General features: G+C 37.3%; 1 protein-coding gene and 1 long non-coding RNA gene across 7 annotated transcripts; one reads left to right on the top strand and one right to left on the bottom strand.

Moving 5' to 3' along the window:
- Positions 1–3,081: 3,081 nt before the first annotated feature.
- Positions 3,082–58,737, top strand: LOC131695749 (uncharacterized). Of its 6 annotated transcripts, none has more exons than XM_058984268.1 (2): positions 3,082–3,673; positions 58,607–58,737. In XM_058984268.1, exons 1-2 carry the CDS (start codon positions 3,432–3,434, stop codon positions 58,647–58,649), a joined length of 285 nt encoding a protein of 94 aa, XP_058840251.1. In that variant the 5' UTR covers positions 3,082–3,431; the 3' UTR covers positions 58,650–58,737. The 6 variants fall into 6 exon arrangements, with proteins under 6 accessions (XP_058840251.1, XP_058840249.1, XP_058840248.1 ...); XM_058984266.1 differs by lacking the exon at positions 58,607–58,737 and adding an exon at positions 50,804–51,185; XM_058984265.1 differs by lacking the exon at positions 58,607–58,737 and adding an exon at positions 49,279–50,797.
- On the bottom strand, positions 4,751–5,602 carry LOC131695750 (uncharacterized). The gene is made up of 4 exons (XR_009306710.1): positions 5,464–5,602; positions 5,257–5,386; positions 5,094–5,196; positions 4,751–4,945 (listed from the first exon to the last, which is right to left on the bottom strand). It is a non-coding gene; the product is annotated as an uncharacterized LOC131695750 (long non-coding RNA).
- Positions 58,738–62,872: the final 4,135 nt, after the last annotated feature.

Raw genomic sequence — 62,872 nt, 5'->3', positions numbered from 1 at the left:
TGAATCCAGCAGGATTGGACTTGCCATCAACGTTTCGAAGACAAAATACATGAGAGGAAGAGGTTCTAGAGACGACAATGTGAACATTCCACCCAAGTTCGGATTGACGGTGACGAAATCGAGATAGTCGACGAATTCATGTATTTGGGCTCACTAGTAACCGACGACAATGATAACAGCAGAGAAATTCAGAGACGGATCTTGGCGGGAAATCGTGCCTACTTTGGACTCCGGAGGACGCTCCGGTCGAACAAAATTCGCCGCCGCACGAAGTTGATTATCTTCAAGACGCTGATTAGATCGATGGTCCTCTACGGCCACGAGACCTGGACTATGCTCGTGGAGGACCAACGCGCCCTTGGAGTTTTCGAACGAAAGGTGTTGCGTACCATCTATGGTGGCGTGCAGATGGAAGACGGAACGTTGCGCAAGGCGAATGAACCATGAGTTGTATCAGCTGCACATTCGTTGTATTAGTACGAACTTTCATGAAAAATAACGGATCAAAGACCAAAAATATCCACTAATTAGATCCAGGGAAAGAAATCTCCCAAAGTACCCACTCTCGATGGGGGATGCAACTACAATGTGTCTTCTAACTTATCGTCGTCCATATCTGGATATACTGAGTAGTTTGAACCATTTCTTTTTCACAGTATTGGTCTGTATAGGACTTATTTAACCATATTTCCTTTCCTACACGAGAATTCCGAACGAAACAATATGAAAGCTATTAGGATGAATGGAAAGAGACTGCATTGCAATCCACTGAATGCACGGCTTTTATGCTATCGACATAGCCTAGACATTTCACACTATTTACTTCAATGCAAATAAAAACTTTGAAATATCTACCTGTCTCATTCACGAATCGCATTCTCCCTGTCATGTGACCTTGTCTCACTTTACTATATTCAATTGCGCGTTAAAATACTGGACCAGTAAATTCTATTCTGTACATAAATCTGTTTTTTGGGAATATGTGATCAAAAAGTAAACTTCGAATTCCAAAGCAAATTGAACGTTCCAGGTTCCTGATAACTAATTAAGGTCCAACAATAAAGTAGAAATTTTAAAACGACGCCGTCAAGTAAAGAAGCATGAAAACAAAAAGAATAAAACCAAAAAAGATGGAAGCCCTAGAAAGTCTATTGCATATTTATTAGCCTTTTCTCGGAAGATGGGATTTTCAAAAACATTTCAAAACTTTCTGATGCAATGGTTCTCAAATTCGTACAATCCGGTTTATTCATTTTCTTTATTTAAAAATGTTTTAGCTTCAAATATATGACCATTTCGTTTTAATTAATTATTTCATTCCGCACCTTTTTATTCGTTTTGTTCATCTGCGTTCATTTTACTTATTTTATTCGTTCCGTCTTTGGATTCACTCTGATCAGTTTATTCTGTTTGTGCATTTTACTCATATCATTCATTTAACTTATTTTATTCATTGTTTTCATTGTATGCATTTTATTCATTTTTTCCAGTTTATTCATTTTGTTCAGTTTTCTTCATTTATTAAAATCTGACTACTTTTCCAGTTTTAATCATTTCATCCAAATAATTTATTTGATTCAATTTATTTCTTTATATTACTTTATAACCTTTTACCATTGTTCAATTTTTCATTTTAATCAATGCATTTAATTCTGCTCATTTTTCTTCTTTTTATTCATTTTATCACTTCAGCTCATTTTGTCTATTTGATTCGTCTTGTTTTATTTATGCATTTCATTTATTTTTTACTTTATTTATTTTGTTCATCCATTCTTTTTATTCATTTGATCCATTTCATTAATTTGATTCATTGTATTTACTGGATGAATTAAATCAATTTGATTCATTAATTCGATTGATTAATTTGATTCATTGGATCATGTGATTCATTTGGTTTATATGATTCATTTGATTCATTTGATTCATTTGATTCATTGGATTCATTGGATTCATTGGATTCATTGGATTCATTGGATTCATTGGATTCATTGGATTCATTGGATTCATTGGATTCATTGGATTCATTGGATTCATTGGATTCATTGGATTCATTGGATTCATTGGATTCATTGGATTCATTGGATTCATTGGATTCATTGGATTCATTGGATTCATTGGATTCATTGGATTCATTGGATTCATTGGATTCATTGGATTCATTGGATTCATTGGATTCATTGGATTCATTGGATTCATTGGATTCATTGGATTCATTGGATTCATTGGATTCATTGGATTCATTGGATTCATTGGATTCATTGGATTCATTGGATTCATTGGATTCATTGGATTCATTGGATTCATTGGATTCATTGGATTCATTGGATTCATTGGATTCATTGGATTCATTGGATTCATTGGATTCATTGGATTCATTGGATTCATTGGATTCATTGGATTCATTGGATTCATTGGATTCATTGGATTCATTGGATTCATTGGATTCATTGGATTCATTGGATTCATTGGATTCATTGGATTCATTGGATTCATTTGATTCATTTGATTCATTTGATTCATTTGCCTTCGTTTGATTCATTTGATTCATTTGATTCATTTGATTCATTCGATTCATTTTATTCATATCTTTAATTTTATGCCATTCATGTTCAGTCATTCGTTTTATTTCATTCAATTTGTTAGTATGAGTCAATTTATTCTATTAATCTTATAACTATTTCTAAATATAATCTTAATTTTTATGTAATAACCTAATCTAATTTGATTCGCGTATATTATAATTTTGATTTACATTAATTTTTCTACTCATTTTATGAATTTAAAAACCTATTGTTTCATTTTTGCTTTACTTTTTTATTTCGGTCGTTTTGTTGATTTCTATAATTTATTCAGTTTATTCGAGATTTAATTCGTGCAAGACTAGAAACTGTTTATCCCACCTCTAGTTGGGTGCCTATTTCTCGTGAGTTCTGCAAACTAATCCAATAGTGAAATGTGTAAGAAATGTCTCATCTCACTGCTAGGTGATTAAATCGGTTTTTTGTACTAAATACACAACAACAGTAAGCAGGGTAGCGAAAGGGTGCGTACCGCTGTAAGCTGTCAGTCTGTCTCAGTGTGTGGGTGAACCACCCCGTTTCAAAATGGTTTTTCAGCAAAATTGGAGAGAAATGCATCTCAAAATTATTATAAAAGGGCCAGCAGTTTCAAGCTCTGGTATCTTTCAATATCAGGCGTCGTGTGCTGAACTGTATTTTACTGTTGAAGTCTAGCTCCCCCCCCCTCCTCGGGGCGGGAATTGTGTCATAACGTTCACGACTGGTCCAGACTACTTAGCGCATCTTAGCATTATACACCAGCACACAGTTTGGCACGCGAATACGGGAGGATTCCGCGCCTAATCGTAAAGGACCGTCATCCGGCGCTGCGCGCCATCGTTTCACACCCTCGGGCAAAGTCCCTAATTGCAAATGAGGGTCCCCTCTCGGTGTTGGCCATTGCGGCTAGCCGCGGTCACGCCGATGCTCGCCAAGGAGGGAAGACGCCTGCCTGTATCCAAGCCAGCAACGCCCGCTGGTCCGTCCAACTGCCATCTGGATCACCATCATACCGGAGCCTTCATCGGGCCAGTTTCGCCGACGTCCGCGAGGGGATCTCGCCCGTCGGCATCGTTAGCGTCGCGACGCCCACCAACCGAAGCAGCAACAGTACGGTACGTTTAATGAAAATAGTAGAATTGTATATATCACCCCACACCCACACGTCACAATTACACATTAATAAAAAAAAGTGCAAGAAAAGTGAATGTTCTTAGATCTTTGTTCTTTGTTCTTTGTCCGCGTAGTCCTTGATTACCCGGTAGCTAGCCGACCCTGCGATACCAGCAATAGAGTCGCTTCTACCGTAAGAGCCTTGTTCAACGTTCAGCTACAGTTGGCGCTCAACTAAAAATCCGCGAAAGGTAATCAAGTGTACGGTAGAGTTCAATAATCTAAGGATTTTTCTGACGGGAGGTGGCAGGGATTCGTGCAAAATATGAATGTTTGTGCCCTTTCACTGTCCCACTGCTCCACAAAAAAGAATGTGAACGTGATGATAAATCGTTTTAAGAGGTCCTGAACGCAAAAGAGGACATTATGTGCTTTCCAAAATCGTTTTCTGCGTGAAGAAATTTGTGAATCTTGGTTTGAGTTCAGTGTCGTGATTCGTTAGTTTTTGTTCATTACCATAAATCATAACTTTGCTTTTCCAACATTAGTTCACATTGGCTACAATAATATACAAACGATAAACCTTGCATCCCTACTTGCAATAATTGAATCATTCATCATTTTACCATCTACGCTTTGCTCCATTTCACATGTAATCCGTACACAATAGAGCACACGGCTGAAAAAAATGAGCCCATAAAACAGCAAACAGCACAGAATACGCAGATCGGTTGGACGAGAATGTATAATATAATATAGAAGAATGCAATACTTTGTACGATGTCCTACGTCTGGACAGATTCCCGTGGGGGACTGATAGCAGGCCCAACATGCGCAATACGATCAACTCCCATAGCTTGGACAAAACCAGTGTGGAATTAAACATGAATCGTTCAAGATCGAACCAGGGGACAACAAATATAAAAGGAAAATTTGAGTCCCCATGGAACTGAGAGTAGAATTGCCAGTGGAAAAAAATAACCACAAATTTAAATTAACGGAGAATAGAAACAAATAGCAATTTCTCTGTAATGATAAGGCGGAGAATGAAGTTCGGACCAGAAAAAAATAGGCTAGGATAGTTTAAAAAGTTTATTTCAATCATTTGCAGGTGCTTTGATGGCTGATCAGGCCAGACCGGAAGAATTGAAGGACAGGATCGGATGTCGGCTGAGCCTAGAGGTTACGAATACTTCCGACTTTTTTCTCTGGGGTCGACATATCTGGTCCTGTGATCCGTTTGCTTACTGGTTGGTCCGATGTCATCATAAGGACTGTAAAGGAAAGAAAGTAAACAATTAGCTTGGAGAAGGAACATAAATTAAAAACGGAAGGAATAATAGTTTTGTCAGTCCGTGTTGCTTGATTGTACTTACGTTTCCCATTCCATTATGGGAAACGTAAGTACAATGGCGTGCTGACCGATCCGGGGGACGATGAAGGGATTAATAGTTTTGCCCTTTATCTGAGCGCCGACGGTAGAGATGCGATGAGGGGATGGCCCACTTGATGAAATTGGCCATATCTGTAATAGAAAAAATGGCTCAATTATAACATTCAATTATTTTAATTTGTGCACTTTTACTTATCTGTAGTGCATCTTGCAGGTCAAGATGGCTTCATGGTTGATCCCGGGAAGATTTTGTGGTTACTGCAGGTCAATCTTTCACAGAAAGATTGCATCCTGGTAGCAAAATACCACCACTGTTTATGTCCTAAAAGAGACAACTTTTAACAATGAACCGCTATCGAAGCTAGGTTTCGCTATGTTCATTGATAATTTTTCACTTACCTCGATTTTCGGTGAATATTAGGCCGATATTCACGATTCTTCCACTGATATTGGTAATAATTGTACACTTTTAGCACTGATCGAAGTGCTAAAAGTGTACAATTATTACAAGAGTGCTCTAGCTTCCATGGCATTTGTGTGACGTTTTGTAACTGACGTGGCAAACGTCAGATTGCCCGCCGGTAGACTTGCCCGCCGTGGGGTGTCTTGTTTGATTCGAAAGTGATTTAAATGTGATGGACATACATGTGAATATAGTTGTATACTATTTTGTTGCTAACTTTTGTAAATAGTTCGTCCAATTATTTAAAATGTAGTATTTTGTTTGTTTAGTTGTTTTTTATATAAAAATTTGATTTGTGCGTATTATGTTTGAATTTTTAAATTGTATATTTATTATTTTAATATGTTTGTAAAGTATAATTATGGTTTCGCGCGCTGTAAATATGTTGTAAATATTGCTAGTAGAATTGTGTGTTGCCTATTCACGAATTACTTTGAGCCTAAGATGATTTTAAGGAAGCATAGAAAATGTTGGCAAAATTTTCCTTCGGGTTACCAGTATCTGGAAACTTTTAAATGTACCGTGAACGGCGGGCGGCATTAGAATTCGGATAAAGTGGCAGATTGTTCCGTCGCTATTAGTTTCCGCAATTTTTTATGTACGTATTAAAGGCGCTTGGAGTGAAGTTTTATGGAGCAAAGTGATACAGGGGTGATATTCTTGTCAACGCACAACTAGCCACATAGTTCCGATGAAAAATGGATGCTCATTTTGATACCCGCTACTAAGTATTTCGATCGATTGGGAGTCAATTGCTGGAAAATAGGAAGGTTGAAATTTTAAAACGATTCCCAGGACGCGTTCTTCTGTGAAGCAGGATGGCTGTTTGGATTGGATCATGGGAGCACAAAAGAATTGGATATCCTGATACCAGGATCAAGAAGATCAATAGTTTTCCTACAGGATCTAGTAGAATAGCATAGAGGTATGGTTCGTATTGGTTTTCGGTGTCTAGAGGTTGGTTAGCAATTGAGGACAAAAGATAAGTATTGTTACCCTAATTTTAAAATATAACTACCAGTATCCGGTACACTTCGCCACACTCATCGGCACAAAGTAGACTGTAATATGTGGTAAAGACTGTAATATGTGGTCCTGGTCGCATTGGCGACTTTAGCTGGTTTAATTTAATTTTCCATATTGAACGATCGTAAATTTTCTACCAGTACGGAAAAGAATCGTTATACTTACCGAACAAATAACAACTCTGCACAGTAGTTATTTGTTCGGTAACAAAACATTCAAAACAATGAGAGTGAGTAAAGGCGCTTTAACCTGGGCTTATTAGCCAGGGCAAGGTGTAAATACCTCTGTCCTATCACAAAGGACCAAAGGAGTGACATTAACCTTCTTAGCCAAGTCACTCCCAACGATTTATTATATCCCCTTCAAACTGAAACGGTCGGTACGGTTGTCCTCGTTTCTTCCTCTTTTAAGATTCAAAACAATTCGTTAATTGAATTATTCATTAAATGAATAATTTAATTGCCGTCTAATTTTGAAACATCTTCAAACCCAACTCTGCCCAGTAGGCCTGGCCGTTTTAATATTTGCGACATATGAAAATATGCTTCAAATATTAATATTGACAAGAAAAACACTACAGAATACCGGCAGTGTTTTCCAGGATGCTTTTCAATACTGGCTGTGTAAGGGTTAGAATAGAATAGAATAGAATTGAAGATGATTTTAAGGAAGCATATGATAAAAAAAATGTTAAATCACTTCGTGCTTTCACCTTTTTTTCACCGGAGTAGTGGATAGTGTAACCGTTGGTTCCATCGTTTAGATTTTTGTTGTAAATAATATTTGTTGTTTGTAGAACCTTCACGTTTTTTGTACTAAATACACAACAACAGTAAGCAGGGTAGCAAAAGGGTGCGTACCGCTGTAGGCTGTCAGTCTGTCTCAGCGGGTAGGTGAACCACCCCGTATGGAGACGCGCTATATTGAAGTTTAAAAATGGTTTTCAGAAAAAATTGGAGCGAAATGCATCTCAAAATAATTATAAAAGGGCCAGCAGTTTCAAGCTCTGGTCTCTTTCAATATCAGGCGTCCGTGTGCTGAAGTGTATTTTACTGGTGAAGTCTAGTTCCCCCCCCCCTCTTCGGGGCGGGAATTGTGTCATAATGTTCACGACTGGTCCAGGACTTCTTAGCTACGAGAGAAACTAAAAACCGAATAAACACATTAATCAAGTACATCACATTCTTATTACATATCCAAATAATACCAAACCTTACTTACCTACCGCAACAGGGCTATGACCATATCAGCATGCAGTAAATAAGTCATCGCAAACCCATACTCGATGCAATTAGTTTACATACGCTTTACTGCCTCCAGGCGCTTGGCTCGCTTCCCGACCAAACGCAATAAATAAGACAGTGCGCATGTAATCTCAGGTTACATGCGCCCACCTTGGCTAAAGAGTCCGCCTTCTCATTGCCCGCAATAGAACAATGTGACGGGAGCCAAACCAAGGTAATCTGGTAAGATTTTTCATATAGAGCACTCAGATATTCCCGTATTTCCCCAGGAAATACGGTGAGTGCTTTCCAGGCTTCGCCGCACGGATGGCCTCAATGGAACTGAGACTATCCGAAACGATGAAGTAATGGTCTGAGGGCAGGGTGTCAATGATCCCGAGAGTATACTGAATGGCAGCTAATTCTGCGACGTAAATTGAAGCAGGATCATTGAGTTTGAATGAGGCAGCAAGATTTTCGTTGAGGATACCGAAGCCTGTGGACCCGTCGAGAATTGATCCGTCAGTGTAGAACATTTTGGCACAGTCGACTTGATTGTATTTGTTATAGAAAATATTTGGGACCACTTGTGGGCGAATATGATCCGGAATTCCACAAATCTCTTCCTTCATTTTTTTCATCATCGAAAAATACAGTTGGATCAGAAGTATCTAAGAGATGAGCACGGTTGACGTTATACGTAGATGAACTGATGTTCTGTGCCATGTAATCGAGGTACAAGGACATGAATCGGGTCTGAGAATTAAGCTCGATAAGCCTTTAGTAATTTGCAATCACCAATGGGTTCAGAATATCGCATCGAATGAGCAATCGATATAAGAGGTCCCAGAATCGATTTTTCAGCGGAAGAACGCCCGCCAGCACTTCGAGACTCATCGTATGGGTCGAGTGCATGCAACCCAAGGCAATACGCAAGCAACGATACTGGATTCGCTCCAGTTTGATGAAGTGTATGTTCACAGCGGAGCGAAAGCAGAAACATCCGTACTCCAACACTGATAATATCGTTGTGTGGTACAGCCTGATTAGGTCTCCTGGATGGGCACCCCCTTATGTTCCAGTTATTGTACGGAAAAAGTTGATCCTTTGTTGGCACTTCTGTTTCAGATACCTAATGTGACATCCCCAGGTACCTTTAGAGTCGAACCATACCCCGAGATATTTGAATGTTGAAGCCTGAGCAATAGTTTGATCCATTAATTGAAGCTGTAGTTGCGCTGGTTCACGCTTTCTAGAAAATACTACTAGCTCAGTTTTCTCCGTGGAGAACTCGATACCCAGCTGGAGAGCCCAAGTAGACAAATTGTCCAAGGTATCTTGCAGTGGTCCTTGCGAGTCGACGGCTTTAGGACCTGTAATAGAGACCACACCGTCATCTGCAAGCTGCCTTAGCGTGCAGGAATTGACAAGACATTCGTCAATGTCATTCACGTAAAAATTGTAGAGGAGAGGGCTTAGACATGAGCCCTGGGGAAGACCCATGTAGCTAAATAGTGATGTTGATAAATCACCATGCGAGAAATGCATTTGTTTTTCAGACAAGAGGTTTAGCAAAAAGTTATTTAAAATTGGTGAAAGACCATGCTGTTGCAACTTCTCATAAATAATGTTGATAGAAACTGAATCGAAAGCCCCCTTAATATCCAAGAATACTGATGCCATCTGCTCTTTGTTAGCATATGCCATTTGAATTTCTGTTGAGAGCAATGCAAGGCAATCGTTCGTCCCTTTGCCTTTGCGGAAGCCAAATGGTGTATCTGACAGTAAGCCATTTGTTTCGACCCAATTATCGAGGCGAAACAAGATCATTTTTTCGAATAACTTCCGGATACAGGACAGCATTGCAATCGGACGATACGAGTTGTGGTCGGAGGCTGGTTTTCCTGGTTTTTGTATGGCGATGACCCTCACCTGTCTCCAGTCATGTGGGACAATGTTACCCTCGAGAAACCTATTAAATAAATTCAACAAGAAGAGAACTCCACCATCGTAAACGGTGTTTCGTTCGCGGTATTGTAAGGCGACGCGGCACGGTAGATTTTCTGTGCCGGGGCGGAATCCAGACAAACCTTCTTGGCGAAATCGAATATCCAACGGTTTGAATATTCCACGCTCTCGTTATTACTGTTTCGGTTTCGCATGCGTCGGGCCGTGCCCCAAAGAGAGCTCATCGATGTTTCTCTTGTTAACCCGTCGACAAACCGGCGCCAGTAACTGCGTTTCTTAGCTTTCATTAAATTTTTCATTCGCTTTTCTAATATCGCGTACACTCGATAACTAGCAACTAACCCGTCGTTCCGGAAGGTTTTATACGCGGCAGCTTTCTCCCCGTACACGTCTGAGCACTCTTTGTCCCACCACGGGTTGGGAGAACGTTTTTGGGTGTTCACGTCGGGTACTCGTTTCGTCTGAGTTTGAATCGCGGTATGAGAATCGAGTTGGACAAAAACTTATATTCTTCCTCCGGGGGAAGTACCTGTGTCGAGTCGATAGTTTTAGATATCGCAGCAGCGTAGCTCTTCCAATCAATAATTCGTATGAGGTCATAGGGAACATTGATTGGTTCCGATGGTCTTGAACGAGTGGTGATTGCAATTACAATTGGCAGGTGGTCACTACCGTGTAGGGTGACCATATCAGACGAGTAAAAAACCAGGACAGTCGAAAGAGTACTGCTTCCCCCCGCTACCTCTCGATCGACATTGCCTTTTAAGCGTGTTTTCGGCAGTTAAAAAGTTCTGAGGTTTGGCAGGCAGAGCTTCGACAGTAAAAAAGTTCTGGTAGTCTGGGAGGATGAGCTTTTTCGCATATACACAAAGGCAGTTCTTGCTACACCACCATCATCAAACGTTTCATGCTGAGATGATCGGTGCAGGACCCGCGAGGAGTTTTCAGTACTAAAAACACGCCATTGACGTAAATCAGAAACATCAGCGATCCCAAGTAGCTTCCCTGCGCTATGCCTGGCAATCTCCAATGACAACTATTATCTCTCGATTTGAGAGCTACAAAAGCATCCGTTGTTCCCAAAAAATTCTCCGTTTAATCGATTGTTATATGAAAACTGGCGGATAGCTTGGTGTAAATAATATCAGTTTGAGCCAGAAAAAAATGACATCTCTGCGTGAACGTCAAAGAAAACAAAATTCAATTCATGCCTGTCGCGATGAATGAAATGTTTGGTTCGTTTCCATCGTCATTTGTTCTCCCACACTCTTACACAGCGTATTTAGGTTCGGACATGTTCGGTTTCAGAAGCAATCTGAATTTTGTTTCTGTTCTACCTATGAGAGGGATTATTGAGCAAAAGTGCACAAGATATAGATTATGCAGTTCATTTATGCTCGAAAATGTATAAGATGCCAGTTTTTGCCTTCAAACTGTCCACATAAAAACAAATAAATGGTTTGGTTGGTAAAGGAATTTATATTTTCTCTGCACTCAATTCCAATCTGTATGAAGTTTCAGTCAGTTGGAAAGTTAATGAATAAGGGAGGCGGTGAATCTGAATTCTGGTTTCGGTTGATACAAGCAGAAATAAGTTACTGATTTTGAAATTTCGCAGCACTGGTTTGAGCGCGACATTCCATACTCCCTGTTATGTAGGATGCTATACTCGGCGGTTAGTCGCTGTTCAGCGTCCAGGCGTGAAGGCATGTTAATCGTCTATTAGCTATTTCATTTATTTGACACGCCTCAATGCATTACCTGAGCCGTGGATCTTTTAATATTATCAATGTGTAAATAAAAATAAATAAATCGAATTGGGGGTAGGCGTAGCGTAGTTGGTAAATCGATTGCCTTGTACGCAGCGCGCCTGGATTCGAGCCCCGACCCCGCACATTTTTTTAACCCCAAAAACCTCTATAATCGAAATTAAAAAACTGTTTTAATCCATCTAGTGGTGCAATTGGCCAGTAAAATGGTGGAAATGTATATTACATATTCAGTACGATTTGCACATAGTACATACAATGGATCGACTGCCACGATTTTGAGATACTATGTGTCGACACTGAAACATCGCTTGAAACCAACGGCGGATCAAGGAGGAAGATCCGTTAAGAAATTTAAACTAGTTATAATTTTAAAGTAGCAACTCCTTACTGCATACTCCTATCTAAGCCAATACAAGCCAAAAAAAATTTATTAGGATTAGGATTAGGTTGACGACTTTTAGAGCGATTGCATAACCTTTCTATATGAGAAAGGCAAAAATGTGCCAAAGTAAAAAAAGTCAATTTTCGTAAAAAAAAATTTCGAGATTGCATTAAATCTCAACGTTTCATGCATTTTAAAATCATTAGGCATCCAAAATACAAATTCGATTTTCAAATTTTCCCTTACTCCCCCTTTTGGAAATTTTTCATTTCAGTTTATATTGGAATTTGCTGTGTGGTCGCACTCATCAACCCGTAATTCCGGAACCAGAAGTTCAATCAACAAAAAAATCAATAGCAGCTGATGGGAAGGTTGTACCTTTCATTTGAGACTAAGTTTGTGCAAATCGGTCCAGCCATCTCTGAGAATCAGAGGTGACATTTCCACATACACACATACATACACACAGGCATTTTCCGATCTCGACGAACTGAGTCGAATGGCATATGACATTCGGCCCTCCGGGTCGGGATTAGGTTGGCGATTTTTAGAGCGATTGCATAACCTTTCTATATGAGAAAGGCAAAAATCGAATTTTTTATATATCCATCGGATCTTGTATACGCGCTTTGTTACTTTGCGTAAAGATCTTATTTCTTATTGAAGATCGATTTACTTCATTGCCTCTTGTTGCTTGTGGATCACTTAGTCCGCTTTCTCTCAGTTTATCGTTTTCGTTCATGCTATTCATGTTGTATGGGCTTTCAAGATTACCTGGTTTGAGTTGTTTGTGGGGCCTACGGGTCACGATCGCGTATCCGTGTTCTTTGTTATTTACTTTATTATCGGTGGTGCTAGCAGTTGATTGGGAAGTAGTAGACGCATCTTAATGATCGGACACGCTGTGCGTAGGTTCTGTTGTTCCAGTATTCGTTGGTGCCTGAGCTGCAACTCCAGCGTTTTGTGATTTAGTTGATGTTTGATGAAGGGCTGTGTGATGGGTGTGCTTGCTGTTGATATCGCTTCGTTAGAGGTTTGTGTACATGGTTTCTCGTAGTGTGTCTTCTAGTGTAACAACGCAGGGCACGCAGGGGTCTGTCCTTCATACGTGCACAGCGTGATTTGAGATTTGGTCACGCGTTTTGCTATGAATCGAAAGTTCAGATATGACGGAATAGGTTCCGTCACTCGCATTTCCATGAAACAAACACCGTTGGAAATATCTAGAAAAATTTTCTGCTGGTTTCAAACTTAAAGGATTCCATCTTACGTATTCCGACATGATGGTTGTAATAAATTTATTAATAGTGCTCAGGTGTAGATCGTGCAGACGCATATCAATCTTATCATCGTCAATATAAATGGGTATCCTGGTCCTAACATTATCATACTCAACGACGTATTGCATGTTGTCTTCCATAGCGTAGCTTTCCATTATGGCCAAAGTTTTAATCGTTATCAGTAACGAGTGTGGTGGGCTTGTATAACGACGACTTCCGTTAGTCTGAACTGCATTTGCAAATTTGCTGTTGAATTTTGCTGTTGAGTTTCAAACATCTTGAAATGAATGATCGATATCGCACCGATGAAAGTAACGGTGCTTTATTGTTCACACTGGCTTGGGACGAATTTTATTATTCGATTGCTTTGCTTGTTTATAATACTGGCACGGTACATATAAACAGCAGACTTTAGGTAGAAACGTTCGTTTGATTCACTGCACTGTTATCAAGCAGAGCGACTGATTAGGTATTGGTATTGACCCTGTAGTAATTCCATGGTCCCCAGCTCGAGAGAGAAAGAAATTTTTCCACGATAGTTGATATTTTTCTTTTTATGGAATGGATTTCCAGTAAGACTAAAAAAAGCCACTAGCCAGAGAACTCAAGTAGAAGCAAAAGCACCAAAACGCCGATGTGTCTTTTTAGAGGTACCAAAGATAATTCTTCGGGTCCCGGATTGAAAGGCGATTTAAGCCGAGAAGAAGCGCTGGTATCCATTGTTTCATCGATATTGACAAGGCACACTTGAGAGATTAAAAAAACCATCGGAAGGTACAATTGGGAAATTCGACTGTATTAAGGTTTGTTTGTCGCATTCCGATGTAGGATGAGTATACGTTGCAGTTATGGTTGCGTTCGGTCGTAGCTGCGATCTGGAGCATAGTGAAAAGCGAAGACTGAATAAATAGAAATATATTAGGCTTACAGGAGAAAACCAGGACAAATCAAGCAGTTTCCTCGACTTCCCAGGACACCAGGACAGTCAATGCAAAACCAGGACATGTCCTGGGAAACTAGGACGTATGGTCACCCTACTACCGTGGGATAAAATATTACCTTCCACTTGCAATCTAACCGTAGTGATGTCGAGCATAAAGATATGTCCAGTGCACTTGCTTGCGCAGGTGGTCAAGGAATCCGTGTCATTTCCCCTGTGTTCAGAATTGTCATATTGAAGTTGTCACAAAGGTCTTGAATTGTCGAAGATCGATTATCGTCGTACAGACAGCCCCACCCCGGACCGTGAGAGTTAAAGTCTCCAAGAAGCAGGCGGGGCGAGAGAAGGTGTTCAATCACGTTGTAGAATCTTCGATATCCCATCATGGCCCTAGGAGGAATGTAAATAGAAGCAATGCAAAGATCTTTGCCTTTGATTGTTGTTTGACAAGCGACAACTTCAATGCCTGGCGTCGAAGGGAGGTTGGTTCGATTGAAGGAGTAGCACTTTTTGATCCCTAAAAGTACCCCTCCATATGAGTCTTCTTGATCCAAGCGGATAATGTTAAAATCGTGGAAGTTGAGGTTTATATTAGAAGTTAGCCATGTTCCACATAGGGAAAATGCATCACAATGATTGTAATTTAGCAAGTGTTTAATGAATCAATTTTGGAGATAATACTTCTGCAGTTCCACTGTAAAACAGTGATCAGATCCGTGATTCCGTCTAATAAGTTAGCCATCGAAGGATACGATCGCTGCAAGGAGGGGCCATTGTTCAGTCAACTGTTTTAAAAATGTTCTTACTGTTGGTAGAATAGCAACCAGCAAGCTTTTCAGAGGATCGGTAATGTTGAAAGCTGTGAATATCCAGTCCACAATGTCAGAAAATTTAAGGAATCCCGTTTTAGGTTGAGTTTCTGACTGTAAAATTGGAGCACTTGGGATTTTTGGTGCCCCGGGGAGTGCTGGGAACTCCTGGTTGTATCTCGATTTCCCAAAACCAGGAGGTATTATCTTCGGATTTGTACCAGCACTTCCAGTTGATGAATTATTTTTAGTTTGTACCTTTGTTTGGGACAACCTAGGACCCTTACGAGGAAGTTCAGGTGAGTTTTGATTAGGTCTTTTCTTAGAGTTTCCAAGCAGAGCCAAAGAATGCCCCTCGCAAGGGTTGTTAGAGGCGTTATCGTCAGTTGGCAAGAGAGCGAATAGGTTTTCGGAGATAAGTGGAACAGTTCTTTTAAGCATTTCTGCGTAAGATCGTCTGAAGCGATCTTTGGCGGATCGCTTCAGTTTATCCGCGCGAAGTTTGTACGTTGAGCATGTCAAAAGTTCATGCGGATTCTCCCCACAGTAAACACACTTCTCAGCGGGCCTACTGCAAGTATCATCCGCATGGCGTTCCCCACATTTACCACAGCGTTGCTTGTTGCTACAGTAGGTGGCCGTATGACCTAGCTGCTTGCAATTGGAACAATTCATGACCCGCGGTACAAACAGGCGTACAGGTAGACGAGCTCCTCCCACTTCAACGTAGCTCGGAAGTGCAGATCCGGCGAAGGTTACACGAAACGAGTCTGATGGATAGTAATTCCCATCTTCGATGGACTTTGAGTGCAATTGCTTGCACTCCAAAATCTTAACTGATTGAAGGTTAGGGTCCTTAAAGCGGCCAGCCCCATCATTCATCAGATCATCGACAGTTAGACCCGCATCACTCACCACACCGTCGATCTCCACATCACGAGAAGGGATGTAGACGCGATACTCCAGCGTACAGAGGCTATTGCTAACGATATCATTGGCCTGTTTCAAGTCAGTAACGACTACGCGGAGTTTATCTTACTGAACCTTTTTAATCTCGGTTACGGCCGAGTAACGTTTTGTCAGCTCCCGTGCAACAGTTATGCTGTTCAACGGTTTATTTTTGGGCCGAAAGTATACCACCCAAGGACCAGCGGATCCATCTGGGTAAACCTTGACTCGGGGGGCTGTGAGCACTTGTTTCTCGATACAACGTTCGGTTACGAATGAACTTACAGTTTTGTTAAATAGTACATACAGAAGATAATAAAAAGCAGGAAAAACGATCTTCAACATGCTAAAAGAAAGTTTGTTCGTTCTAGCATACCTGGTACAACGTCGATACACCGTGATTTTTGCGTACGTTTGTGTTATCGATGAAGACTACCACGCGAACCATTATACAGATGCCGCTAGTGCAACAATATATTTTAATTTAAACAATTAGGGCAATATCTGACGCTTTTATGTTCCATGTGGCACGTCGGTTCGTCGGTGATTGCACAATTTCTGTAATACCAATATACTTATCGAGAAGGCTGCCCAGATTCAAACATGGCGGAGCGATCTGTCGTAGTTTGACAGTAGTGATCGCTTCATTTCAAAACAATCGTTATTTTGTATAGGACACTTTTCGAATGCCTCTGTCATGTCGGTTCGTCGGTGTTATAACTTCATTGAGCCTGAAATTATTGTTATCAGAAGTCTGACAGAGTCCCTCAAATATTATGAAACAAGCCCTAGAAAAAATTGGAATCGAGACGGTTCTGTAAGTTGATCCAGAGAAACACAAAAATAACCATTTTACAAAAAATTGAACTTTCAGCAATTTTCATCCGATTCAAACTAACAAGCACTTATTTTCAATGGTTATTAGCAGGCTTTTAGTTTCCATAAAATATATTTTTTAGGATTGCTTTATCTAGCCGAAAATCTTGACCAAATGCTCATTTTGCATTAAAAAATAAGGAAAAATTAAGAAAAAGTTCAATAAATTCGTCAATAACGTCAGAACCAGTAGTCGCACTAAAACAAAATGTTTTAACGACCGAACGTACAATCTATTACTTTTAATTCAACAACGAAGGTACAGTGACACAATCTCATTTTCGTACACCGCTATGCGGAATGCTTATATGCATTTTACAAGTAAAAATAAAGTTTACGAGACATTTTATATATGTAGAAATAGTTTACTAGACAGCATAGGGAAGATACAATAATTATCTTTGTACTACAAATGCTCATTTGTTCAAAAATAATCATAATTCTAAAGATAGTCAAATATACACGCAATCTCATATTCGTACAGTACACATATTTTTTCAAAAATCAATTGAAATTTCTATAATAAATATTCAATGTGCTAGCTTTTGTTTGTAATTACAGTTTTCAATCGTATTGAAATGCTAACCACTAGTTTTTGTGTGCATTTAACTTAAATTTTTCCCATTCTTCTAAATAGTAGTTTCTAAGATCATTCTCATTATAATCCGGATAGTTTCGCACTTTTTATCCAAATACTCCCATTTATTTTTCTAATCAGTTGATAAACGGGGTCCGCAGTGAAGAATCCATAACATTCAAACAATTATAAATTTACTCTAAACGTTTTTTGCACGCCTTATACTTTAGGTTCTTCTCCTGATCGAATTTCCAATATCCACCATTTCTTAGTAAAAGTACCATTTTATGGAAGATTTGCTTTAAAATTTATTTTAAGATATTCATATTAAAATACACACCAAAAAATATGAATTTTATCACTGACGTAATTGCAAACATGACACAATTTAATAACCCGTAATTCACGAAATGACGAAACATTACCATGTTCCGTTTAATTTTACATGAAACAAATACTTTACATGCGCAATGACATAAAATTACACTTACTGCCATTCAAAACAAACACCATAGGTGGAGTAAAATTACATGATTTACGAAAATCAACGTCATGTAAAATTAAAATCTAACGTAAAACTAAATCATTTTTGATGCTCGTATATGTTAGGGTCAGGAGACGTAAATTTACACGATTTTTTCTAGGTGTGTACACATTCTGATCCATCATTCCATCAATGAAGACAATGAGGACATATAATACCCCATACAAAAAGTCCACTGTCTCTGCGCTTGGCTGCTGTTATAAGGCTTTTACGTCCAGGTCTGAGTTCGATTTTCTCCACTCGAAACAACAGCCATTTGAGTCAAAGATGTTGAATTTGGACTCGTAGACAAAGTTTACAATCTTTCCAATATTCCGATAAAATATTTCAATGTTGTTTAGTAAATAAAATTCTATTCTTTGTTCTTCTCATTGATGAACAGCTTCTCCATACATTGCGAGCCGTACCAAAGCAGACATATACTTAAATGCTATGATTCAATTTATTTATCATGTATATAACATTAATTACTCGATTTTCCCAATTTTTACATTTCTTACAAAAGAAATGTATAGGATTCGCTCAAACTTTGAAAACTTTTTCCGAGGCCCGGAGGGCCGAGTCTCATATACCAATCGACTCAGCTCGACAAATCGAGACAATGTCTGTATGTGTGTGTGTATGTGTGTATATATGTATGTACAAAATGTCATGTAATTATCTCAGCAATGGCTGAACCGATCTTAAAGAAATTAGTTTCAAATGAAAGGCCCAACGTTGCCATTTGACACTATTATTTTTGATTTTCGATATGTTGTTTACTTTCTAAGATATGGGCGATTTTGTCAAAATACAGCAGGTTTTTTGCAAATAACTTTCAAACAATACAATATTGTACCATAAACTGCACATAAATAGATGTAAAATACCTTTCTAACAAGCTATAGATTGTCAAAATCCGTGCACGAGCGGAGGAGATATCAAACATTTTGTATTTTTATTCCTCGCTTTCCAATTTCTACTAGGTAATTAAAAATGAGATTGTTTCATACAGAGTATTGCTTTACTGGTGTTTTACGGGCAAAACTAAACCGATTTTGAATATCGGGGTATGAAAACACATCTACGTGATTCAAGGAATTCGATGTTGAGAACATTTTGTGAATTACCTTTATAATAAATTAACTATTTCTCAAAAATCAATATATAAGTTCACTTCAAAGACAAAATAATGTGTTGATAAAGAAACAGTGAGTTCTAGTATTTATCCATTGGATTAGGCATTGCGTTCAATCATGAGGTAAATGTTGGATGGTATATCAATACACAGATCAACAAGTAATTCACCTAGTAGTGAGATAAAAGATTTCTAATATAATTATACTTGCGGCGTCACCGAAAGCAACTGTACGTTTGAAGCCCAAAAATCTAGCAAAAATTTGGCTCTTTTGCAAGATTTAGGTTGTACTGGTTATGGCGCAAAAATTACTGCTTACATTATTTATGAAAAGAATGTAAGAATCAATATATCATAATAATATACCTATAAAAATAATGTAACTGCATTAACCATCATTTGCCATTCCTCACACGCCCCCCCCCCCCCCTCATCTCTCTCTCTATCTCTCTCTCTCTCTCTCTCTCTCTCTCTCTCTCTCTCTCTCTCTCTCTCTCTCTCTCTCTCTCTCTCTCTCTCTCTCGCTCTCTCTCTCTCTATCTCTATCTCTATCTCTCTCTCTATCTCTCTCTCTCTCTTTCTCTCTTTGTCTCTCTTCTATCGCATCTATTTAGCTATTTCTGTATCCATTTCTAAGTTGTGTGATAAGATCTTCTGCCAATCTGAAATATTTATTAATTGTAATTGCGAAGGTTTGAGAAAACAAAACTATTTTTTGTCTGCTGCTACATCAACTCAACTTTATTTCAATTGTATTCAAAGCCTGTATCTACACTATAATTAAGGAAATTCATGGCTATATCAGAAAAATATTTGGCTTAACTGGGTAATATGAAAGTTTGACGATGAAAATTTCCAAAAGAGACATTCCACGTGCGATATTTAAACTATTCGTATCTCTATTGAATTTTGAATGAAATATATGCTCAAAGACTGAAAGCTGAATCCAGCAGGATTGGACTTGCCATCAACGTTTCGAAGACAAAATACATGAGAGGAAGAGGTTCTAGAGACGACAATGTGAACATTCCACCCAAGTTCGGATTGACGGTGACGAAATCGAGATAGTCGACGAATTCATGTATTTGGGCTCACTAGTAACCGACGACAATGATAACAGCAGAGAAATTCAGAGACGGATCTTGGCGGGAAATCGTGCCTACTTTGGACTCCGGAGGACGCTCCGGTCGAACAAAATTCGCCACCGCACGAAGTTGATTATCTTCAAGACGCTGATTAGATCGGTGGTCCTCTACGGCCACGAGACCTGGACTATGCTCGTGGAGGACCAACGCGCCCTTGGAGTTTTCGAACGAAAGGTGTTGCGTACCATCTATGGTGGCGTGCAGATGGAAGACGGAACGTTGCGCAGGCGAATGAACCATGAGTTGTATCAGCTGCACATTCGTTGTATTGGTACGAACTTTCATGAAAAATAACGGATCAAAGACCAAAAATATCCACTAATTAGATCCAGGGAAAGAAATCTCCCAAAGTACCCACTCTCGATGGGGGATGCAACTACAATGTGTCTTCTAACTTATCGTCGTCCATATCTGGATATACTGAGTAGTTTGAACCATTTCTTTTTCACAGTATTGGTCTGTATAGGACTTATTTAACCATATTTCCTTTCCTACACGAGAATTCCGAACGAAACAATATGAAAGCTATTAGGATGAATGGAAAGAGACTGCATTGCAATCCACTGAATGCACGGCTTTTATGCTATCGACATAGCCTAGACATTTCACACTATTTACTTCAATGCAAATAAAAACTTTGAAATATCTACCTGTCTCATTCACGAATCGCATTCTCCCTGTCATGTGACCTTGTCTCACTTTACTATATTCAATTGCGCGTTAAAATACTGGACCAGTAAATTCTATTCTGTACATAAATCTGTTTTTTGGGAATATGTGATCAAAAAGTAAACTTCGAATTCCAAAGCAAATTGAACGTTCCAGGTTCCTGATAACTAATTAAGGTCCAACAATAAAGTAGAAATTTTAAAACGACGCCGTCAAGTAAAGAAGCATGAAAACAAAAAGAATAAAACCAAAAAAGATGGAAGCCCTAGAAAGTCTATTGCATATTTATTAGCCTTTTCTCGGAAGATGGGATTATCAAAAACATTTCAAAACTTTCTGATGCAATGGTTCTCAAATTCGTACAATCCGGTCTATTCATTTTCTTCATTCAAAAATGTTTTAGCTTCAAATATATGACCATTTCGTTTTAATTAATTATTTCATTCCGCACCTTTTTATTCGTTTTGTTCATCTGCGTTCATTTTACTTATTTTATTCGTTCCGTCTTTGGATTCACTCTGATCAGTTTATTCTGTTTGTGCATTTTACTCATATCATTCATTTAACTTATTTTATTCATTGTTTTCATTGTATGCATTTTATTCATTTTGTTCAGTTTCTTCATTTATTAAAATCTGACTACTTTTTCAGTTTTAATCATTTCATCCAAATAATTTATTTGATTCAATTTATTTCTTTATATTACTTTATAACCTTTTACCATTGTTCAATTTTTCATTTTAATCAATGCATTTAATTCTGCTCATTTTCTTCTTTTTATTCATTTTATCACTTCAGCTCATTTTGTTTATTTGATTCGTTTGTTTTATTTATGCATTTCATTTATTTTTTACTTTATTTATTTTGTTCATCCATTCTTTTTATTCATTTGATCCATTTCATTAATTTGATTCATTGTATTTACTGGATGAATTAAATCAATTTGATTCATTTAATTCGATTGATTAATTTGATTCATGCGATTCATGTGATTCATTTGGTTTATATGATTCATTTGATTCATTTGATTCATTTGATTCATTGGATTCTTTTGATTCATTTGATTCATTGGATTCATTGGATTCATTGGATTCATTGGATTCATTGGATTCATTGGATTCATTGGATTCATTGGATTCATTGGATTCATTGGATTCATTGGATTCATTGGATTCATTGGATTCATTGGATTCATTGGATTCATTGGATTCATTGGATTCATTGGATTCATTGGATTCATTGGATTCATTGGATTCATTGGATTCATTGGATTCATTGGATTCATTGGATTCATTGGATTCATTGGATTCATTGGATTCATTGGATTCATTGGATTCATTGGATTCATTGGATTCATTGGATTCATTGGATTCATTGGATTCATTGGATTCATTGGATTCATTGGATTCATTGGATTCATTGGATTCATTGGATTCATTGGATTCATTGGATTCATTGGATTCATTGGATTCATTGGATTCATTGGATTCATTGGATTCATTGGATTCATTGGATTCATTGGATTCATTGGATTCATTGGATTCATTGGATTCATTGGATTCATTGGATTCATTGGATTCATTGGATTCATTGGATTCATTGGATTCATTGGATTCATTGGATTCATTGGATTCATTGGATTCATTGGATTCATTGGATTCATTGGATTCATTGGATTCATTGGATTCATTGGATTCATTGGATTCATTGGATTCATTGGATTCATTGGATTCATTGGATTCATTGGATTCATTGGATTCATTGGATTCATTGGATTCATTGGATTCATTGGATTCATTGGATTCATTGGATTCATTGGATTCATTGGATTCATTGCACAGTGGTCCAGATCGCTAATTTAGGAGGAATTTTTACTTTCTGACAAACCTGTATAATTTAGCCGTATCATGTCTTAGGATGAATTTGTGTACTTTAGAAGATGCTTCTTTTTATTGGAATAGTTATTAGGGTGGTTCTAATTTATCTAAAATACGATAATAAACTTTTTACTGATGAAAGATAGAGCTCCACAGTCTTCCACAAAGTTGTAAAGTAACTTATTTTGAATAAATTTGTTGAATATATTAAAGCTCTATCTCTTTTAGTTTTTGTTACACAAGAAATTAAAAAAAAAAAAGATTAGGGTGTTCCTGAAAAAACGTTTTTTTAGTATAACTTTCGTATCTTTTACTTTTTGTTAACACAACCTTTGAACAGCTTATTGAAAACTTCAAGCCGAGTATTTTTCTCCAAGACACCGAAGGTCTAACTTTTTTCTTTAAAAAGTTATGGACACTTTTCGTTAAAAAAAATAGCCTATTTCAAGGCTCAATATCGCTGATGCGGGCACCTAAAATTGAATTCTGTTTCCACCACATGAAAGACCATACTTATTAGTATATTTGAGCAAAAATTGGCGAATACGATATTTTTTTAAAATTTGCAATTTAGATTTAAAGTTTGTAGTTTTGCAGGTTCAACGCATTAAAGCATTTACACACATATCGTTGTATTATGAAAAAAGCCACTTTCAAATATCATTCTCTCATCGCAGCAAGCTTTGCATAAGTGAAACGACTGTCAAAAAAGGTTTCTGATTTTATTCGTTTTAAATAAAACTAGTAAATATGGATATTAGTCGAAGAGAGTTGGCGAATTTGCTTATTGCTGGTAATCCAAATGTAAAATTGAGACTTGTTAGTGCTCGGAAGAAAATAAAAATCTTCATGTTGGAATTTAGAAGGTTGTGGATTCGGAGTAAGCGCACGCAAATTCGGTTTGAGCTGGAAAATTTTGTGTGGCTTGAAGGAAAGCTAAGATTCGAAGTCGAAGGTAAAGGTAAAGGCCGAAAGAGGAAACCATTTTCCGAAATATGTCGCAGAGCCAAAATAAAAAGATTAGGAAAGTTGCGCGATAAGTATTCCACGGAAGAACTTGGTTTAGCGTCAGCCGTCAACGCTAATTCTACTGGTTTCCGTTTAGTTGGCAGACAAATCGAACGATTGTCGAACAGTCCCGTCAGATCTACCGTAGAGAATTTAGGATCTATGGCTGTCCCGATTGCAGAAGCGTTTACTGCGGAGGAGGCACTTAGATTTATTTGTGAAAATGATTTTTCTAAGGCGCAGTACCAAAACATACGCAGCTCAGTTATGCAGAAGGGTTTGGACATTTATCCCGCGTATAATAAAATAGTAGAAGAAAAGAAACTATGCTATCCGATCGGTATGTACTATTCTCAAAGATTCGTCCCTGAATCAACAATTTTTTTCAGGAATTTCTGTTCAGCCTTCTTGTGCGTATGTTCCCCTTCAAGCTCTTGTTAACCATACCGTGGAACGACTCATCTCGTTTCTGAATATTGGAGTTCTACCACTGCATCCTGAGGATAATACGTTTGTTATCTTTAAGTGGGGCTGCGATGGGAGCAGCAACCATTCCCGGTAGGCAACATTATTTTTCTTCTAAACTTTGACTGACAGTCTCTTTTCCACTTGAACATAGATACAAGCAAATGTGCGTTGACGAAGATGAAACTATTCGAGTATAACGATTCGCATATATTTGCTCTATCTATAGTACCTTTACGTGTAGTTAGTCGCCGGAAAGATGAGTCAAGAGATTGCATTCTTTGGAATAATGATTTTCCATCTTCAGTATCCCTGTGCCGACCAGTAAAATTAATTTTCAAGAAGGAAAATCCTGAACTAACAAAGGATGAAGTTGCCGCGATGAAAAGCAAATCGATGAATTAGTCCCGACTATAGTAAATGTTAATATGCGCAAGATTCCGATTAGTTCAAGCTTCATATTTTCCATGGTTGATACGAAGGTAGTGAATGACGTAACAGGCACACCGTCTCAAGCGTGTTATATATGCAAACGCTCCGGAAAGCGATTGAATGATCCTTTACTGGAAGCCAGCGATCCACCGGATAGTTTATATGTTTTTTCGCCTTTACATGCATTAATACGAGCAATGGAGTTACTATTGAATATTGCTTACCGTTTAGCTCTAGCAAAACCGCGTTGGCGCGTAGGCAAAAATACCAGCGAGCTTAAGGAACGACAAATAAAAATTCGACAAGCGTTACGTGACCGTTTAGGTCTTCGTATTAGCGAACCTTTGCCAGGTGGCGGAAATTCTAACGATGGTAACACAGCTCGAAAATTTTTCAGAAACCGAGATGTCGTTGCAGAAGAAACCGGGTTGGACGAAATGTTGCTAGAACGTATGTATGTGCTATTAACAATCATCAACAGCAAATTGGGAATTAACGCGGATGCTTACCGGAGTTACGCCGAAGATACACGATTGCTTTATGTACGCCTGTATGGTTGGTACGCTCTCTCACCAACCGTGCATAAACTCCTGGTCCATGGAGGAAGCATTATTCAACATAACATGCTGCCAGTAGGTATGTGCAGTGAAGAAGTTCAGGAAACCAGGAATAAAAGTATTCGCAGATTCCGAGAATTCCACGCACGCAAATTCGATCGACTCGTCAATCTTGATGACGTTTTCAAGAGACTTCTTGTTTCATCAGATCCTATAATTTCTCTTAAATGTAAACGTCGAATTCAACGAGCACCGCTGGATATACCTGAAAATGCAATGCATCTACTTTTGAATTAATTGGCATTGAATAAATTCTCCTTATATAAATCATAAATTGTTGTCATAGCCAAATTATTTTTAATGAACACATTCTGTATTGTTGATATGTAAGCAAAACAGAAAAGGAAATACAAAGGCTTTATGCAATTTCTTTTATGTCGCTATGCGATAAAATTTAAAACTTTGGTTAGTAAATTTAAAATTACATGCTTAAAAAAAATAATATTTTCCAATTTTTGCCCAAATATACTTAAAAGTATGCTCTTTTCTATGGTTCAATCCGAACTTACTTTTATTTGCCCCAATCAGAGATAATGACATTTGAAAAAGGGCTATTTATGAGCGAAAAGTTTCCATAACTTTTGAAAGTATAAAGTTAGACTTTCAGAGTTATGAAAAAACGTGGATTGAAGTTTTCTAAAAGCTGTTCAAAGGTTGTTTTAACAAAATATAAAATTTCTTTCGAACATTAACAAGTCTCAATTTTACATTTGGATTACTACTTGTAATGAACTTAAGCAGTTCATCTGTCTTTTTACCAGCAATAAGCAAATTCGCCAACTCTCTTCGACTAATATCCATATTTACTAGTTTTATTTAAAACGAATAAAATCAGAAACCTTTTTTGACAGTCGTTTCACTTATGCAAAGCTTGCTGCGATGAGAGAATGATATTTGAAAGTGGCTTTTTTCATAATACAACGATATGTGTGTAAATGCTTTAATGCGTTGAACCTGCAAAACTACAAACTTTAAATCTAAATTGCAAATTTTAAAAAAATATCGTATTCGCCAATTTTTGCTCAAATATACTAATAAGTATGGTCTTTCATGTGGTGGAAACAGAATTCAATTTTAGGTGCCCGCATCAGCGATATTGAGCCTTGAAATAGGCTATTTTTTTAACGAAAAGTGTCCATAACTTTTTAAAGAAAAATGTTAGACCTTCGGTGTCTTGGAGAAAAATACTCGGCTTGAAGTTTTCAATAAGCTGTTCAAAGGTTGTGTTAACAAAAAGTAAAAGATACGAAAGTTATACTAAAAAAACGTTTTTTTCAGGAACACCCTAATCTTTTTTTTTAAATTTCTTGTATAACAAAAACTAAAAGAGATAGAGCTTTAATATGTTCAACAAATTTATTCAAAATTAGTTACTTTACAACTTTGTGGAAGACTGTGGAGCTCTATCTTTCATCAGTAAAAAGTTTATTTTCGTATTTTAGATAAATTAGAACCACCCTAATAACTATTCCAATAAAAAGAAGCATCTTCTAAAGTACACAAATTCATCCTAAGACATGATACGGCTAAATTATACAGGTTTGTCAGAAAGTAAAAATTCCTCCTAAATTAGCGATCTGGACCACTGTGCATTGGAATCATTGGATTCATTGGATTCATTGGATTCATTGGATTCATTGGATTCATTGGATTCATTGGATTCATTGGATTCATTGGATTCATTGGATTCATTGGATTCATTGGATTCATTGGATTCATTGGATTCATTGGATTCATTGGATTCATTGGATTCATTGGATTCATTGGATTCATTGGATTCATTGGATTCATTGGATTCATTGGATTCATTGGATTCATTGGATTCATTGGATTCATTGGATTCATTGGATTCATTGGATTCATTGGATTCATTGGATTCATTGGATTCATTGGATTCATTGGATTCATTGGATTCATTGGATTCATTGGATTCATTGGATTCATTGGATTCATTGGATTCATTGGATTCATTGGATTCATTGGATTCATTGGATTCATTGGATTCATTGGATTCATTGGATTCATTGGATTCATTGGATTCATTGGATTCATTGGATTCATTGGATTCATTGGATTCATTGGATTCATTTGATTCATTTGATTCATTTGCTTCGTTTGATTCATTTGATTCATTTGATTCGTTTGATTCATTTGATTCATTTGATTCATTTGATTCATTCGATTCATTTTATTCATATCTTTAATTTTATGCATTTCATGTTCAGTCATTCGTTTTATTTCATTCAATTTGTTAGTATGAGTCAATTTATTCTATTAATCTTATAACTATTTCTAAATATAATCTTAATTTTTATGTAATAACCTAATCTAATTTGATTCGCGTATATTATAATTTTGATTTACATTAATTTTTCTACTCATTTTTTGAATTTAAAAACCTATTGTTTCATTTTTTGCTTTACTTTTTTATTTCGGTCGTTTTGTTGATTTCTATAATTTATTCAGTTTATTCGAGATTTTATTCGTGCAAGACTAGAAACTGTTTTCATCCCACCTCTAGTTGGGTGCCTATTTCTCGTGAGTTCTGCAAACTAATCCAATAGTGAAATGTGTAAGAAATGTCTCACCTCACTGCTAGGTGGATTAAATCGGTTTTTCTAATTAAAAATCATTTATCCCTCATCGTAAATTGTTTACAGTTCAAGTTTTTCGCAATATTTGCTCTACGTTTCGTCACATCAAAGCTTTTAATGACATTTTAAATAGTTGGACGCAACCTTTGAACAATTTCAAAGATTTCATGAAGTGATTTACCTTCATTTTAGTGAGTAATAATTAGTTTTCGTCCCATAATGGCAGCTAGTTTATTTTTTTAACCATTATGTTAATTTGAGGGAATTGCTTAAACTAGTGTAGAAGAAACTGTACCAATGAACACTTTTGTGTAGCCATAAAATCTATTTTTTAAGTAAAACAAAAAATAAAGAAATAACAGGTTTTAAAATTGACTTTTCAAAAGTGTACGAATATGAAATTGTGCCATTTTCACACCAAGTAATAATTTTTTATGTGTAGTGTACGGAAACTTGCACACTTTAGATTACAAATGATAAGAAAATGATAGATGATGATTCTACTACCACCTTTTCAAAACAATACCTATATTAAATAGCGCAAACATTTATGAAACAATATCAAACATACACACTAAAGGTGTACGAATGACATAGTGTCACTGTAGTTGGATTTTACTAAACGCACTTTTTATTTTAAAGCTAAAATTCCTTTTTTTACTGTAACTTGAAAACTATTCTACTGTAAATTGTTTGGACCTCATTTTGGGATGCATTTTACATCAGAAATGGTGTTCGAATATTAAAGTTCAGATTTTTATTTTTTATTTTAAAGCTTTTCTCTCCCAAATTGTACAGCATATTCCACACTGGCACTGGTGTAGTGTAAATCATCTGACTGTTTTTGTCCCAATTTTTGTTTTTTTTATGCAAACCGCCTGATCCAAAGAAATAAAAATTTGATGATAAACCTCTGGGACGGGACCTGCGGAAAGAAGAAAAACGCGTGTCAAATTTAGGGTTCGTCGCGGTTGCGGTAATTACCGCAACCGCGCGGTATTTACCGCACCCGCACCGCAAAATCTGCGGTGCGGTAAGACACTTTTTCCCGCAGATGCGGTGTGGGAAAGAGCTTTTACCGCGCGGTTTTACCGCAACCGCACCGCAAAAAAAAATTATAAAGTGATAATTTTGATTATTCTAAATTGATAAACAGACTGCTATTACGAAAGAAAATCTAGCTATGTCCGAAATATTTTGACGCTATTATTTTTACTACACATTTGGGACACTAGTTATTTTATACTTCTAAGTAAAACTTCACAAACTAACCATTTCAAATTCATAAAATGCAAGATCCAAATAGAGACAAAATTATTACATCATTTAAAAACAATAAATTTGTACTCTTAAATCCAATTTAAAATCGCATCACTTCTACTGATTTCTGTTGGAAATCGTTGAAATATGAAACGTTTCCGATATCAATTTTTCAACTGTGAATTTTGATTAATTTAAAGAAATTAGAGATTAACTAATTATGCTGGGACTTAAACACAACCCAAAGAATATAATTATCTTCATCAAACCAAACGAATTAGGAGAATTAGGCCAGTAAAGGATACACATGTATTTTCATACAGCGTCCAAAAATTAGGAGAGGTCCAAATTAGGCTGATTATTCTATCATTCGTTCATCAACATCGTATTTCTATCTTGATTGCTCTGTAAATTCAATGTGAGTCAATGCAGTCAATTTTATTGGACTCTTTCTCAAAAAGTATGCTACATAACTTTTTTTCGCGTACTTCCATTCCAATTTACGATAGTTTTCTACCAAATTAAGTCCTAATATTTTTCAGTTAACCCTCCAGCACTCGCGCGAATGGTTCCCCGAATGAGCAGCCTCTGGTGCTGAAAGAAGATTTCGCTAGAGTTTCGGAAGGTGTTTCACAAAATACAACGGCGCGTGTGCTGGAGGGTATTTTGTAGCTTTTTTGAAACTATTTTTGCCAAATACCACATCGTTTGACTCCCGTCCACTTTGATTGAAGTTTTTGCCATTGGCTCTTTGGGAAAATATTCGAGGAAAATACATTAAATGCTAGAACTTTCGAACTAGCGTTAAGAAAATTACACTTCATACATTTTTAAAGCGAGCAATCTTAGTTTCTGAATGAGAATACATATGTTTCTTGAAAAATGCGGAAGTTAGAGTTTTGGGATATTTTATCCATAAAACACCCTATTTTTAATAACATTTCTGCTGTATGTTACATATCATACATTTTTTGCAGTTTTTTAATGTTCAATAGTTCTGTAGCGGTTGAGACCGGACTCCTGATTAAATGTAATGTATAGAGGAATTTTTTTCGTCAAATATGGCGTCGTTCTTATTGATGAAATGCAATATGTTTTCATTTCACTGTATTGGAATATATGCGCTACTGTATAGAACTACTGGTATTTCGATTTTAATTTTTTTTGTTGGAATTCCATGTCAAAAACATTGAAAATATGACAATTTAAGGTAAAAATACTTCATTTCTTTTTAAATTTTTATTCCATTTTTTCAATTAACTGAAGGGTTGCTAAAATAAAAGTTTTCCTATTACTGCAGTAGAATGTTTTTGAATGTATAATGTTTGCCTTAAAATGTGCGGAATTGTATTAATAGAAAATGCAAAAGTTAATTTTTTCTTAAAAATTACATTCTGAGGATTCTCTTAAAGTTAAATTTCGTGTAAATAAGAATAATTTTATTTTATATATGGTTACACAAATGAACCATTTTTCAATACAAATTTTGAAAAATATAAAAAATTTACCGCATTACCGCGCGGTGCGGTGCGGTAAATAAAGTGCGGTTGCGGTAAGCGGTGCGGTTTTATTATTTTTTTGCGGTTGCGGTGCGGACAATCCATTTACCGCCCACATCCGCACCGCGACGAACCCTAGTCAAATTGATCCGGCACGCAAATGTCAGATTGAACCGGTTGTCCTCAGAGTGATTAATATGGGGAGTATTGTATTTGAGAAAATGTTAACTTTTTCCAAATATATCAATAAATTAATCATCAGATCAATAAAGTTAGCTGGTTCACACGCATCGTTCCCAGACGACAACATGTGATAATTAACTGGAAGCAGAGCTAGACGACAACATGCGCGCTCTAAGGAAAACAGTAACAACAACAGGTGTTCTGAGAAGCGCAGCTGGTTACATCGCCTGGCTGAGGTTATATATAGGCCGATAGGGAACATTATTGTTCAGTCTTAGTTGTAACGTGTAGTGAATAGTTCCAATAAATTATATTTTTTTATTCATTGTAATTAAGTAAAATGTAACTGGCCCCCGAATAGGGACCAGAGTGAAAAGTTTTTTTAGTCACGACGCTACAGTGCAGTGAAAAAAGTGAAAACAAGTTCCATCTGACCGCATCTAGCAGCTGTGAAGAAGGACGCCCCGAGTCACCATTGGCAGCTAAAAACTCGGCAACGGAAAAAAGGGATCCCGTCACTTCACGGGAAGGATTGGACGTCACTCTGGTGCCTGACCCCAAGACGTGATTGCCCCGATAAAGGACAGCAACCGCACTTCCCCTGATAGAAGTTGGAAGTTAGTATGATAAGGAGTATATTGTAATACTACGTTCACACTACGAGTTAAAACGTGTTTTAACGTTATCTTGATGACATATTTCTTGTTGCCAATTATTAAAACGTGTTTTAACTCTGTAGTGTGAACATAGTATAAGTATCTTTAAATATTTTCAATTTGTATATCAATAAAAATTTAACTAGATAGTAATTTAATACTAATTAAAAAAGGAATAGTGATTGAACAGTGATAAATTAAAAAAGTGATTCATTTGTGTTTTAAAAATTGAGGTCGAAAGTTTAATCGATAGTTTAAAAAATTTAAAGATTAAAAATATGACAGCACCAAATAATTCATCACAAATTGTGGAAATTTTAGCTCGTTTGTCAGCGCTAGAAGCGGTAAACGCTTCTTCGGCTGAAATAGATTATAGTGATCCTTTTTTAACATACCAAAATCCTGATGGATCAATTGCCGATCCATCAGTAATTGAAAGATTACCAGATTTAATTAAAGATATACCAACTTTTGATGGTAAATCAGATGAATTGAGCAATTGGGTTAGGGACGTCGACAATTTAGTAAAAGCGTACCAACCCTCAGAGCAAAGTACGGTTGAGCAAAAAAATAAATTTTACGCTATTTGCACATGCATTCGAAGAAAAATAAAAGGAGAGGCAAACAACGCTTTAGTCAATTCAAATGTCAACATCAATTGGCATTTAATTAAAAAAAACCCTTTTGACGTATTACGGTGAAAAAAGGGACTTAACCACCTTGGACTACCAACTAATGAATTGCATACAGAGAGGTAGACCTCTAGATGTTTACTTCGATGATATTAATAAATTTTTATCTCTTATTGCTGGACAAATCAAAACTTGCCCTGAATATACACATCCAGAAGCTTCACGTGCAATGTTAGATATGTTTAATAGAAAGGCAATTGACGCATTTATTCGTGGTCTCGATGGAGACGTGGGAAAGTTTTTGAAAAATCATGATCCTGAATCTTTAGCAAACGCATATGCTTATTGCATTACGTACCAAAATATTGAATATAGGAAAAATATGATCAAACCAAAATATATTGATGCATTTTCATCAGGTCCTCCAAAAATTCCATCTAAAGTAAATCCACAACATCAATTTTATAAACCCCCGCAAATTCCTCCAAGAATTTTCGCGCCACCAAAAAATATAAACCAAAGATATCAGTTTAGACAACAAAATCCTCAACAAACGTATTTTAAACCATCGCAACAATTTCCTCAACGAATGTTTCCGAAACCACCTCAACGATTTCCTCAACAATTTCCCCAACAATATTTTAAACCTCCTTTAAATTTAATTCCACAGACTAAACCTCAAACGAAAAATCCATTTTTACCAAAACCAGAACCGATGGAAGTTGATCAGTCTATTAGGTCTCGCCATATTAACTATGCAAATAGACCTCAAAATTATCATCAGTCAAAACAGTTTCATCTAGAGACAAATGAAAATTACGATGCAGATCCTGATATAAATCAATATTTTGAACAGATTCCATATTTAACAGAAGAAAGTTGTAATGATGGAATTTCTTTTGAGAGATACACCAGTGGCCTTGAATATCAAGAGCACGATAACAAAGCACGAAAACGAAATTGATGAAAATTCAGCCGAATTGAATTTTTTAGAATAAATTCATCATTACCATATTTTCTATATTATGGTAATGAAGAAACTCCTTTAAAATTTCTAATTGATACAGGATCAAACAAAAAATTTATTCATCCAAAATTTGCAAATACCTCACATGATGTAGAAAAACCATTCTTCGTATCATCTGTTGCAGGTTTTAAAAAAATGTCTAAATATTCCCAAGCACCAATATTTAAACCATATTCTAATATAAATGTTAAATTCTTCCATATGGATAAACTCAGAACATTTGATGCAATTATTGGGCACGACACTCTAAAAGAATTAGGTGCCATAATAAATACATCAAATGAACAGCTCATTATTAACAATAGTATTATTCCTTTATTACAGCATCGACTTCAAGAGGTTAACAAGATCCATATCCAAGATGAACATTTAATTCCAACAGAAAAAAAAACAAAATTGATTAACTTAATATCTATTTTTCAGGATTTGTTCCAACCACCGGACGAAAAATTATCCTTCACAACAAGAGTTAAAGCTGAGATCCGAACTATTGATGACAATCCCATTTATTCCAAATCTTATCCCTACCCCCAAGCATTAAAGACAGAAGTCGAAAAACAAATTAAAAAATTATTAGATGATGGTATCATAAGACCATCTAAATCATCTTATAATTCTCCAATTTGGATAGTTCCAAAAAAAATGGACGTCTCAAATATAAAAAAATTTCGTCTTGTTGTTGATTTCAGAAAACTCAACATTAAAACAATAAGCGATCGTTATTCTATTCTAGATACTTCCTCTGTTTTAGCTAATCTAGGTAGGAATAAATATTTTACTACTCTCGATTTAGCTTCAGGCTTTCATCAAATTCCAATGTTAGAAAAAGATATAGAAAAAACTGCTTTTTCAATAAATAATGGCAAATATGAATTTGTTCGAATGCCATTTGGTTTGAAGAATGCCCCCAGTATTTTTCAAAGGGTTATGGATGATGTTCTCAGAGAATACATCGGAAAAATTTGTTATGTCTATATTGATGATATAATAATTATTGGTAAAACTCTTGATGAGCATATTACAAATATTAAAACAATTTTTGAAGTACTCAGAAAACCAAATTTTCGTATCCAACCAGATAAATGTCAATTCTTCAAAACTGATGTAGAATTTTTAGGATTTATTGTATCTCAGAATGGATTAATGCCAAATCCTAAAAAAGTTGAAGCAATTAAAAATTATCCTCAGCCCACCAATTTAAAAGAACTTCGTATGTTTTTAGGTTTGTCAGGATATTATCGACGATTTATAAAAGACTACGCAAAACTTGCAAAACCGCTTACAATGTTATTAAAAGGGGAGGATGGCCATCGCCGTATTTCAAAAAATAAATCCAGAAATTTTCCTGTTAATTTTAATGATGAAGCTACAAAAGCTTTTGACATATTGAAAAGTATTTTGTCTTCAAATAATGTTCTTATTATTCCAAATTTCGATGAACCGTTTATTTTAACAACGGATGCTTCAAATAAAGCACTAGGAACAGTTTTATCCCAAAAAACCAGATAATGGAGAGCGACCAATTACATTCATTTCACGAACACTTTCAAAAACAGAAGAAAATTATGCAACTAATGAAAAAGAAATGTTGGCAATAGTTTGAGCATTGAATACACTTCGAAATTTTATTTATGGAGCAAAAATTTTAATTTATACCGACCACATGCCTCTGACTTTCGCAATATCTCCCAAAAATGTAAATGCAAAATTAAAAAGATGGAAGGCTTATATTGAAGAACATGATTATGAAATGTTCTACAAAAAAGGAAGCGCAAATGTTTTTTTTTCAATTTGTTTATTTGATAAGGCACGTATGCGTTAGCTTAAAGGTGCCATTTTTTCATTGTTTTACATTTTGAATTTCTTAAAACTAGGGCGTTACACATTTCAATATTGTTTTGTTTTATATAATGAAACTAAAAAAAAAAACTTTACAGCTAACTTATACATATAAAAGAGGGTATAATATAATATTCGTAAGATTTGGGGGACGGGTCATTTTGTGTGTTCTTTGTATAGTAATTCACTTTTTAGAAGGGAGATTGTAGGAGAAATTAATTATTAACTAAGCGGAACATTTTACAAGCTTATTAACTAGAGATAACTAGAAAGAGTGGTTCAAGATTAAGGGGAATTAATTAGGGCTATTTTAAAGTAGTGGTACTGTTGTGCATTTCTTAACGAGATTAAATATTGTTCAACTAACTAGAAGATAGGGGGGCACATAAATTTTGGGAAGATATTCAAGGGGAGAAGGGGGTGAAGTCATACATCTGTGTATCAGAGACATGGGAGGGTGGGTGGACAAGACTGAAGGGGGGGGGGGGGGGGGTGAGATATAAACTTTCAGTTTCCGGCATCAGGAATTAACGGCCAGGATTACAGATTCGAACGGATTGATCAACTAACACTAGAAGATAGGGGGGCACATAAGTTTTGGGAAGATATTCAAGGGGAGGAGGGGTGAAGTCATACATCTGTGTATCAGAGACATGGGAGAGAGGGTGGACAAGGCTAAACGGGGGGGGGATATAAACTTTCAGTTTCCGGCATCAGGAATCAAAGGCCAGGATTACAGATTCGAACGGATGTATCAAGTATTGGGACGCCGGGCGGTTTTCCTCGAGCCGGCAGGGGTTCCTTCAGACGATTTCGTAGTACGGCTCAGATACGGATCGGAAACACACCGCGTTGCGCGTGTGATATTGTACTGTAGATCTCGTGTTGTTGGTTCATTCGACAGATGTTTTGTCTCGTCTTGGAGTCGTATCAAACCATCGTTGGGGTACGGTAGGCGGAAGAGGGCACTTCTGAGAATGATAAGAGAAAAGATAGGGCAAAAATAGATTTTCAGGATTTGTTCCAACCACCGGACGAAAAATTATCCTTCACAACAAGAGTTAAAGCTGAGATCCGAACTATTGATGACAATCCCATTTATTCCAAATCTTATCCCTACCCCCAAGCATTAAAGACAGAAGTCGAAAAACAAATTAAAAAATTATTAGATGATGGTATCATAAGACCATCTAAATCATCTTATAATTCTCCAATTTGGATAGTTCCAAAAAAAATGGACGTCTCAAATATAAAAAAATTTCGTCTTGTTGTTGATTTCAGAAAACTCAACATTAAAACAATAAGCGATCGTTATTCTATTCTAGATACTTCCTCTGTTTTAGCTAATCTAGGTAGGAATAAATATTTTACTACTCTCGATTTAGCTTCAGGCTTTCATCAAATTCCAATGTTAGAAAAAGATATAGAAAAAACTGCTTTTTCAATAAATAATGGCAAATATGAATTTGTTCGAATGCCATTTGGTTTGAAGAATGCCCCCAGTATTTTTCAAAGGGTTATGGATGATGTTCTCAGAGAATACATCGGAAAAATTTGTTATGTCTATATTGATGATATAATAATTATTGGTAAAACTCTTGATGAGCATATTACAAATATTAAAACAATTTTTGAAGTACTCAGAAAACCAAATTTTCGTATCCAACCAGATAAATGTCAATTCTTCAAAACTGATGTAGAATTTTTAGGATTTATTGTATCTCAGAATGGATTAATGCCAAATCCTAAAAAAGTTGAAGCAATTAAAAATTATCCTCAGCCCACCAATTTAAAAGAACTTCGTATGTTTTTAGGTTTGTCAGGATATTATCGACGATTTATAAAAGACTACGCAAAACTTGCAAAACCGCTTACAATGTTATTAAAAGGGGAGGATGGCCATCGCCGTATTTCAAAAAATAAATCCAGAAATTTTCCTGTTAATTTTAATGATGAAGCTACAAAAGCTTTTGACATATTGAAAAGTATTTTGTCTTCAAATGATGTTCTTATTATTCCAAATTTCGATGAACCGTTTATTTTAACAACGGATGCTTCAAATAAAGCACTAGGAACAGTTTTATCCCAAAAAACCAGATAATGGAGAGCGACCAATTACATTCATTTCACGAACACTTTCAAAAACAGAAAAAAATTATGCAACTAATGAAAAAGAAATGTTGGCAATAGTTTGAGCATTGAATACACTTCGAAATTTTATTTATGGAGCAAAAATTTTAATTTATACCGACCACATGCCTCTGACTTTCGCAATATCTCCCAAAAATGTAAATGCAAAATTAAAAAGATGGAAGGCTTATATTGAAGAACATGATTATGAAATGTTCTACAAAAAAGGAAGCGCAAATGTTTTTTTTTTCAATTTGTTTATTTGATAAGGCACGTATGCGTTAGCTTAAAGGTGCCATTTTTTCATTGTTTTACATTTTGAATTTCTTAAAACTAGGGCGTTACACATTTCAATATTGTTTTGTTTTATATAATGAAACTAAAAAAAAAAACTTTACAGCTAACTTATACATATAAAAGAGGGTATAATATAATATTCGTAAGATTTGGGGGACGGGTCATTTTGTGTGTTCTTTGTATAGTAATTCACTTTTTAGAAGGGAGATTGTAGGAGAAATTAATTATTAACTAAGCGGAACATTTTACAAGCTTATTAACTAGAGATAACTAGAAAGAGTGGTTCAAGATTAAGGGGAATTAATTAGGGCTATTTTAAAGTAGTGGTACTGTTGTGCATTTCTTAACGAGATTAAATATTGTTCAACTAACTAGAAGATAGGGGGGCACATAAATTTTGGGAAGATATTCAAGGGGAGAAGGGGGTGAAGTCATACATCTGTGTATCAGAGACATGGGAGGGTGGGTGGACAAGACTGAAGGGGGGGGGGGGGGGTGAGATATAAACTTTCAGTTTCCGGCATCAGGAATTAACGGCCAGGATTACAGATTCGAACGGATTGATCAACTAACACTAGAAGATAGGGGGGCACATAAGTTTTGGGAAGATATTCAAGGGGAGGAGGGGTGAAGTCATACATCTGTGTATCAGAGACATGGGAGAGAGGGTGGACAAGGCTAAACGGGGGGGGGGGGATATAAACTTTCAGTTTCCGGCATCAGGAATCAAAGGCCAGGATTACAGATTCGAACGGATGTATCAAGTATTGGGACGCCGGGCGGTTTTCCTCGAGCCGGCAGGGGTTCCTTCAGACGATTTCGTAGTACGGCTCAGATACGGATCGGAAACACACCGCGTTGCGCGTGTGATATTGTACTGTAGATCTCGTGTTGTTGGTTCATTCGACAGATGTTTTGTCTCGTCTTGGAGTCGTATCAAACCATCGTTGGGGTACGGTAGGCGGAAGAGGGCACTTCTGAGAATGATAAGAGAAAAGATAGGGGCATTTAAATTTGGATATTGATGGTTTTGAGGAACGTGTATATAAGGGACATGTAGAGAATATCGCGGCTTGCTAGTACATCTCGAACCGGGACATTGGGAGATCTTCCTCGGGCCCGAAGGGAATCGAATAGTTGAGATCTGGCAGAACAGTACTCGGCGCATGCCCAGACAACATGTTCGATTTCGTGATAACCGTTGCCACAAGCGCAGATACCGCTATCCACGAGCTCAATACGCCGGAGATGTGCGTCCAGCGTGTAGTGATTGGACATGAGCCGAGACATCACGCGAATGAAATCCCGACCCACATACATCCCTCCGAACCAAGGTTTCGTCGATACCTTAGGGATTATCGAATGTAGCCACCTTCCCAGTTCACCATTGCTCCATGAAGTTTGCCAACTTTCGAAGGTTCTCTGATGAGTAATACTGAAAAATTCGCTGAAGCTAATTGGTCTTTCATATATGTCACCTTGCAAAGCGTCCGCCTTAGCTAAAGAGTCCGCTTCTTCATTACCTGGAATGGAGCAATGCGAGGGAACCTAAACTAAGGTAATCTTGTACGATCTTACAGACAAAGCACGCAGGCGCTCCCAGATTTTCCCCAGAAAATATGGAATGTGCTTTCTAGGTTTCATTGAACGGAGAGCCTCGATTGAGCTGAGGCTATCCGAGACAATAAAGTAATGATCGGTGGGCAAAGTATCAATGATCCCAAGGGTATACTGAATAGCAGCAAGTTCTGTGACGTAAACTGAAGCAGGATCATTGAGTTTGAATGAGGCGGTGAGGTTTTGATTGAATATACCGAAGCCAGTGGAGCCGTCGAGGCTTGACCCGTCGGTGTAAAACATCTTGTTGCAGTCGACTTCTCGAAATTTACTATGAAAGATGCTTGGGATCACTTGCGGACGTATGTGATCCGGGATTCCACGAATCTCGTCTTTCATGAATATGTCGAACAATACAGTTGAATCAGAAGCATGAAAGAGATTGACACGGTTGGGATAGTATGAAGAAGGATTGATATTTTGTGCCATGTAATCGAAGTACAAGGACATAAATCGGGTTTGAGAATTGAGCTCGATAAGCCTTTCGAAATTTGCAATTACTAACGGGTTCAAGATATCGCATCGGATGAGCAATCGATATGAGAGTTCCCAAAATCGATTTTTCAGCGGAAGGACGCCCGCCAGCACTTCTAAACTCATCGTATGTGTCGAGTGCATGCAACCCACCATGTTCCGGTTATTGTACGGAGAAAGTTGATCCTTTGCTGGCATTTCTGTTTCAGATACCTAATGTGACATCCCCAGGTTCCTTTAGAGTCGAACCAGACCAGAGATATTTGAAAGTTGAAACCTGAGCAATAGTTTGACCCATTAATTGAAGCTGTAGTTGCGCTGGTTCACACTTCCTTGATAATACGACTAGCTCAGTTTTCTCCGTGGAGAACTCGATACCTAGCTGGAGGGCCCAAGCAGACAAATTGTCCAAGGTATCTTGCAATGGTCCTTGCAGATCGACGGCTTTGGGACCTGTAATAGAGACCACACCGTCATCTGCAAGCTGCCTTAGCGTGCAGGAATTGACAAGACATTCGTCAATGTCATTCACGTAAAAGTTATAGAGAAGGGGGCTTAGACATGAGCCCTGGGGAAGACCCATGTAGCTAATTCGTGATGTCGATAAATCACCATGCGAAAAATGCATATGTTTTTCAGACAGCAAGTTTAGCAAAAAGTTGTTTAGAGTCGGTGAAAGACCATGCTGATGCAACTTCTCAGAAAGAATTTTGATAGAAACTGAATCAAAAGCCCCCTTTATATCCAGGAAAACTGATGCCATCTGCTCTTTGCTAGCATAAGCCATTTGAATTTCTGTTGAGAACAACGCAAGACAATCGTTCGTCCCTTTGCCTTTGCGGAAACCAAATTGTGTATCTGACAGTAAGCCATTTGCTTCAACCCAATTATCGAGGCGAAACAAGATCATTTTCTCGAACAACTTTCGGATACAGGATCGCAATCGGTCGATACGAGTTGTGGTCGGAGGCTGGTTTTCCTGGTTTTTGAATGGCAATGACCTTCACTTGCCTCCAGTCATGAGGGACAATATTACCCTCAAGAAACTTATTAAATAAATTCAACAAGCGTCTTTTGGCAGAGTCTGGCAGATTCTTTAACAAGTTAAATTTGATTCTGTCTGGCCCTGGGGCTTTATTGTTACATGATAAGAGAGCAAGTGAGAACTCCACCATCGAAAACGGTGTTTCGTTCGCGTTATTGTGAGAAGACGCGGCGCGGTAGATCTTCTGTGCCGGGGCGGAATCCGGACAAACCTTCTTGGCAAAATCGAATATCTAACGGTTTGAATATTCCACGCTCTCATTGGTACTGTTTCGATTTCGTAAGCGCCGGGCCGTACTCCAAAGAGTGCTCATCGATGTTTCTCTCGTTAGTCCGTCGACGAACCGGCGCCAGTAGCTACGTTTTTTGGCTTTTATCAAACTCTTCATGCGCGTTTCCGCCATCGCGTACTGTCGGTAGCTAGCTGGCAACCCGTCGTCCCGGAAGGTCTTATACGCAGCGGCCTTCTCCGCGTACACGTCTGAGCACTCTTTGTCCCACCATGGATTGGGAGGACGCCCGCGTGAATTCGCGTCTGGTACGCGTTTAGTCTGAGCTTGAATCGCTGTATCGAGAATCAAGCCAGCCAGGAACCCGTACTCTTCCTCCGGAGGAAGCTCTTGTGTCGATTCTACTTTTTCGGATATCGTGGACGCGTAGTTCTTCCAATCAATATTTCGTGTGAGGTCATACGAAACAATGATTGTATTCGGTGGCCCTGAACCGTTAGCAATATTAATTACGATTGGCAGATGGTCGCTGCCGTGGGGATCAGAGACTACCTTCCACATGCAATCTAACCGCAGTGATGTCGAGCAGAGGGACAGGTCTAAGGCGCTCGGACGCGCTGGAGTAGCAGGAATCCGTGTCATTTCACCCGTATTCAAAATGGTCATATTGAAGTTGTCACAAAGCTCATGGAGTAGGGTAGATCGATTATCGTCATGAAGGCAACCCCATGCCGTGCCGTGGGAGTTGAAGTCACCTAAAACTAGCCTCGGTGCGGGGAGGAGTTCCGCAATATCGCAAAGCCGTCGGTGGCTAACTGAGGCTCTAGGGGGGATGTAGGTGGAAGCAATGCAAAGGTCATTGCCTTTAATTCTGGTTTGGCAAGAGACAACTTCAATGCCTGGTGTCGAGGGGAGGTCGATCCGATTGAAAGAATAGCACTTTTTGATCCCCAAAAGTACTCCTCCGTAAGAGTCTTCTCGATCCAAGCGAATAATATTAAAATCGTGGAAGTGTAGGGTTATTTCTGAAGTGAGCCATATCTCGCATAGGGCAAATGCATCGCATTTCAAATTATTTAGTAAGATTTTAAACGAATCGATTTTCGGGATAATGCTTCTGCAATTCCACTGTAGAACAGTGATTAAATCCTTGACCTCGTTCGATGAATTAGCCATCGAAGGATACAATCGCTGAAAGGAGGGGCCATTTCGCAGTGAACTGCATCAAAAATGTTTTTACTGCGGGGAGAAAGCTTATCAAGATACTTTTAAGGGGGTCAGAAAAGTTTAACGCTGTAAGAATACGGTCCACAATGTCAGAGAAATTTATTAAGCCAGCACTGTTTTCTTTCTCTGGCTGAGATATGGGAACACTTGGGGGTTTTGATGTTCCTGGAAGTGCTGGAAACTCCTTTTCTGAGCTCAGGTTACTGAGACCGGGAGCGACTTGCTTTGGTTTTGCACCAGTACTTCCTTGAGTAGTTATTTTAGGGGGACCATGAAGAGACAACTTCTGGCCTTTACGACGAAGCTTGGAAGAGGAAATGTTCTTCCTTTTTCTACTACTTCTAGGCACAGCAGAAGATGTTCCCTCCTGGGGTTCATCACAGTCGCCTTCGTCAGTAGACAAGTTGATAAAGATGTTCGTAGAGACAGGTGGCGTAGCTATCTTAAGCATTTCTGCAAAAGATCGCTTAGAGCGTCCCTGAAGGGAACGCTTAAGATTTTCTTCGCGCTGTTTGTACGCGGGACATGAAGGGAGATCATGTGGGTTTCCCCCACAGTAGAGGCACTTTTCGACATCTCTACCACAGGAATCATCCGCATGATTCCCACCGCATTTCCCACAGCGGGCTTTATTGCTACAATGGGAGGCTGTGTGTCCCAATTGTTTGCAATTAGTACAGTTCATGACCCGCGGCACAAAGAGGCGAACAGGTAGACGAACCTTGTCAAAAAGAAGGTAATTGGGCAGGGCAGAGCCGGCGAAGGTCACCCGATAAGAGTCTGAGTTGACGTATGTTTTCTTCCCGTCAGCTGCGACTGATGCTGAATGCAAACGTTTGCATTCCAGTATCTTCACTGGCTTAAGCATGGGGTCTTTGAAACAGCCAGTCCCATATTTTAGCAGGTCCTCGCAATTCAGACTCGAATCGGAAACGACCCCACTGACTTCAACCCTGCTAGCTGGAATATACACCCTGTACTCCCTCGTAAAGGGCTCGTAGCCAGCAATATCGTTTGCCTGAGTTGAACTGTTAACCACCACCCGAAGCTTATCAGGGCGAATTTTCGATATTTCTGTCACGGCCGAATACCGATCCGTCAGAACTCGAGAAATCTGCAACAGATTCAAACACTTTTTTTCTTTGGTTCGAAAGAAGATCACAAATGGCCCGGTGGCCGAGCTCGGATATACCTTGAGCCGGGGAGCCGATTTTATTTCGACGTCCATCTCACCTTGAGATGAACCGCCGTCAGGGGAAGTCATTTTTGCACGGGCCTATTGCCCAGTGCACGTTATTAAGACAACCAAGAAGGGGAAGCGAAAACTAATATTTAGCTTGTGTATGTAACGGTATCCAGACGGTTTACTAGAAGAACACTGTTTCACTTTACTGACCGGCTAACGGTACTCAGAAACAGAAACACAAAAGAAGGGGAAAAATACTGAAACCTCAACTAGGCGCAGAGTGTGCAAATAACCTTGAACGCGGATTAACACTATTTGTCGCTATAGAGTGTACGGACCGATGACAAAAGACTTCTATCTCGACTGAGTGCTCGATAACGAATGAAGCGCAAATGTTGTTGCAGATGCTTTATCTAGAGTAAAGCTTCCTGCAACTTCACCACAAAGTAACTCTCTAACACCAACGTTACATTCATCGGATAATGATGACAATTGTTATATCCCTTCAACAGAATCACCCATCAATGTTTTCAAAAATCAATTAATATTTAAAATTGGCACTAGCTCTAATTATTCATTTACAACTTATTTCGGAACACATAAAAGGCATACTTTTACAGAAAGAAATTTTACTGTCGAATTTCTATCTGAAAAATTAAAAGAATTCCTTTTGCCAAATATTTTAAACGGAATCATGACAACTGAACCAGTAATGGGTTTAATTCAAGAAATTTATAAAAATACCTATGATCCAACTAGAATGAAAGCCAGATTCTCTCAAAGAATGGTTGAAGATATAATTGATGAAAATGAGCAAATTCGACACATTAGAAAAACTCATGAATATGCACATAGAAATTCTGTCGAAAATATTGAGCAATTATTAAAAATATGTTATTTTCCAAAAATGAATAAAAAAGTTAGGCAGTTTGTAAAAAATTGTGAGATTTGCAAAATTGAAAAATATGATCGAAAACCACAAAAAGATCTTCCAGTAAAAACACCTATCCCAAATTATCCAGGTGAAATTATACACATCGATATTTTTGTTTATAATCAAAACAATTCATTTTTGACATCAATTGATAAGTTATCTAAATTTTTGAAAGTTAAACCAATTAAATCAAGATCAATCGTTGATATACAAGGCCCACTAGTTGATTTGTTATATGATTGGGATGTACCCAGTATGATAGTAATTGATAATGAGAGAACTTTTACATCAGAAATCATTGAGCAACAAATAAAAAATTTAGGAATACAAATTTTTAAAACTCCTGTGAATCACTCCGAAACAAATGGACAAGTTGAAAGAGCACATTCAACTATTCGAGAAATATTGAGATGCTCAAGAAATACAAATTCAGATTTACCAATTAACGATGCAATACAAATTGCAGTACATAAATATAACAATAGTATTCATTCATTTATTAAAGATACTCCAAAAAATCTATATATATATATATATATATATATATATATATATATATATATATATATATATATATATATATATATATATATATATATATATATATATATATATATATATATATATATATATATATATATATATATATATATATATATATATATATATATATATATATATATATATATATATATATATATATATATATATAGGTATTAATAGTGATAATTTAAGCATACCAGATTTCGCAAGACAAAAACAAAAAAAATTTAGATAGAGTAATCGAACTGTATCATAAAAACGTGTTTAATCCACTTAACAGTGTGATGAGACATTTCTTATAACTCTTATCACTCTCTTCGGATATTATATCGTTTGAGAGCATTTAGAACTTGATGCTTCGCGATGTTTTTGATAACACATACTACATGGGATAGTGGCAGGACTCAGAGAATCGCTAAAATCAGCATAGGACAACATCAGTGCTAGAAATCTCAAACCAAATCAATGGGAAAGCGAAAAAATGGCCCATAAAATAGACATACCAACGAATTATTGTTAATGCTCTGTTAATAAAATATCTATATTGTTGTGGGAAAACTGAATTTTCCTAAAGGGGTTATATATTGTACTGAAACAAAAAAAAACGATTTTTTTAATCGATTTGAAGTTTATATTTTACTCAAATTTCCAACGCGACTGAGAACTAAGAAATCAACGCTTTTTCTTGAAAAGGGCGATGCTAGCAGTGATACCATTCAAAGAAAATCAACAGTGAATATTTCCAGACTTGGTTTTATTTCCTATTTAAGAACTATTGTGTTTTTTGACATCCTAGCTTGCATGATTCAGTGATCGAAACCCAAAACTTCATAAAGTATTTGAAATTATTAAATTAAAATTTGTGTTTGCTATTGAAATTGACAAAATGATAGTATCGCCCCTTTGGCGATTGTTTACTTTTTCGGTCCCATCTATCAGCATTGAAGTATCGCCCTTACGTTTTTTTACAATAACTACCGTTTTACACCACCGATTTCGTCCGGTTTTTTTTCAATAGAGATCATTGTTACTATTTACAGCTGGTATCAGTTTGATAATCCTAAAAAAATACGAAAATAACAGTTTCGCCTCTAAACTGCTAGCAAAAAAAGTATCGCCCTGTTTGTTTGCATGGAGCGTGGAGGGTGAAACTTTAAATAAACAAACAAAAATACAGTTTCGCCCGTTGTATTTTTTGCTGTAGTTTAAGAAAGCAATATCGTAGAATCAAAATTTTTAGGGTAATTTGTTGCGTTTCAAAGCCCTCATTCGCATGTAAGAAAAAAGCCCTATGTTTACATTTGTAAGTTACGCCCTTTTCACAAAAAAAGCGTTGAAATGAAATCGCAGCTGCTGATATCACGCTATCTCTGAAGTAGATTCGTGTATAGTTTCAAATTTTACTTCGACATAGACTTTTTCTAAAGGTGACTAGTATTCTTGATTTGAATTATTATCGCTAATCCTAATGCCAAAGAACAAATAAAAACCTCACGAAAACGAACCGTTTGGGAAAATCATCATCATTACTGGAACTTTCATTTTCACGAAACTTTTCGATAACCTTCCGTCACTTGCGTTAATGCACTGGGTGCACAGTAGGGTGACAGGAAAAAAATGACCCCTATCGGCCCACTTCTGCGTCGATTCCTAGTCCCACCAGGAGTACTTGCACCAAATTTGAAGCAAATCGGACAAGTCTAACTACCGGACCAACGGGCCTGAAATTTTTATGGGAATTTTCAACAATTTACATGGAGAAAACCCACCAGCACGCATTTTCGCCGCTAGGTGGCACTGTATGCATCGTATTATCACTGTAAGTGAAAATAAGAAGGATAATTGAATTGTCTACAACTTCGTCGAAGACTGCAAGTAAATCCGACTTTGTTAAAAGAAGTTATTAAACTTTTAACGAAGTGATGTCTGAGTCAGTTTTGCATGGGGCCTAATAGTGCATGGTTGTGTATCAGTACTCGATTCACACGAACTAAACATTTTTGTGAAATAATCGTTAGGTTTAGCTCAATGGTATGTTCAGATGAATTATAGTAAATAATACGAGTCATGCTTTGATTGGAAAATTTTAGTTCCACCTGTTACGCATAGAGGGCGCCAACACTAACTTTTCAACGGAGAGATAGAAATTTGGTGTCTTCTACAAAGTTATAGAACAGGCATTTTTCAGTATTTCTTCTGAACATCTTGATACTCTATCTCTCTTCTATTAAAAGTTAGTAGTGGCGCCCTCTATGCGGTCACAGGTGGAACTAAAATTTTCTAACCAAAACATAACTCGTATTATTTACTATAATTCTTGTAAACATACTATTCGGCTAAATCTAACCATTATTTCACAAAAATATATAGTTCGCGGGAGTCGAGTACTGATACACAACCATGCACTGCTAGGCCCCATGCAAAACTGACTCAGACATCACTTCGTTAAAAGTTTAATAACTTCTTTTAACATAGCCGGATTTACTAGCAGTCTTCGACAAAGTTGTAGATAATTAAAATATCTTTCTTATTTTCACTTACAGTGATAATACGTTGTATACAGTGCCACCTAGCGGCGAAAATACGAGCTAGTGAGTTTTCTCCATGTAAATTGTTGAAAAATCCAATATAAACTTCAGGCACGTTGGTCCGGTAGTTTGACTTGTCCGATTTGCTTCAAATTTGGTACAAGTACTCCTGGTGGGACAAGGAATCGACTCAGGGGTGGGCCGATTGAGTTTTCAAAAATTCATCATTTTTCTGGGCAGTCTAGTGCACAGTGCTCTAAAAATCTAGCGAAATCGTCTTAGGGCACCGGCGGGTCTGTAAAGAATACTAAAAATTAATTTCTATTCCATAATTTTCAGTTCAGCAATTCGAGAGTTCGTGCTCACCGCAAACCATGAAAAATAGACTACGTTGTGAAGCGATGATCACTATTTATTAAAAAATCACGGTTAAATAAAAAATAAAACTATTGAAAAATTTCAAATAGTTTATAATTTTCACAAACCTATTAGGAAAAATTGTGTAATAAGCTTTCGTAATATTGTGTAGGAAAAAAGCTGAAAATTTGAAAAGAAATCTGAGGATTATGATTAATTACAGAACTCTGGAATTTTCTATTGGAATGTTTTCAGGCATGAATTTGATATTGATGCTATTAGACAACTGTGAAATCAAGACCAATAGATCAGTTACATATCAGGACCCCATTCCTTTCCGACAATTTATCAAAACTCCTCATGATGTTTACAACAACAGGTTATCAATCTACGGATCAGATAATGTTATTGTAATATTGAATTAAATCAGTTTGCATCAATAAATTTTCAACTCCAATCCAATATTTTTTTTGTGAGGTGGGGGGGGGGGGCTGTATGGTGTTAAAACCTTCTCTTGGCTACGCCGTTGCTTGGAGTTATTTATTTCGCTTTTCATTTTCCGAAAGGTTTCAGATCGATCCGATGGTCATAAGTTAGAAAAATTGCAGTCAGAAGGTTCGCACAAATGAACATTTTTGCACTGATAAGTTATCAAGTTCCTTCCAGACAACTTGGAAGTGTTCGGTGATTATTTCTAGCGGTTGTAGATAGAAAAATGAAATACAAAATTCGATTTATCGAAATAATGTTTGGCTTATTTCAATGGATTATTACTATATTGAACAATAAATAGGCGACAAAGAGTAATCAACAAACAACAAGCCATAACTTTTAAAGTATTCAAAATAGATATTTGAAGTCTTCAGTAAAGTTATTCGCAAAAGTAAGAGCTACAAATTTGCTGAAGGCATCATTTCGTTATAATCACTTCCAAGAAAATTTGTGAAAATATCTCACTCATAGGGGGATTAATCAGCAAAAACACAATACCAAAAGAAAGAGCATATTACCTCCATTAAATTCTCCGAAGATACTATTGACCTAAAATAAGCCGTTTTGGCGTTAATAATAGATTACTTGTTTTTGGTGATATTTCTGGCAATGGGAAATGATAGAAATCTTTCGTCCGCATTTAATGTTAAATATCTCTTTTGATAATAGTCCGATTTCAACAATCTATAGCTTGTTCGAAAGGTATTCGTTTAAGCTGTCTAAAAACATATAAATTGTTAATCTATATTGACAATTCCGGCAGATAATTTAAAAAAACTGCAAAAAACGCCATTTTTACGCATTCAAACATTCATATCTTAAAAACTAAACATCAGAATCAAAAACAAATTAATAGCGTTCATACTGTTTTTTAGTTCTTTCATTTAAAATTGGTTTGGATAAGATCGGTTCAGCCATTGCTGAGAAACACGAATGAGAATTTGTCCGTTACATACACACACACACACACAGACACACACATACACACAGACATTGTCCCAAATCGTCGAGCTGAGTCGATTGGTATATAAGACTCGGCCCTCCGGGCCTCGGAAAAATTCTTGAAAGTTTGAGCGAATTCTATACATTTCTTTTATAAGAAATGTAAAAAGATAATAAGATTAGTGAACCAATGTATATTGATTATCCAGAATCAAGTTTCGCCTATGAAAAAAATAATTCAATTTCAAAAGGAGAACCACGATATAAAAAAATCCAAATAAGAGAGAACCACAGAACTTTTATTATAGATACAAATGGAAGAAAAATACATAAATCAAATTTAAGAAAATTGTTCAAAACTGATTAACTTTTTATTACGTTTCAGATTGTTCGTCTCAATAGTACAAGCTGCTATCAAAATTCATGATTTAAATATAAATCCAATAGCCATTGTACCACTAGGATAAGCAACAATCAATTTAGGATATATAAGGATTATAAATCCAATTAAAATCCAACATTTTAAATCAATAATAGATACCTTTTCCATATTTTTGAACAACAAAACAATCAATAGTCCATTATATAAATTATTGCAAACTAAACATTATTTCCTGTATCAAACCTATTTAAAAATTTGTCCTGAAGAAAAACGTTTTAAACGATGGAACAGTATAGGTACTGCTTTAAATAGCAGGTACGCCAGATGCTGAAGATTTACGAATTATAAATAGTACAATGAATAATGTTATTGAAGAAAATAATCGACAAGTTCTCATCAATGCAGCCATCAATTCCAGAATACAACATACAATGCAGCTTGCAAATCATCTTTTGGAATTGGATAACAAATCTCAACAACAGCATGTCATCGAAATAAACCTTCTTACTGCCATATTAAACATCGATACCGTCCAACGTTATATTGAGATGATTGAAGATGCTATCTTATTAGCTAAACATGGAATACCAAGCAGTAGAATTTTAAATACTAAGGATTTTGAAAAGATCAGAAAATATTTGGAAGAGCATAAAATTACTGTAAAATCGTTCGAGCAATTATTATCAAAATCAAATGCTCAGGTTTCAATGAACTCAACTCATGTTATATATATGATTAAAGTCCCCCAACTATCTGAGCAGACCTACGATTATTCGTATTAATATATTCGATTCAGTTGTCCAAAATCAAAAACAAGTGCTGGTTAGATCCAATTATATTCTTACCAATGGAACACATATCTACGAATCAACCGAAAAATGCGCAAATGAACTCGACAATTATATTTGCGAATCGAATAATTTAAAATCCCCGAATGAATGTATTTCTAATTTGGCACGGATCAAGCATGCCAACTGTTCTTACGAGAAAAATTATTCAAAAGGAATCATCAAAAGAATTAATGATGACTGGATACTGTTAAATAATGTGAATGTGACACTTAAATCTAATTGCAGCAATGTCACTCAACAACTGAATGGATCATACCTAATTCAGTTCGAAAAATGTGAACTAGAATTAGATAACAGTCGCTATACCAATTTGGTAATGGAAGTTAGTAGTAAATCATACAGCCCAACTACTGGATTAACTGTCTTCGAAACAAATTTAGTGGATATACCACCACCAGAATTTTTGGGAAACTTGATATTGAAGCATAGAAAGATACTACAACATGTCTATTTACAAAATGATTCCTTCAAATGGAAACTTAACATAATAGGATCATTTAGCATTGGAATATTGGTTATTTCTATGGCAATTATTACTGTGTACATACTATCATGAAGATATAATAAAACAACCGTAGATGTCAATGTATCACCATCCGCCCCAATTGAGATACCTACTCCAAAAGTTTCATCGAATTTCTCCACTTCAGAGACTTTTCCAAATTCACCATTTCCAGATTTGTCTATCGAAAGATTCAAGGAACTCAACCAGTACATCAATATGCCGGTATCAGAAAGAAGCATTAAAAACTTTGATGGCAAAGTTATTTAAGAAGGGAGGAGTTAGCTGGTTCACACGCATCGTTCCCAGACGACAACATGTGATAATTAACTGGAAGCAGGGCTAGACGACAACATGCGCGCTCTAAGGAAAACAGTAACAACAACAGGTGTTCTGAGAAGCGCAGCTGGTTACATCGCCTGGCTGAGGTTATATATAGGCCGATAGGGAACATTATTGTTCAGTCTTAGTTGTAACGTGTAGTGAATAAATTATATTTTTTTTATTCATTGTAATTAAGTAAAATTTAACTATAATAATAGTGGAGATGATAGTAACAAAAAATCAAGACTGTGCAATAGAGAGAACTTTTTTAGTTTTTTTTGTTCGATAACATTTTATAGTGATCAAAAATATTATTGAATGAATTGCTGTAAATTTTATGCCTTGGACATATTCGGTCTATCCACTCATTGAATGCTTACTAGAAGTATATGCTAGAAAATCACAGCAGAATAAAAGAGACGGGAATAAAAAGTATGCTAGCTATGCATATTTTTATTTCTCAGTGTAGAAACAATGTTGTATAAAATAAATATAAATAAACCGAGTTGCAATCGTCTTCGTTGTCTGGACGATCGAACGATTTGGAATCTCGAGGATCAGCGTAATTATGTTCCTTCAAGACTGGCGACGAGTACAATGGAAGAGAGCTACGTAATTTGTCTCCATACAGTTCATCATCTGAATCAAGAACTAAGCACGACTCTGTGCGCCGCCGCGCCACGCCGCCGCCGCCGGTAAATTTCAACAAACGCCAACGCCGAAAGGTAGACTGGCGGCGCGCCGCCGACGCTTTTTTCTCACGCCGACAATTCGCGAACTCGACAATAATTAGCTCATAATTTTATCCACAAATCTATGAACATTGTCTATGGTCCGAATATACGACGTTAACTGATTCATGATTTATCACATATTGATCTTTATTTGGTATTAGTGGTTGTGAATTAGATCACTAAGTTAACAAAGTCTTGATATTTTCTCGAAAATCATTACACGACACTCGGAATATAATTAATGGATCCATTCTTGCTTTGTCAACTGGTTGGGATTGCGAGCATATAAGTTACAATTCACCATTCGTGGAATGGTCCACAAATTCAAAAAAAAACACATTCACTTTCAAGATATAGTTGATTCCTTATATGTTAGACATGATTCACCAGTCGAGCTCGTGAAACTGTTCATGATATAGTTCATAAAGTAATAAATCTTTCACATAATCTTAATATACTTACGTAAACAATTACAAAGAATTCAGACTATTATTCATGGATTATTCGCTCTACTCTTTGGTTTTGAAATTTCTATGTGAGCTATTGTGTACAACTGCTAGCAACCAGTCGCACAGGCGCGAGTATTAGATACAAGGAAACTACTAGGACCTGTAACCAGGGTTGCCACTATTTTTCAAAGAAAATCTGGCAGTTCAATTAAAAATATCTGGCAAAATCTGGCACTTGACAGCGATTTCATAGTCATCGAAATTCGGCATATATTTTGGTTTTCGGAATGTGCATCAATCGATTTTTGTAAAATTTGGGAGATTTTTACCCAAATTTCCAAAATGTGTATGTAGCCGCTTCCAAAACTTAAAAATCTGACAGAATGAGAGATTTGTCTTTTTGTCTGGAAGCTGCCAAAACCTCTGGCTGTGCCAGATAAATCTGGCATAATGGCATCCCTGCCTGTAACCCTGTTATTCTTTTGTTAAGATTCAGTGTAATTTTCGAAATTAAATGAAACTGCGCTGAGCACCAAAAATACATTACCTAGCCACAATTCATGTCCGTGAAATAATTAAGAAAACTATAAGACACGTGACTCTGTGTAAAAAATCCGACGGTAAGCTCAAGACTAAAATATCACGATAACACGACGAGAATTTACGAAAATCGTTGCACAATCGTTCAATTCTTGACTTTTTCAGGCAATAATGTTAGTATAAATCAATGTATCATAAAGTTATCATAAAAATATTAAACATATTCAGGTACAACCACCTACTAAATATTTGAGTATAATGGAATCTTTTTTTTGCGTGAACTAGTTTTGTAAAAACACAAAAATTATTTTCAATACGAGGTTTATTTATCATTGATTGAATCGTGACCTATTTTGAAATTTGTTTCTTGAAGAGTAGTTGGGCAGAGTGATCTTGACTTTTAGCGACGTTGGGGCACTGATGTGCCGATGCAGAGGGTAAGATTTCTGGTCGCATAAATTATTAATCGTGTCATCTAGCCCCACTCAGGAAAGATTTTCAGTGGCAGTTGCATCAGCCCGGTATCACAGACAAAGAGGACGTAACACGAGATGAATTTTCATCACTCGTAGGTAAAACGGTCGATTTAAATTACAAAAATGCGCCATATCAGCGAGCGTGGCGTTAATGAAAAGATTTTGACACAGAGCTAAATGCGTTACTTAGTTTCTGCACCCATCCGAAAACGTTACCGTCTTTTTTATCTCATGCAAACCAAAATAAAATGGGCTGAAAATGTGAAACTCATTCTTGTCGAAGTGAGCAAAGTGGGAGTTGTTCACAACCATTTCTTAAGTTACGACACCATGCCGATCTGTGAGTAAGCACATAATAGGATGTTAGTAAATTAATTGATTCGGTGTATCGAATCTGAATAGATGTATGCAATGGATTAGAATTTGAAGATCCCCGGAACTGCTGGAGAAATTGGCGGTGTGCAGGTGCAACGAAAACTAGAGATACGCTCAGACCATTTTCAATCAGACTTGTTTAATGATCAGCTTCAACCGAACAGGAGCTAAAACATCAAGTCGTGGAATTATTATGAATGATAGTAACTGTATATTTAGGTTTCGTCAGGGTGCAGATCTGTATGATTCCAGCACATCGAGCATACTTTGCATTCAAGATATAAGCAAATCTTACGTTGAAAGAAAATGTAGTGCCATGGAATCGAATATGCCTTATCATCGCGGCAATTTTGTACTTACAAGAAGTAAAAGTAAACGCCAGCCTGTAAAATGAAGTAATCCCAGCAAAGTTCAGCCGGAATTGAACTGGAAATCTGCCTTGTTCCAGTTCGTACACGGGATCCAGTGGCACAACCGATTCTAACTAGAATCGGATGTGTCACTGTAGCAGGAATACGCACTGGAACCAGCCAGGATTCCGGTTCATTTCCGGCTGAGCTTAACTGGGATGTGTCTACCTTGAAAGGTATCCTTACACGATAATTAAAAGTGATATTTCTGCGCAGTAATGCCATTAATAACGCCTCCTGTTTGGGTACCTGGTATCTGCGGGAGCGACGGTAAAGAAGACTAAATTGAAACAAAAAACAATGAAACGACAACAAGAATTAATTTCCTCAAACAAAACAAAAACTGTTTTACCGTTGCTTAATTTCCCAAATATAGAACAATAAATAATTATTATGGGTCATTGAAATACAGTCGTTACTCTGCATTCTTCAAATTTGCCAATTGCAATCATTATTTCATGCGAAGTCGTAGTATGCGACATCGACAATTTTTCTATTTCGTTCATCAAATTTTACAACTGTAAAAATAGTTCCACCTTTTATTTATTAGCTTGCATTTCGCAAGCAGGGTGGGCACTATTAGCACTGAGAACTGACATACAAGTAAAGCTTTCAACTTGTGTAAGAAATTAAACTGTCGCTTTGAAATGACAACAGCAAGTAGCAACTTGCCACTGGTCGGCGCTTCGATCGGTCAGCAATCGCTATACGGGACTTGTATGCAAACTTGGATACAATGGTGACTCACGCATGTGAACCTGTATGCGATGGTGATTTTCAACGTATTTACATTTAAATGTTTACACAGGTTTTTCGGGAAAGTTTGTTCTAGCTTATATGTCTGTTCTCTGTGCTATTAGAGCATCAGTTAAAAAAATTTGATGTGGTTGCGAGAATTACATTTTGTGCAAAGTGTTCAACAGATGTCGCTAGTACATTGTGGGCGATGATTTTTTTTAGAATTTTCTTCAATCTGTAACGTCGAACCCGAAAATTTGGGAAAGGAATTGAACTGCCAAGATTTTTTTTAGTAACATAGGTGTCAATATTTGTTACGCCGACACATGCCGGCGCGCCCCCGCCGATAGGGTCCAACGGCGTGACGCCGCCAACGCCGCCGCCGCCGGCCAAATATGTCGCTTACGCCGCCGCCGATTAAAAATGTATCGGCGCGCACCTCTAAGCACGAGTATATTGACGGAACTTTTGTGTACGTTCCCTACTCTATCTACGTAGTAATCGTAAATGAGCCTAAAGATTCATTCAGACAATTTAATAACACGACACATGCATATATAACTTAAATCAATGCTTTTAAAATACATACGCTACAAATTCTCGTGCTTTCACTAATTTCGAGATCGTCGATTCTTGTGAACTTCTCCGACTGTTCCCTCAAATCGGGATTCACCGGAAAACGATGAAAAGTTATCTCCGGGTTTTTTCGCTTTACAACGACCGCAATTTTTTACCTTGTACTTCATGACAATGGATTCACGAAAAAAATTGAAAGCTCACTATGAATTCTTGTTTGTTCTTTAATAAAGTCATGTTATTTCTTAAACTACACCAAGTATTAGTGTGTGTGAATCGAAGAAGTAAGATATAACAAACAAAAAGAAATAATAAGAAAACGAGAATCCGCAGGTCCCGTCCCAGTTTCGAACGTGTGCGAAAATGCTATTGTCGGATTCTTTACAAGTCCGAGGAAGACCAATCCATATTCCTGTTAGAGACATCCTGGCGTATCGCGATCCTCTATACCGTTTTCCGGTGAATCTCGATTTTAGGGAATAGTCGGAGAAGTTCACAAGAATTGACGATCTCGAAATTAGTGAAAGCACGAGAATTTGTAGCGTATGTATTTTAAAAGGGTAATTGTTCCGAATCGCGGCTTTTTCGAAAAGAGGGTTAATTTCTTTTGGAAATGGTTCTAAATAGCCTATTTTATAACAAGCAATGAAAAAAATTCGGGGGGGAAAGCTTTAAAGTAGTTTAAACTGGAAAAATAAGTTATTTCCACTTACCTATCTAACAGTGGCATTGCTCATGAGAAAGTGACGTTAAGGGTGAAGGTAGTGCGATGCGGCTTTGCCGCATAGTCGAGTCCAATGATTCGAAGCGGCGCAAAGCCGCTGAGAAACCGACGGACGAGGTGGTTTTGATCTTGCTACCGAAGGGTGCAATCAAACCTATAATCCACTCGTTTGCCCGGTATACTCAAACATAGGGGCTATCCCTAGTTTAAGTCCGACTGAGCGGCAGCGAAGTCGGACAGCATGGCAAAAAGCGATGTGGCGTAGCCACATTAGGCATTAACAATGTTTTATTTAGTAACAATAGGATAGTATTTATTTACAAAAATAAAATGTTGTCAGCGCCGAATGTGGCCACATCGCTTCATTGAAGTGCTGGGATAGCCCCTATGTTTGAGTATACCGGGCAAACGAGTGGATTACAGGTTTGATTGCACCCTTCGATAGCAAGATCAAAAACACCTCGTCCGTCGGTTTCTCAGCGGCTTTGCGCCGTTTCGAATCCTTGAACTCAACTATGCGGCAAAGCCGAATCACACTACCTTCACCCTTAACGTCATTTTCTCATGAACAATGCCATTGTTAGTAAAGTAAGTGGGAACAACTTATTTTTCCAGTTTAAACTACTTTAAAGCTTTCCCCCCGAATTTTTTTCATTGCTTGTTATAAAATAGACCATTTAGAACCATTTCCAAAAGAAATTAACCCTCTTTTCGAAAAAGCCGCGATTCGGAACAATTACCTTCAAAAGCATTGATTTAAGTTATATATTCATGTGTCGTGTTATTAAATTGTCTGAATGAATCTTTAGGCTCATTTACGATTACTACGTAGCTAGAGTAGGGAACGTACACAAAAGTTCCGTCAATATACTCGTGCTTAGTTCTTGATTCAGATGATGACGAACTGTATGGAGATAAATTACGTAGCTCTCTTCCATTGTACTCGTCGCCAGTCTTGAAGGATCATAATTACGCTGATCCTCGAGATTCCAAATCGTTCGATCGTCCAGACAACGAAGACGATTGCAACTCGGTTTATTTATATTTATTTTATACAACATTGTTCCTACACTGAGAAATAAAAATATGCATAGCTAGCATACTTTTTATTCCCGTCTCTTTTATTCTGCTGTGATTTTCTAGCATATACTTCTAGTAAGCATTCAATGAGTGGATAGACCGAATATGTCCAATACATAAAATTTACAGCAGAAGAAACGAGAGGCAGATAGAAAAGTATGCTATCGATGCATAAATAAAATTCTGAATTTATTCAATATTTTTGATCACTATAAAATGTTTAGGGTTGCCACCCCTCCGGGTTTGACCCGGAGACTCCGGTTTTCGGGAGCGATCTCCGGGTCTCCGGGTTTTTCATCAATTTCTCCGGGTTTGGTGGGAAAAAGCATAGGTTCAATTTTTTTGGAATTAATTGATTCTTTACAAAATATTTAAAAAGTCTAAATTAACTATTACTCTGGTTCCCTTCGTTTCAAGGTGGCGAAGAGTTCACCAAATATTGCTAATTTCTTTCACAAAGCAATGAAAATGAAAAACAAAATTTACTACAAATTAACCTTCCGGAAGTCGCGCTAGTGCACTGAGTGCACGCTGCTCTGAAAATCTAGCGAAATCGTCTTAGGGGACCAGCGGCTGCTCGTTCGGTAAGCCATATGCGCGACTTCCCGAGGGTTAAGGAAAGTAATATTTCGCTATGTGCTACAATTGAAATGTTGCATTTCACTAAGTCGCTCAAAATGGTGTAAAAAAGTTATTTTACTGCAATTTTACCAAATCATTTCACAAAGTCGCTCAAAATTGTGTAAAAAAGTTATTTTACTGCAATTTTACCAAATCATTTCACTCTTAGTGGTGCTTATCACCAGCTGCACTAAGGTCTGGCAGATTTTTTCTAATCCAACTGACTAGGTCAACATCAAACGAGTTCTTGCGGTTTTGTTGCTACTCCAGCAGCGATCCTTAACTGGGCTAGGGAGGTGAGTTTTGCCCCTTTGTTGCGAAATTAAAATTTGTTGGTGACGAATAACCGACACCACATAGTGTGATGTCGTAGCTCTGCCTCCTTTGCTTTCCTTCTCCTGTTAGTTGTGGAGGAGAGCAATGTTCGTTCGACCTCCACAGTTAGCTGGTGCTTTTGTATTCTTGGCACTTAGTCGGGGAAGTGAAATACTACACCACATTAAACCGATAAAACTGTTCTCAAACGTCAAAAATTTACAGCTTTACTTTAACGTAGTAATAAAAAGCGATTAAAGTGCTCTAAAATGCCTAGCAATCGCTTTGATTCCAATTTCTGTCTCGTTCCACTCAAAATCCACCACCCCCTAGATCAGTGAAAATCTCCGGGTCAAAGCCTCTCCAGAGGTGGCAACCCTAAAAATGTTATCGAACATAAAAAAACTAAAAAGTTCTCTCTATAGCACAGTCTTGATTTTTTGTTACTATCATCTCCACTATTATTATTGATCTGATGATTAATTTGATATATTTGGAAAAATTTAACATTTTCTCAAATACAATACTCCCCATATTAATCACTCTAAGGACAGCCGGTTCAATCTGACATTTGCGTACCGGATCAATTTGACACGCGTTTTTCTTCTTTCCGCAGGTCCCGTCCCAGGTTCGAAAGTATCCGTTGCGGCCGTAAATGAAAATGAAGGTGTATTGTTTGTGTACAAATCAATTTTTTTATTCGTCAGAACACGGCATATTAAATAAATTTCAAGTGACTGGAAGGAAACTTTGTTGAAAATACACATTAAAACAGACATCAACAATTTGTCTGTACAACTTCCTTTGAAATCCAAAACATTCACTTCGTAGCAATGACACATTCAAAGAAGGAGAAAGACCTTCGATATTTTTCATGATACTTCATTGTCCATCTGTTGTGTAAAATTCCACTGCGGTTTTAGCAACCATCACCTATTAGCAGCATCCAATACAATACAATCCTGTTTCCCAATGATTTTAGCAAGAATTCGCCATCTGTGGCCATTTGGGAACAAAGTTGCCTTTTCGATTGATGTGCACTTTTTTGAACTTTGGAGCAAATTTGCGACACTACCGTAAAAAGCACTCGATTCCACCGTAAAAAAGTCACAATTCCAACTATTCCAACCGGAACAGGCTCGGAAGTCCGACTCCGAAAGGTTGTAAGAACGCCAGAGTTCGCTGCAAGAACGATTCATAAATCCCGTCAGATAGCGCAGTTACTTGTATGGATGGAAACAACTTTGCTGCGAAAATACAAGTAGATGACGCAACCGATGCTTTCATCCCAGTAGCCCATGCTACCAATTCGAATCTTTTTCATACAAACTTGTATACAATAAACATTTCGAGATGCGTAATGTCACCTAGGACTTCTGAATCACAGTCGAGCAAAATCGGTAATTCGTCTTTAGATAGACTTTCGTGTATATTTTGAAAGAAAGCAATATATTGCGAATTTTACCCCCAAATAGACTCACAACAAAATAGTTTTATCACACGAAAATATGCTCATACTGCATCTACCATAGTTTGGTTGTTGCGGTGGCTAGCAAAATCACATTTTACGCCCTCTCCAGGATTGTGCATTTAACGTGAGAATAGCTCAAAATGTGCACGGAACAGACGAAACGGGTAATAAAAATTCCCACGGTTGAACTGCACGGAGGACAGCAAATAAATAAACCGAACATCTTATGCATAGTCTTAGAGAGGGCGTAAAATGTTATTTTGACATTGAAAATGTTTTACTGCACTCAAGGATGCAAAATGCCTACCTTTTCTGCGGCTGTAATTTTTCTGCCTACATTCTCATTTCTCTTTCGTCGCTGCTGTCGTTCGCTATTGCAGGCAGAGCTGCAAATTTTCACCAGGTTGTTTTTAACTTGAAGGAATAATAAATATCAAATCATGCCCTACTATGCTCAATTCGCCGTTTTCGTTTGCATCATTCATTCAAACAGCCGAGCTACTCAATCATTTTCCATTCATTTTCTTCATTTTCGATTTCATTGACCCTTTGAATATCTCTGTACTGGGATATTGACTAGGTTTTTCAAGCAAAACTACTCTGAACGTACTTCTTACTGTTCGTGTAAGTTTGAAAACGCAAAATATGTCAACATTCAACCTAAACTGGACTCTACAGAGCAGATGACACCTTTGGTTGTTGAATGAAAAGGCATCAATGTGAAATGAAGACGTACGGTTTGGTTATGAAAATCCCGCCAACTTGAAAGTGAATGATTAAGGGAGGCTTTGAATTTGAATCATGGTTGGGTTTGATTGAGCCGAAAGTTGGCATTTGAACATGAAAATTTGCACCACTGATTGCAGGACGCCTAGCGCTGTACGGCAGTCTGTAAGCAAAGCAGTAACATGACAAAAAATACTGCCCCCAGTACAGCCACCAGACGCGAGCGGTACAGCTTCTCTTTCCTTATTTTACACTTTTTAATATTTTTAATCTATTCAATATTTTCAATGAAAAACGACAAAAATAAATGGGGTTCGTTTGCGCCACGACCGGCATCAACGCTTTCGTGTGCGGGCCTCTCCCTTTGACTACGCAGAGAAAAGAGTACAAAGCGAGAGAACAAACTTTACTACGCCACACTCTCACCGAGCAGTCGGAGTACAGCAGCAAAACAAAAATGTATTCTACTGCTCTACGAGAAAATGTACTCGGTTTGGCTACCGTTCTGGCAAGAGCTGTAGTGATGCGTCGCTGTAGCGGGCTGTACGGCTTGTGCAAATGTAAATATACCGAAAAAAATGTAGTTTACCAGTACCTTTGGCATCCCTGACTGCACTATCTGAGGGTGTCATTCCAACATCTAATATCAAACGTTGTCACGTTTTTGCGTCACTATTTTGAACGCTGATAACTTTGTTCACAGAGAACAGACATATAAGTTGGAACAAACTTTCCCGAAAAACCTGTGTAAACATTTAACGTATTTTCACGTTGAAAATCACCATCGCATACAGGTTCGCATGCGTGAATCACCATTGTATCCAAGTTTGCACACAAGTCCCGTATAGCGATTGCTGGCCGACCGAAGCGCCGACCAGTGGCAAGTTGCTACTCGCTGTTGTCATTTCAAAGCGACAGTTTTATTTCTTACACAAGTTGAAAACTTTACTTGTATGTCAGTTCTCAGTGCTTTGTTATTTATGAACGGATTTCCGTCTGGTTATCACCAAACAATTCGGAGTTAACAGAAATTATGTTTTATTGTTATAGTGTTTTTGTATTTCAATAGCACACTATTGAAAAACAAACACAAATGGATAGATCTCGGAAAACGTGAAAACTCCCATACATCAGTCAATCTATCCCCGGCAGAGCCGACGATAGGGAGCACCTTAGTGATTCAAACGAACACGAAAAGTTATAAATAAATGTGCCGCGTGCCTGTTTGAATCAGTTGCTGCTCTTTTGCCAGACAAGTAAAAGTAACATCTTTCCTATAGCGTCTCGTATGGCATATTTGAGCACCCTATGAATAACCACAGAGAACAGACATATAAGCTAGAACAAACTTTCCCGAAAAACCTGTGTAAACATTTAAATAAAAATACGTTGAAAATCATCATCGCATACTGGTTCGCATGCGTGAGTCACCATTGTATCCAAGTTCGCACACAAGTCCCGTATAGCGATTGCTGGTCGATCGAAGCGCCAGCCAGTGGTAAGTTGCTACTCGCTGTTCTCATTTTAAAGCGAGTTTTATTTCTTGCACAAGTTGAAAACTTTACTTGTATGTCAGTTCTCAGTGGAATAACGTCATCCTTGACTATTTAAAGAATACCTTTCTTCGAACGAGTTCATTCTCCCATCGAACGTCGGGCCGTTAAGAACAGCAGTAGCAATCAGAAATGTTGACAATGCGCTGCGATGAGTGCTGCATTTGATCACTGCTACCGCTTGGGGCGGGGACGACGGCAGGTCTAGGCATCCAGCGGCCAAGCGCTCGTTATGTCTCCTTTCCATGGCTCTGATTGGCTGTATTGATTTTACTGATGACGTCATTCTCGGATATATAACTTTCAGCATTGCTCGCGCTTGCTCATTCTCTGGTCGAATATCGGAGCGGAGACGATAGCAATAGCCGACAGATGTATTTAAATTATGCAGTGCGCTGTGTACTGCTTTGCACACCACAATTGGAGAGTTACGGCAATCAGTGTTAGTGCTAGTCAGCATGCCGTTGCGATGAATCTAGTACCGCGTTGCTTTTTGCGAAACTAGAGTTTTTAAACTGACAACAAACAAATCGACGGTTCTCTAATTTGGAAAGCCGATTGTTTTAGCTTCGTGGAATACTTTGAAACTCGGTGTTTTTACACCGACACACTCTCTTGGTTATTTCGATTTGTTTAGGTACTCGTTCCGCAAAAAAGATTGAAATTTATGTGTATCGAAAATGTTGAGCCCTAGTTAGCTCAACCCATATCGTATCCCTACCCATTGGGACCGTACACAAATGACGTAGCTTTCGACCCCTCCCCTCATATAATTTTATCACAATAGCACATTGTCACAATATTCCCCCTCGTCTCACATCCTCACAAATTTGCTACACCCCTCCACCCCCTAAAGTGCTACGTCATTTATACATGGCCCGTCACCGTACTGGCTGTTGTTTAAAATGGTATACATTGATCGAAATAGTAAAGCGAAAATCGAAGCGCGACTAAAATATTCGCTAATTTCAAGTCATTTAAACATTACGAAAGAAATATATGTAAATTAATTTAACCTTATCGACTCAACAAAAGTAGGTTTCAAAGCAACTGTTTAAATACGCAATCATTTTTTTAATGCATATCATATACATGGTTTCGCACTAAGTAGTTCTTTTTAGTTCTTTTTATA

Source organism: Topomyia yanbarensis, unplaced genomic scaffold (genome assembly GCF_030247195.1).
Source record: "Topomyia yanbarensis strain Yona2022 unplaced genomic scaffold, ASM3024719v1 HiC_scaffold_51, whole genome shotgun sequence".
Taxonomy (NCBI): Eukaryota; Metazoa; Arthropoda; class Insecta; order Diptera; family Culicidae; genus Topomyia; species Topomyia yanbarensis.
Note: the sequence above shows the minus strand (reverse complement) of the source record. Positions and strands in the feature narration are given on the sequence as shown.

Excerpts from the sequence above, each read along its gene's own strand:
- LOC131695749 (XM_058984264.1), top strand. The coding sequence starts at position 3,432 with ATGAGGGTCCCCTCTCGGTGTTGGCCATTGCGGCTAGCCGCGGTCACG. Across the intron at positions 3,674-33,476 it reads ACCGAAGCAGCAACAGTACG|GATTTGTTCCAACCACCGGA; the intron begins GTACGTTTAATG and ends TCTATTTTTCAG.